General features: G+C 41.6%; 4 protein-coding genes across 6 annotated transcripts in view; 3 read left to right on the top strand and 1 right to left on the bottom strand.

The window, feature by feature from the left end:
- The window catches only part of COPG1 (COPI coat complex subunit gamma 1), a 35,002-nt gene extending 3,997 nt beyond the window's left edge, over window positions 1-31,005 (top strand). The window contains exons 1-24 of one of the 3 annotated variants that reach the window (XM_063291719.1): window positions 1,367-1,583; window positions 3,765-3,817; window positions 3,909-3,989; window positions 4,381-4,452; window positions 5,373-5,452; window positions 6,271-6,346; window positions 6,574-6,666; window positions 7,442-7,528; window positions 7,646-7,803; window positions 10,176-10,309; window positions 11,331-11,398; window positions 12,127-12,315; window positions 12,432-12,527; window positions 14,217-14,460; window positions 15,074-15,149; window positions 15,266-15,369; window positions 16,833-16,958; window positions 17,390-17,458; window positions 22,254-22,396; window positions 24,000-24,171; window positions 24,553-24,650; window positions 28,068-28,206; window positions 29,020-29,118; window positions 30,074-31,005. In XM_063291719.1, coding sequence (XP_063147789.1) covers window positions 1,547-1,583; window positions 3,765-3,817; window positions 3,909-3,989; window positions 4,381-4,452; window positions 5,373-5,452; window positions 6,271-6,346; window positions 6,574-6,666; window positions 7,442-7,528; window positions 7,646-7,803; window positions 10,176-10,309; window positions 11,331-11,398; window positions 12,127-12,315; window positions 12,432-12,527; window positions 14,217-14,460; window positions 15,074-15,149; window positions 15,266-15,369; window positions 16,833-16,958; window positions 17,390-17,458; window positions 22,254-22,396; window positions 24,000-24,171; window positions 24,553-24,650; window positions 28,068-28,206; window positions 29,020-29,118; window positions 30,074-30,204 — 2,625 coding nt within the window. In that variant the 5' untranslated portion in view covers window positions 1,367-1,546 and the 3' untranslated portion in view covers window positions 30,205-31,005. Of the gene's footprint in view, window positions 1-1,366; window positions 1,584-3,764; window positions 3,818-3,908; window positions 3,990-4,380; window positions 4,453-5,372; window positions 5,453-6,270; window positions 6,347-6,573; window positions 6,667-7,441; window positions 7,529-7,645; window positions 7,804-10,175; window positions 10,310-11,330; window positions 11,399-12,126; window positions 12,316-12,431; window positions 12,528-14,216; window positions 14,461-15,073; window positions 15,150-15,265; window positions 15,370-16,832; window positions 16,959-17,386; window positions 17,459-22,253; window positions 22,397-23,999; window positions 24,172-24,552; window positions 24,651-28,067; window positions 28,207-29,019; window positions 29,119-30,073 lie in introns of those variants that run through there. The other 2 variants (XM_063291718.1, XM_063291720.1) reach the window with 2 other exon arrangements.
- Window positions 31,006-34,068: 3,063 nt separating this feature from the next.
- HMCES (5-hydroxymethylcytosine binding, ES cell specific) lies at window positions 34,069-45,577 on the top strand. Its single transcript, XM_063291717.1, has 7 exons — window positions 34,069-34,484; window positions 35,283-35,493; window positions 39,166-39,309; window positions 41,748-41,867; window positions 43,304-43,473; window positions 43,638-43,830; window positions 44,715-45,577. Exons 2-7 carry the CDS (start codon window positions 35,311-35,313, stop codon window positions 44,922-44,924), a joined length of 1,020 nt encoding a protein of 339 aa, XP_063147787.1. The 5' UTR covers window positions 34,069-34,484; window positions 35,283-35,310; the 3' UTR covers window positions 44,925-45,577.
- A 5,010-nt stretch (window positions 45,578-50,587) lies between these two features.
- On the top strand, window positions 50,588-53,768 carry LOC134489189 (histone H2A type 2-B-like). The gene has a single exon (XM_063291715.1). The coding sequence runs from the start codon at window positions 50,797-50,799 to the stop codon at window positions 51,175-51,177; it is 381 nt and encodes a 126-aa protein (XP_063147785.1). The 5' UTR covers window positions 50,588-50,796; the 3' UTR covers window positions 51,178-53,768.
- A 6,879-nt stretch (window positions 53,769-60,647) lies between these two features.
- Window positions 60,648-62,301, bottom strand: LOC134489188 (histone H1.10). Its single transcript, XM_063291714.1, has one exon. The coding sequence runs from the start codon at window positions 62,125-62,127 to the stop codon at window positions 61,456-61,458; it is 672 nt and encodes a 223-aa protein (XP_063147784.1). The 5' UTR covers window positions 62,128-62,301; the 3' UTR covers window positions 60,648-61,455.
- Window positions 62,302-70,807: the final 8,506 nt, after the last annotated feature.

Genomic DNA, 70,807 nt, shown 5'->3' with positions numbered 1-70,807 from the left:
TTGCTCTAGGTTTTTTTTTTGCCATTTATGGATAATTTGCAATCATTTATTCTATTTCTCTGTTAATCATATCTACCTTAGTCTTTGACATATTCATTTTTAGATCCATACTCTTTGTTGCATCATATAACCTATCTAACATTTGATGCAAATCATTCAGGAACTCAGCCAACAAAACAGCATCATCTGCACACAAACTACTTGTACATCTACATCCCCAATCAACACATCCCCACAATAATTCCTTATACATTTTTCCATAAATACACCAAATGAGCAATTGACCATCACACATCCTTGTATTATTCCCTGCTCAGTGTTGAACCACTCACTAAGCATTCCATTTTTTCTCGTATTCCCATCATGTACCACTTGCATCACATTCAGTAAACAACCCCCAAACTTGTAGTTGCACAAAATATTCCATAATTCAAGTTTATCTACTTTATCATACACCATCTTTAAATCAGCAAAGATATGGCAAACTTTCTTTCTCACTTCAGGCACTTTTCAACCGGTGGGTGAAGAGAAACAATGCCAGGCAAATCCTCGGCCTAATATAAAGGCACAGAACTTTTTTGAATTTTGCTGTCACCTCTTGCATCAATCATGCTGGCTGGGGAATTCTGGGAGTTGAAGTCCACACATCTTAAAGTGGCCAAATTTGAAAAACACTTAACTAAACCATCCTGGAAGAGGTGGCTGTCCAGCTTCTCAAAAGCCTCCAGAGATTCCCCACCTCCTGCCCCGTAATTAAATGCAAAAAAAAAGCCCTTTCATGGAATTTCTGTTTATTACGCAGGCAATGAAACTCTGTCAGGAGAACGAATAAATATAGGTAACAACAGGAAAAAGAAAGGGGAAAAAAGCCAATTTGGGTCAGAAAAACAATCAGGTTACTCTCCCGCTCCAGATACTTTTTCTGGAAAATAATTCCAATGAGCATATGGAGAAATAGTACTGTCAGCTCAAAATTAAAAAAAGGGGGGAAAAAGGGTCGAGGGTTTCAAAAGGAAACGGAGAATGTTTGGAAAGAAATCTCCATCTCTTCTACACTAGAAAAATGCAATCTGAAATCGTGACCGGAATGCGGCTGACCCCTTTCTCTTCCAATGCACAGTGCGGAGCAAAACCCAGCTTCTCTACCTCTGCGCTTCCGCCCTTTGTCGCCTTGCCCGGGATTGGCTGCCAGTCTTCCTTTCCGGCCTGAGGCGTTGCCCACGATCATTGGCTGCAGGGCCACTGACGTCACGAACCGCCTTTCCCGTTGTTCCGCCCTTCTCCTGGCAGCCACGTAGAGCCCTCTCCAGGCCACCCGCTGACAAGTGCGGCTGCGCATCACTGGATGCTGAGCTGTCTCAACATCGTCCTGCTGGCAGGAAGTGGCGCCCCTGCAGGAAGTAGCGCTCAGGGATTTCCACGCAGATACGGACTGTCTACCTAGCGCTGCCGTTTCCCATAATTTCTTTTCCGTCTGTCATAGCATCTTCCTTCCCTTCCCTTGGGCTAGGGTTCTTTTCCACGGTTCTGCACACGCAGGGACAGGATGCTAAAGAAGTTCGATAAGAAGGATGAGGAATCAGGTGAGTGCGGAGACTCTAGACGAGAGTTGTCCAACGGGGCGACCTCCAGATTTGGTGCGTTGCTACTCTCGCTTTGTTACTCCCAGCTGCAAAAAGCAAAGAGCTGCCCCATCTGGGCTGCAAAAATCCGGACAGCAGCAAAGCGTTTCGGACTTTTCTGCATCCTTGGCTTCCAACTAGCGGTCGTCAGGACGTTTGCAGGACCTAGAGGCTGTAATAATGGGAGCTGCAACCCAGCATATCGGGAATGAAGAAAGTTGCCCTATTCTGGGAAGGGCGAAAAATACAGCTTGCCATGAGAGACCTATCCCATTTTATGGGTGAAACGTTACTTTATCAAATGTGTGGTCCCTTTTCCATTAATTACTATAGATATTTCATACTTAATTGCAGGTAATAAGAATGTACCTTCCACCCACTCCACTTCTTGTCAGAGAAAGAGCTAGTGTCTCTTGATTGTGCTAAATACAGCATGGGAAGGTTTCTTTAATCAAAGAGAAAATGGCATGATAGTAGTGTCTAACTGTCAGCGCTATAAAAGCTTAGTGTTCCTTCAGTTCTTCTGGTACCCCTGCAGAAGAATAAATTTGCTATAGAAATATAGGAATATTTAGTCTACTTTTTATTTCCTGAATTGCTATTGAAACCAAAAGAACTATTTGCTCTGAAACAGTAATTAGAAGCCATTGAGTGGTCTGTAGATCATTCCAGAATATTAGAAGATTCCTGCAGGATCATACTAAGGTCCATCTAGTCCAGTTTTCTGTGCTCATAATAGATAACTAGATGCAGTTGGAACCCCACAAGTAGGTCATAAATATAATATCATTCTGCTTGTTGCATACCAGTTGGTATTGAGAGGCAGGCAGACTTTCACAAAAAATTGAGTAGAGCTGGAATGACAAGGGAAGTTCTGTTTCTGAAAAACCATGCAGAACAACCAGAGCATGCATAGCAAACCTAAAGGCACAGTAGTACTATACTTGAAAGCCTGAGTGAACGTAGGTATCTCCAGTTGGTGCTGAAAGCTTACAAGGGTAGTGGCAACAGCAACTGAATAGGGGATTAATTTCTTGGTTGGGGCACTTGTATTGAAAAAACCCTCTTAGGCCACTAAATGTTAAAAGTGGCATTCTCAAGAGGTACATAATACATAGATACATAAAAGAAAAGGCCTCCCTTAGGCATGAAAGCCAGCCGGATGACTTTAGGCCGGTCACTCTCTCTCAGCCCAGCCCACTTCACAGGGTGGTTGTTGTGGGGAAAATAGGAGACAGGAGTATTAGGTATGTTTGCTGCCTTGAGTTATATATTGAAAAAGGTGGGAAATTAATAATAATAATAATAATAATAATAATAATAATAATAATAATAGGCACAAATGTTGATAGGGCCAATTATTGGCTAGGAAGGAGTTGTAATGCATAGTTCCATGCAGGTATTGACGTCACCATTTGACTTTGGAAAAAAAGGGAAATGTCATGATGGGGATCATAATAAAGGAACTGAAGCCCAACTTTTATGGGTTTTTTTTTTACCAACCTTGTCCCCATCACGTGAAACTTCTCTGTATCATATTCTTTTTCCTTTCCCTACTTTTCCATCCTCAAATGCACTTACTCCATTCTCAAAATCATTGTCTCATAACCCAGTTTCCCCATTACTAGAAACATGGGTGGTGTATCAAGATGCTGAAGAAGTGACCAGTGAAGCAGCAGCTGCAGCTGACTAGTTGTGTGCCTCCTATGTGGCAGTAAGGAAGGTATCCCCCTGTCATCTGGTGGATACTCTGGCTTTTAATTTCTCGTTTTAGCATTGAATATCCTTTTAATAATAAAAGATGTTTATGCTGTGAGTTGCATTATTTCTCATGTGTTCTTCTGCACTGAATGTGAAGCTGAGAAATGTAGAATTATACTTGTCCTGAATTACAGTTGATCCAACTTAATGTAAGGCTAAACTAATATTTTGTGACTTTTCAGCTCCATTTGCACTTAAAAAGGGTTTGTAATAGTTGCCTAGAATAACTGCATTTCTTCCTGTTTTGATCATTCCAACTTTTGCTATTAACTTTCTTTCAGAAACGCTAATTTTTATTAAGGGGTGAACTGAATCTGGGCCTTCCCAACTGAAATACGAGAACCCTTGATCGTTAATTAAACTGACAATCTTACATTGCAGGTGGAGGTTCCAATCCATTCCAACACTTGGAAAAAAGTGCTGTGCTGCAAGAAGTAAGTTTCCAAACAATGCTGTCTTTTCTTCTAAGGGGAAAGCCCCTGGACGTGTCCCCAAATTCTTACATCTACATTTCTCTGGTCCTAGGCTCGAGTATTCAACGAGACACCTATAAATCCTCGGAAATGCGCTCACATCCTCACAAAGATTTTGTATCTCATAAACCAGGTAAAGGGGAGAGTATATTTACAGGGCTTTATTGTACTGGTTAAACGACCCTGCTCTGCTTGCCAGCATTAAGGCACGATGTGAATCCTGCTGTTCTGAGAGCATCAGCAGCTAGTTGTAAATTGCTCGAATCCCTTCAGTTATTGTTTCAGTGATGAACAGGCTGGCAGTTGCATCAAAGAGCTCCTGTATGGTCTGAGGCAGCTTGAAAGGTGACTCTGTAGTGGGATCGTTGGCTCTTACCTTGCCTCTCAGCTGGGTCATCTCTTCCCATGAGCTTCCCTTGGCTAAATCTTGACTGATTTGACTCTCACTGCCTCAGTGCTAAATGCAATTTATTCCACCTACTGGCACAAATGCTAGCAAATGTGAGTTTTTCCTTCCATTCTAGGGAGAGCATCTTGGTGTGATGGAAGCCACTGAATCATTCTTTGCAATGACTAAACTGTTCCAGTCCAATGATGTAAGTCTTCTGCTTGTCCATTATGCATTTTGGGGTCTACATAGGGAGGGAGGAGGATGTAGGACCCCTGTTTGGAAGGTCCATTCTCATGGGTTCTTTTGAGGATGAGATAATACACATATACAGAATAGGCTTTTGATCCCAAGAATGATTGGTATTTATTACTTAAATAATAAACAAACACTTTCTTGGAAAACTGAATTGTTAGTACATTTGAACTTACTCTAGTACATCTACATTGGCTATACTTCTTATAGGAGATGCCTTACTCTTATCCCACAGTCAACTAATATCTATTGACAATAGTTTCTTTCCTTATTGCCTTATGCCTATTGTTCTGCTATACTTATTGCCTCCATAAGCCTGCTTCTAGTTCTATTCTTAGCTTTTAGATTTCCTTGAACCTGTTTCTGTTTCTATACATATTTTATTTCCTAAATGTGTTTCTTGTTTTACAGACATATGTCTATACTCCAGTGAACATTCTGTGCCATAGACTCCCTGTGTTCCTCTGGAAATAACCGGCCCCCTTTCTTTGCCCTTGCATGATCCTATAGTTACAGTCTCCTCAAAAGGTCTTGCTGCTGCCCCCTCTGGCTTTGGTAGCTGGCTGGTAGTCGGAGTTCTGCTGGGCGTCTGAAAGGCTGGCCTTGGTAGTTTGCTGACCCCACTGGGGATTGATGTCACTGCTGGAGTGAAAACTTTGGCGCCTCACTCCCACAGTGGTTTGATGCCAAGCTCCATTTGCATATGTCATTTGTCTTTGACAAAATATACCCTATGCTGTTTGTCAATTTGATTTATGTCATTCAACTGCAAAATGTATGGGGACCTCAGTTTTTCCTGCAGTATTGGCCACTTTATATGTCCTGTCAATATCTGTACATTCTAACTCTGTTGTTTGTTGTTCTCTGTGTCAGCCAACTCTCCGCAGAATGTGTTACCTGACAATCAAAGAGATGTCTAGTATCTCGGAAGATGTCATCATAGTGACTAGCAGGTAATCCCTTCTTGAATCGGTCCAACAGTATAACATTTCAGTTGTATAAGGTGTAGGGTGGGCAGCAATGCTAATAGGAAATGATGGAACTGGAGTTATTAGCAAGTAAAAATAAATGCTTTTAAAGGCTATTGAAATACTTATACACACAGCCTCACCATTTGATTGGATCATCCCAAGTTGTGAATAATCCAAGCACATTCTCAGCAGGATAACATTACCCTCCTTCTCTCTCCTCCCTTCCCAAATGCTTTTGCTTTTTAATTCTGTGATTTTTTTTTGAGATATGTTTCTGTTTTATAGGGAAGTAAGGTTAATAATATTTTAACCATATTCAAAATATTAGAGTGATGTCTGCCAATATTAGTCAGCAGATTTGAACAGTACCTCTGTGTGTGTGTTGTTTGGCTTGTCTTAGCGTGTGCTGCACACCCAGCTATTGTGATTTGTAAAACATGGTTTACGGCTCAGTGTGATGAGTGAATCTGGTCTGTGGGTGCGTATGTGTTTATACAATGAAATATTGCATTGATAATATACATTGTATATGTGTGTGTATAAGTATGTATTTACATACATGTGTGTATTGAAAGACATTATGTTCCTTTGATGCAACTGAGGTGCCTAGGGAAGTCAGTTCTTGGGAGTCTACATTTTGTGAAACTATATAGACAGACAGACGTTCAATCATATCTGATTCTCAGAGACTGCCTGGACAAGTCCCTGCAGTTTTCTTGGCAACGTTTTTCAGAAGTGGTTTGCCAAAACCTGATACAATAAATACATAAAACTAACATCTCTATTCCATTTTTGTCCAGTTTAACTAAGGATATGACAGGAAAGGATGACAACTATAGAGGCCCTGCTGTGCGAGCACTCTGCCAAATTACAGATGTAAGTATGAAACTGTTGCATCTTTTTCTTTTTGCACTCCTTGTCATTTTTCTACATCTTCCCGTAATTATCTGCATCTTCCTTTGTTTTGTTCTTACTGGGTTTTCCTTGTCTTTCTCCTGCGCTGTTTGCTCCTTCACGCTGGTCTTTGTCCCCTGTTGGACATCTTGCCAGATGTTCTTCTGTGTCCTCTCCAACCAGTCTCCCATGTTCTGTCTTCCCTGCAGACCACCATGCTGCAATCTATTGAGCGCTACATGAAGCAGGCAATCGTTGACAAGGTTCCCAGTGTGTCCAGCTCTGCCCTGCTGTCATCTTTGGTGCGTATTCACTTGCAGAATTTCTGCAATGGGCAAGAGAGCTATGTGGGCAATTGAGTGCCCATTGTCCAACAGAACACTTCTTGTTTTAAAGAAAAAGTTAAAATTACGAATGAAGCATACAGTTTGAGATCCTAGGAGGAAGTAACTACAGTTGGTCTTTTGATAGGCCTGCGTTTCATGTTTGGAAGAAGCAAGAATGTGGCTCCGTGTCTGTTCTTGCCAAATTATTTTAAAGGCACTAACTGTCACCTACTTCTTCAAATACTATTTTACATCATGAATGAAGAGAGAAGGAGAGATAATAGAAAAGTGTTGATGTAATGCAACTCCTGGGCCGCAGAACTTTTTTTTTTTTTGGACCTATTATTTCTTAGCTGGGGACGCGGTGGCGCTGCGGGTTAAACCGCTGAGCTGCTGATCGGAAGGTCGGCGGTTCGAAACCGCGCGGCGGGGTGAGCTCCCGTTGCTCGTCCCAGCTCCTGCTCACCTAGCAGTTCGAAAACATGCAAATGTGAGTAGATCAATAGGTACCGCTTCGGTGGGAAGGTAACGGCGTTCTGAGCCGTCATGCTGGCCACATGACCCGGAAGTGTCTATGACAACGCCGGCTCCAAGGCTTAGAAACGGAGATGAGCACCGCCCCCTAGAGTCGGACACGACTGGACTTTACGTCAAGGGAAACCTTTACCTTTACTATTTCTTAGCTGCAATGTTTCTGTTTGACATTTGAAGCCCAGTTCTTGATGTGCTACCTGGCTTTCTTGCTTTACAGCACCTTCTGAAGACCAGTTTTGATGTGGTAAAACGTTGGGTGAATGAAGCTCAGGAGGCAGCATCTAGTGACAATATCATGGTCCAAGTAAGAATTTTAAAGCTACATCTGGAATTTATAATGGTGTTGTGTTCTGATGTGTTTATGAGGTACAAATATAGAAATAAAATTCATGTGATTTCCTCCTTTGCTACCATCTTCCAGTATCATGCTCTTGGCTTGCTGTACCACATACGCAAGAATGATCGCTTGGCTGTCAACAAGATGCTAAACAAGTTCATGCGTCATGGCTTGAAATCACCTTTTGCCTATTGCATGATGATCCGAGTGGCCAGTAAACTGCTTGAAGAAGAAGCTGGAGGGTAAGAAAAGGATGTTTTTTCTATCTTGGAAATATAATCCATGTAGGTCCATACAGCCAGTTTGGTGTGGTGGGTAAAGGCACCAAGAAACCATGAGTTCTAGTCCTACCTTAGGCACAAAACCAGCTGGATGACCTTGGGCCAGTTACTCTCTTTAAGCCCCAGGAAGAAGGTAATGGCAAACCACTTCCAAAATCTTGCTAAGAAAACCGCTGGGATTTATCCAATACTGACTCAAAGGCATACATACATTCCATGGATAATTTTTTCCAGTTTCATATTTGGTGGGGGAATAGATTTTTGGAAAGGTCAGAAATTTTCTCCGATATTCCAGTAATGTTGCTTTCTTCATGCTCACCCACTTCTTAGTTACAATATTAATCGGCTGCTGTATGACCATCATGTTTTAAAACATGGGTTTTCATCTTCATAGAATCAGATCTGGCTTCCTGATGGTTTCATCAAGCACAGTAGCCCCATCCTCAGTAGGCTGCTTTGCCCTCATCATGATATTGTTGTGGAGCCAAATAGTACTCCATAACTGTTTCATCATGTTTAGGAAATAGAAGTTCAATTATTTAAACAAATCAGCGGGCAGTGGGATATGTAAGTGGAATAAAAAACTGTAATTGGAGACAGCAGTAGTGTTGGAGTGATGGTGGCTCTGGAGATTCTGAAATAGGGGACCTGTATACATTTGCTTGCCTGCATGGTCTGTGAATGTGGAAATGTTAGCTGTGGTTTTCTCACAATGGGATTATATAGTGCATTGAACCATAAGCTAACCACATAGGTCGATCGGAGGTTTCAGAAGCTTGAAAGCCTGTCCAGGTGTCTCCCTGTCCCATCTTACACTAAACAAAATTAAGGTGGGGTCATTTTAAGTGTTTTTCCCCCATGTTTCCCACTTTCTCAGGACTATGTAATCTTTTCTGCAGGTCCCCCCTTAATGGCTCAGTCATTCTAAACCCAAGGTCAACTCTATATAGCTTTATACCATCTTAATCCAAATGATAAATACAGGAAGAAATCCATATCTCACAAAAACATGTTCCAAACGTTTATTCAGTGCCGTATCATATTTTGCGGCCTCCAGTAAAGCCACAATTGCATAATCCACTGTCTGTGTTGATGTATCTATAATAGCAATTAGCAATCTGATGTTTTCTTAAGCTTGCCATTTTCATGAAGCAAGATTGAGCAGGATGAATTATTGATGGTAATATTTTGTAATCTGTGCACCAGCATTGCAGTCAAGAATTCTAGCATCCACATTTAAGAAAAAAATTGGCCAATAACATACACATTCAAGAGGATCTTTACTAGGCTTCGATAGTACCATTATCTATGCCTCTAAAAAAACCAGGAGAGAATTTCATTAAAAATGCTTCACTGTGTACCTCCAACAGTACAGGAGTGAAAACCTCCTTATTTCTTAATAAGAAATCTGATATGTTATATCATTCTACAGAAAAATTATCTGGAGCAGAGTTTCCTTGCTTGCATAGATTTAATAGTATCAATGCAGCTAGTTCAAACTTCGGATCTTAGGAAATATTTTAAAAATATTTTTTTAAAATCCTTATGTTTACATCAGAAGCTGTTAAAATGACACTATAAGGGAGCATAAAATGAAAAAAAAATGTCAGAAACATTATCTATTTTTCCTTGTAACTGTAAAATAATATTATACTGATACCATTGTTTCAGTCTAGAAACCAATAGTTTACCTGGTCTTTTATCTTGTCTCAAATAATTCTGCTTCATACAGTGTAATGAAAATTCCTCACCAAACATCTACAAATGGCTAAATTTCAACTTAGCAGAAACAGAGGCATTATATAATGTTAAACAAGGTTGTCTTGGATAGGTGTTCTTTTCTAGATTATTACATTGAAATGTCTTGTTCTTTTTCTTCCATGAGGTATATGCATTAATGTGAGCATAAACAAACAAACAAACAAATAAATAAATAGCACTCATTTATACTGCCACATTGTAAGGCTCTTGGTGGAATATATGATATAATGGAATCTCAAACATTTATTAAATTTGCTAATTGTCTGTTCAAATAAAAAAAACATGCTAATGTTCTCTACCATCTGATTAGCAATTTCAGCCCAATACGTCTAACTGAACTCTGATCACAGAAAAAAGAACCAGTCATCAGTGTTTAAATCAAGTGGACAGTAAGGATGTGTGACTCTAATACAGTGTTTCTCAACCTGGCCCATCTGAAGATGAGTGAACTTCAACTCCCAGAATTCCCCAGCCAGCCATGCTGGCTGGGGAATTCTTGGAGTTGAAGTCCACCCATCTTAAAGTTGTCAAGTTGGGAAACACTGATCTAATACTTCTTTTTCTTGTCCTAGCCGGGATAGTCCCCTGTTTGATTTCATTGAGAACTGCTTACGGAACAAGCATGAGATGGTGGTCTATGAGGCAGCATCTGCCATAATTAATCTGCCTGAATGCACAACTAAGGAACTAGCCCCTGCTGTGTCTGGTAATGATGTTTTTTCATGATTTAATGGTTGTGGTTTGCTGAATTACTTGACATGTATTGGTGTCACGAGTACTGATGGCGAGCAGGAGGGGGCCTCTATCCAGGGGGGAAAATACATGCGTAGTACTGAGGAGTTGAGCAGCCATTCAAAGAGACACAGATCAGACCCGCCTTGACTTTTGGGGTTTATCTGTCTGGGTTTTTCCCACGCTTCTTCAGTTTGTTAGGATTTTCGGTCTTATGTAGCAGTAATAAACACTAGAGACCTATTCCTTGTCTCAGTGTGGTTCCTGGCTGTTAGGACATCAATCCTAACAAACTGAAGAAGCGTGGGAAAAACCCAGACAGATAAACCCCAAAAGTTAAGGCAGGTCTGATCTGTGTCTCTTTGAATGGCTGCTCAACTCCTCACTACTACGCATGCGTTTTCCCCCCTGGATAGAGGCCCCCTCCTGCTCGCCATCAGTACTCATGACAATTGGTTTGGTCTGCTTTACTGATGTTAAAACAGAAGCTTTACTGTCTGCAAAATGAACTTTGTTGCTGTGTTCTTTGTAAGGTGGTAACACTTTCAGCCATGTTGCTTCATGTTTAGATGTTGGCCTGTACTGCAGAGTAGTATCAATAGAGTGACATTCAAACTCATTGTTGCTCTATGGAAGAATGTATATATGCAGTAAACATGGCTCTGCCTAATGGTCTCAGTGAAAGGGCCTGATCTTGTAATACAGTGAAAAATCCAGTTTAAATTACAAAAGAGGAAAGAAGCGGTGAACAGACAAGGAATTGAAGCAGGTACTATCTAGTAATCTCCAGCAGATAGCTTATAAATTATTGATTAAAGTAAAACATAAGCTTGTAACCTCTTTAGGGCCTCTATGAATGAGAGAAGCTGGCCTTTTCTGCTTAATTTTCCAGTTTCCCTGGAATCTTCTTATATAATGAGGCTACTAAAAATGGATCTGAATCATCCTTTTATAAAATGGTGTGATTGACTTGTTATAAAACTTACCTTTCCTAGTGTTGCAGTTGCTCTGCAGTTCACCCAAAGCAGCTCTTCGCTATGCAGCAGTCCGAACCCTCAACAAGGTAAGATGAATGAAATAAATCTTGAACTAAATAATCTGTACACCTGCAGATATGATTCAATACTCAGCAGCTTAACCAGGTAATGGATACATATTACTTTAAATCACTTCCCTGGTTATCTGTCAATTTCTGAGCATATGTGTTAGTGATTGTTTTTCCAAGACCCGGTTTAGGATTCAGTTCAAGCTGCTGGAGTGCTAAGGTCCTTGTGAGAGGTCCACCTCCACCTGTTCTACTTTTGTGGCAATGCAGATGTGACTAGAGATCAGTCCTTGGTTTGTGCTTTCCCTTGAAATTCTCTTCATGAGGGATGCTTAATTTTCTTGTACTTTGCTATTTTTTTGGACACTTGGCAAATACTACTTTTCCAAATAAAGACAGAATGGCTCCTGCATTTCAAATAAAAAAAGATATAGACTGTTTCATATACCAGGATCAAACTTTGGTTGAAGATCCTGGTGAGTAAACTGTAATTTTATCCAAAATGGGGGAATCTAGTTTAGTGGGAACTGTGGTCTAAAGAGGATAGGATTGAAGGGATGAAGTTTAAGAGTACCAGAAGCAGGCAAAGGGGTGGCAAACACATGGCTAGACATGGTCCTGGCTTAATAGATGTACCTGGCCCACTCTCTCCAGACATACATTTAATTGAGAACACTGTTATGTCAAGGCTGTCAAAGTCACCTAATTCGCATGAGGTGAATTCTACTTTGGTTTCCCCTCATTAGGTTGCCATGAAGCATCCATCTGCTGTGACTGCCTGTAACCTTGACTTGGAGAATCTTGTGACCGACTCCAACCGCAGCATTGCTACCTTGGCCATCACAACTCTACTGAAAACCGGCAGTGAGAGTAGCATTGACCGGCTGATGAAGCAGATCTCCTCATTCATGTCTGAAATCTCGGATGAGTTCAAGGCATGGAAAACCATCTGTGCTGGGCCTTCATCAAGTTTTATGTTGTGGGATGGAGTGGCTGACAGGGAGAATTCCAGTTGTTCATTGTGCTTGTTTAATTCTCCAATTTGGTCTAGGTTGTGGTGGTTCAGGCTATCAGTGCCCTCTGTCAAAAGTATCCACGCAAACATGCTGTCCTCATGAACTTCCTCTTTACAATGCTACGTGAGGAGGTAAGCTTGGCTACTTGAGATATTGTCATTATCCTTGACTTACTGCAATGTTCCTTCAACTTAGATTGGAAACGATGTTGCCTCATAGAAACCTACTGGCCCAGGGCTACTGGAAATGGTCACAGCTTCAAATTCATACTAGGTGTGAGAAAAGGAATCACATGTTTTAATCCTGGGAGACATAGATTAGTCTCCATCCCCCTATCTAATTGTTGTTACCTTGGATTGACATATTTAATTTAACATTGTGTTATATTAAAGAAATTAATATAAAAGTTAGGAATAATTTATTGATGATTTTTCTTTTACTTGAATTAAAGGTGCGTATAGAGTGGTGAGGGAAAAGTCTGTGTTGGAATGTATAAAAACAACCTTTTCTGCATGTAATAGTTACCTTTTTTCCCCTTCCCTAAGAATTATTCCACTAAGGCCTCTTTGTTGTTTTTAGGGTGTCTGTCTTCATTGGGTTTTCCCTCCATTTTTTTACTCACAACTATAAGAATTAGTTTTGCATATTTATATTCCATCTTCTTTTTTCAGTGAAAAGGATGAAGGGAACTAATAAGACTAACATAAAAAATACCAAAGGGTCAAAATAGACCAATGAGAGAAATCATTTCTTTAAAATGTATGTTCTGAATCCTGTGGAGAGAGCTGGCTTATGGAATCACCAAGGGTCGGATACGACTGAATGGATAATTCGATCGATTCGATTTGAATCCCAAGGGTTCTAGCTCTTTGCTCTGCAGAAAAATGGGAGTGGCCCTTCCTTCCTTTCTTTGAAACCCTAATGAGAATTCCTTGGAACTGAGGAGTTTCAATTTCAAAGGTTACAGCATAACCAGGACCGCTGTCCTCCATTCAGTTTTCTTGATGATTGTGACAAATCAAGGTATCTGTACCTCCAATACTGCAGAGTAGGATAGGCTGCGAGACCACCTCTGCCCCATTGTATAGTTCTCAGGCAGAGATGCTGCCAGTAATCCTGTGATTAGTAATAACTGATGATCCTCAGCCTGAACACATGAATGTTTAGGCATACGGATTGGGCCTATATCAGAAGTATTAGCCCCATTTCCAGAAATTTCCTTTAATTGTCTTAAGAAACAGATAAGCATATCCGTACATGCCAAAGACCAGTCCCCAGGCTATAGGAAAAGAGTAAATCAATGCCTATTGTCAACTGAATACATTTATAAAACATGAAGCAGAGAGGAGTAAGAAATGGTCAAAGATTGTTCAAAGAAAAACACAATGTAGTTAGTTTATGCTGATTAAACCTTTGTTAAAAATTAGCAACCAGAATTCGTTAGGAACTGTAACTTTTTGTACTAACAGGCCAGTTTTCTGAGACTTCACAGCATGGCCAGACTTTTCACCAGTCATTTGAAGACAAAAGAGTTCATGCAGTAGGGGGCTTTCTAGAAAGGTAGGACAGAAATGTAAATTCTTCCAAGGACAGAAATACAAATTGATCCATGGTACCTTCAGCAGCCTGTTCAAATGTCTTCTATGTAATTCTTGCAGGACCTTTTTCACATAAGGCCAAGTCATAGGAAAAACAGCCTAGAACACGGGTTCATGTAGATTTGGGCTTGCCTGGGCATGTCTTTTGTACAAAAGAATGATCTAGCAAGTGAGGAAGGGAAGCCTAATCTGTCATGCTGATCCATTTACCTTACTACTTAGGGTGGCTTTGAATACAAACGAGCCATCGTTGAATGTATCATCAGTATCATTGAAGAAAATGCTGAGAGCAAGGAAACTGGCCTTTCCCACCTCTGCGAATTCATTGAGGATTGTGAGTTCACTGTCCTGGCCACCCGAATTCTCCATTTGCTGGGCCAGGAAGGGCCAAAGACCAACAACCCTTCAAAATACATTCGTTTCATTTACAACAGAGTTGTCTTGGAACATGAAGAAGTCAGGGCAGGTACGTGCACTAGAAGGAAGCATGCCACAAGAATGTTGGGAGCTAGGTTTTACTGAGATAGATCATTGGTCTACCTGTTTTCACCATCATCACCTCCAACTGGTAGTGGCTTTCTGGGATCCCCAAGCAAGGATCTGCCATGCTTGGAGATCCTGGAACTGAACCTTAGACCATCTGCTTGCAAAGCAAAATGATACCACTGAACTACAGCTTCTCTCCTTTAGATTTGTTGCAACATTTGAAGGTTTTTATGACCAAGTCAGATTATAGACAACATTTTGAAATAAACACATTCTTAAAAGGAAATTTTACTTAAGTTCTTCTGAACATGGTCCACATGTAGAAGATAGCTTAATGGGTTGGAAAAATTGCTGATTGAGCCTAATGGGTATCAGCTACTAAGGTAAGTTCAAATACTTTAAAGAATTCCACTTGTTATCTTTTAGATAAATACTCAAATCCATTTAACCCTGGAATTATTTTAAGATGATCCTGATCATATTTGACTGCAGTAACATTATATATAAATAGCTAAATAAATGAAAGTCTTCTAAATATGTTCCTTGTCTTTTCCAATTAACCACTCCCTTTGCCTTTTTTCACTTGTCTGCAGGTGCAGTGAGTGCTCTGGCTAAATTTGGGGCTCAGAATGAGGAAATGCTACCAAGCATCCTAGTGCTGCTGAAAAGGTGAGCTTTGGGTATAGCAGCTTGACCACATGGCAAATGCAAACTTGGAAAATGAAAAGACGCCATGGGACTGTAAACTTAAAATGTAGAGGGTTTTTTTCCTTTTTAAACTTCAGGTGTGTGATGGATGATGACAACGAAGTAAGAGACAGGGCTACCTTCTATTTAAGTGTATTGGAGCAGAAGCAAAAGGCCCTGAATGCTGGCTACATTCTGAATGGTACCTAAGTTCATTATTCTTTTTTAAAAAATATTTTTTTAAAAATAAAGTAACTCATATTTCTGGTACTTGACACATTGTAGAATAAGTAAATATTGAAAATTGTTAAATGTCCTGAAGTTTACAACATTGATCTCAGAGTAAAAAATTGTAAATCACTATAAATCACTTTATTTTGGCATGGTGGAGGTTGTAAAACTTTATTGAGACCATTTAAAAACAGAAATTTTAAGTTGCTTAAAAACTAGAAGCAAGCTGATGTATAAAATTGCCTACAATCAGACTAGAAAGAAGGGCATACATTGGAGTATTTTCCTCTATCAAAAACTTTGAATGATGCAAACTTTTTAACTTACTCCTAACTTTCTTTTTCTTTTCTTTTATTATTTTTATTTACTACCTTGAATACTTTTAAAGTTGTGTGCATCCAATCCCTTTTTTGTCTTAGGCCATATCCCCACTAGTGATTGATAGTATCTTCTAGACATCCCACCATCATTGTGCCAATGATGAGGGCAGGCTTTAGATCACCTCCATTTATTTGGTCATTTATTTATTTAATTAAATTTCCAGGCCACCCAACTCCAGACAACTCTGGCCAGCGGAGGACTTTTATGGAATAACAATTCCAAACACCCAAAGAAACAAAACCATCCTTCCTCATCTCCCTCCGGCTCCAACGATGGCTGAGAGATAATAGAAGATGCTATTAGTCACCAGCAGGGAAAAGGCCATAGACTAGAAGGTTTCCCCTAGGGGTCAATTCATTATTTACATGTTTAGGGCACAGCCATCAATTTCCTCTTTAAGCAAGGGCTGGAAAAGGAAAAGGAACAAGGCAATAGTGAATGCATGATTTCCTATCCCCACTTACCTCTCAGTAACTGGCACATTTTGGTGTAGTGGACATTCAGAATTCAAATGCCTGCTGGCTGGAAGCCTTCTTTTGGTGGATGGCATTTATAGTTCTTTTTGAATGTCGGTAGGTTAAGAGAGGAGGCTTATCATAGCACAAAGAGCAGAGGAGGAGGTCACCCTGATTTCTAGCTCTGCTCCTCTTTGGTGGTAACAGCTGTCAGAGCAGGCTCTACTGTGATGCATGGCAGAGCCTCCCTGTCTCCTATGTTTGAGCCCTAAATGGAAACAGATGTATGCCAGATGTTGCTTTCTCCTCTAGGGATGAGAGGTTTCCAAAAGTAATCTTTGGAGAATGTGCTTGAAATACAGACATTCATTAGGCTAAACAGATAGATGCCACTCCATTTGGAAATATGCACAATTAAATTAAGCTGTGGCGGGTTAAACTGTGGTGGATTAAACTGGTAAAAACCAAAGCTCTTTAAATAGGACTAACCATATGGAATCATAGAAGAGAGGTGACTTTGCTCTAATTGAGAAGTTGGCAAAGACTTGTCTAGTTCTTGAAGACTGCATTTTAGGGGGTCAACATTTCTCTTTTCCAGGATTGACAGTATCTATCCCTGGCTTAGAGAGGGCCCTGCATCAATATACTCTGGACCCCTCTGAAAAACCCTTTGACCTCAAGTCTGTTCCCTTGGCAACTGCCCCCATCATTGAACAAAGAGCAGGTAAGAGAAACCATCTGGTCTAGCAGAGAATCCACTTTGTTTTGCCCTTACCAAGCTGTCTCAGGTTGGATTTCAGAGGGGGGTGGGGTTTGGCAGTAGCATCTGTGGAATTATGAACTCCTTGCATTTCATTTTATTAGATATTTGGGACTGTTTCATTTCCCCTTCTGCTGCCAAGTGATTCACATTTTACCATTATCCTTTTGCATTATTATTACTATTATTATTATTGTTATTGTTACAGATCCACTGCTTGTTCCAATTCTTTCTCACTCCTCCTGCCCCCCGCCCTTTCCCCCCCTAAACGGGCTTCAGAAACAAGCTGTTTGTTGTGAGGGGACTCACATCCCTTTTGAATTACCACAGCAGATCTTTCAGTCCCGTTTTCTGCATTTTCATACCGCTACTGTGTTTTTCTTGCCTTTCAGCAGAAAACACTCCCACCGCTGCAGTGAAGCAGTTAGAGAAAATAGCAACAACCCGGCAAGAGATATTCCAAGGTTTGTTCGCACTGGGTGTTGGGGAAGAAAATAAAACAAAGTGTAATGCAGGGTGTTGCCTTGTTCTACATTCAGCCTTTTTCATTTCTGTAGAACACTGCAAATCTTATTTCCTTTACAAGCTCTTATAAAACTGCAAATCTGTTTTTCTTCTACCGCACCTTATAAAAAGATTTGCTTTTATTCCAAGTTCACAGTTTGGCCTAGCAGTTAAGGCAATGGGCTAGAATCCAGGAGGTTGTGAGTTCCAGTCCCGCCTTAGGCCTGAAAGCTGGCTGAGTGACCTTCGGCCAGTCCCTCTCTCTCAGCCCAACCCACCTCACAGGGTTGTTGTTGTGGGGAAAATAGGAGGAGGAAGGAGTATCAGGTATGTTCACCGCCTTGAGTTATTTATAAAAATAATAATAAAGTCGGGATAGAAAACAGACAAATAAATAAATAAATGGGAACTGAGGCCTGGAGAAGGCCATTAACCTAAACCCCTGGCCTTGAGGCAACTTTCCCCAAACCTAGTGCCCTCCAGATGCATTGGATGACAGCTTCCATCCTCACCATTGCATTTGATGGGGCTTGTAGTTCACTTGACCTGGAAGGTCTGGGATGAAGAAGGGTGCTTTAAGAACATGATGAAATAGGAATTTGAACCTGGATATCATCCAGTGCTCTAGAGACCAGACCACACTTAGAGGTTGCAGGGTTGCAGCTGAGCACTTCTGTTTATGTGTAGTACTTGGTGATTACTTCAAAGGCTGGTTTGTTGTTTATTCGTTTAGTCGCTTCCGACTCTTCGTGACTTCATGGACCAGCCCACGCCAGAGCTTCCTGTCGGTCGTCAACACCCCCAGCTCCCCCAGGGACAAGTCCGTCACCTCTAGAATATCATCCATCCACCTTGCCCTTGGTCGGCCCCTCTTCCTTTTGCCTTCCACCCTCCCTAGCATCAACATCTTCTCCAGGGTGTCCTGTCTTCTCATTATGTGGCCAAAGTATTTCAGTTTTGCCTTTAATATCATTCCCTCAAGTGAGCAGTCTGGCTTAATTTCCTGGAGGATGGACTGGTTTGATCTTCTTGCAGTCCAAGGCACTCTCATAATTTTCCTCCAACACCACAGTTCAAAAGCATCGATCTTCCTTCTCTCAGCCTTCCTTATGGTCCAGCTCTCGCAGCCATATGTTACTACAGGGAACACCATTGCTTTAACTATGCGGGCCTTTGTTGTCAGTGTGATGTCTCTGCTCTTAACTATTTTATCGAGATTTGTCATTGCTCTTCTCCCAAGGATTAAGCGTCTTCTGATTTCCTGACTACAGTCAGCATCTGCAGTAATCTTTGCACCTAGGAATACAAAGTTTTTCACTGCTTCTACATTTTCTCCCTCTATTTGCCAGTTATCAATCAAGCTGGTTGCATAATCTTGGTTTTTTTGAGGTTTAGCTGCAAGCCAGCTTTTGCACTTTCTTCTTTCACCTTCATCATAAGGCTCCTCAGTTCCTCTTCGCTTTCAGCCATCAAAGTGGTATCATCTGCATATCTGAGATTGTTAATGTTTCTTCCAGAGATTTTAACTCCAGCCTTGGATTCCTCAAGCCCAGCATGTCGCATGATGTGTTCTGCATACAAGTTGAATAGGTAGGGTGAGAGTATACAGCCCTGCAGTACTCCTTTCCCAATCTTAAACCAGTCTGTTGTTCCATGGTCTGTTCTTACTGTTGCTACTTGGTCGTTATACAGATTCTTCAGGAGGCATACAAGATGACTTGGTATCCCCATACCACTAAGAACTTGCCACAATTTGTTATGGTCCACACAGTCAAAGGCTTTAGAATAGTCAATAAAACAGAAATAGATGTTTTTCTGAAACTCCCTGCCTTTTTCCATTATCCAGCAGATATTGGCAATTTGGTCTCTAGTTCCTCTGCCTTTTCTAAACCCAGATTGTACATCTGGCAATTCTCGCTCCATGAACTGCTGAAGTCTACCTTGCAGGATCTTGAGCATTACCTTACTGGCATGTGAAATGAGTGCCACTGTTCGATAGTTTGAACATTCTTTAGTGTTTCCCTTTTTTGGTATGGGGATATTAGTTGATTCTTTCCAATCTGATGGCCATTCTTGTGTTTTCCAAATTTGCTGGCATATAGCATGCATTACCTTGACAGCATCATCTTGCAAGATTTTGAACACTTCAGCTGGGATGCCATCGTCTCCTGCTGCCTTGTTATTAGCAATGCTTCTTAAGGCCCACTCAACCTCACTCTTCAGGATGTCTGGCTCTAGCTCACTGACCACACCATCAAAGCTATCCCCGATATTGTTATCCTTCCTATACAGGTCTTCCGTATATTCTTGCCACCTTTTCTTGATCTCTTCTTCTTCTGTTAGGTCCTTGCCATCTTTGTTTTTGATCATACCCATTTTTGCCTGGAATTTACCTCCGATGTTTCTAATTTTCTGGAAGAGGTCTCTTGTCCTTCCTATTCTATTGTCTTCTTCCACTTCCGCGCATTGCTTGTTTAAAAATAATTCCTTATCTCTTCTGGCTAACCTCTGGAATTTTGCATTTAATTGGGCATATCTCCCCCTATCACTGTTGCCTTTTGCTTTCCTTCTTTCTTGGGCTACTTCTAGTGTCTCAGCAGACAGCCATTTTGCCTTCTTGGTTTTCTCTTTCTTTGGGATGTATTTTGTTGCTGCCTCCTGAACAATGCTGCAAACTTCTGTCCAGAGTTCTTCTGGGACCCTATCTACTAAGTCCAGTCCCTTAAATCTATTCTTCACCTCCACTGCATATTCCTTAGGAATATTAGTGAGCTCATATCTAGCTGATCTGTGGGTCTTCCCTAATCTCTTTAGTCTGATCCTAAATTGTGCAAGAAGAAGTTCGTGATCGGAACTACAGTCAGCTCCAGGTCTTGTTTTTACCGACTGTACAGATGTCCGCCACCTTTGGCTGCAAAAGATGTAGTCAATCTGATTTCGGTGTTGTCCATCTGGTGAAGTCCATGTATAAAGCCGTCTCTTAGGTTGTTGGAAGAGAGTGTTATGCAGAGTGAATTGTCTTCTGAATTCTATCAGCCTATGTCCTGCTTCGTTTTGTTCTCCCAGGCCATACTTACCTGTAATTCCAGGTGTCATTTGACTGCCCACCTTAGCATTCCAGTCTCCCGTGATGAAAATAACATCTCTTTTAGGTGTGTTGTCCAGTAGGTGCTGCAGATCCTCATAGAACTGCTCTACTTCAGCTTCTTCAGCATTTGTGGTTGGGGCATATATTTGGATCACTGTGATGTTAGATGGCTTGCCCTGAATTCGAATTGAGATCATTCTGTTGTTTTTTGGATTGTATCCAAGCACTGCTTTCGCCACTTTACTATTAATTATGAAGGCTACTCCATTTCTTCTGTGGTCCTCTTGTCCACAGTAGTAGATCTGGTGGTCATTTGATGTGAAGTGGCCCATTCCAGTCCATTTCAGTTCACTGACACCCAAAATGTCTATCTTTAATCTTGACATCTCACCAATAACCACATCCAATTTGCCCTGGCTCATAGATCTTACATTCCAGGTTCCAGTGGTGTGTTGATCCTTAGAACATCGGATTCGCCGTTCACCACCAGCACCGTCGGCCGCTAGCCGTCCTTTCGGCTCTGAGTTAGCTGCGTCATCACATCTGGGGCTAGTTGAACTCATCCTCTGTTCCTCCCCAGTAGCATTTTGACCATCTTCCGACCTGGGGGTCTCATCTTCCGATGGTATATCAACATATCTCTGGTTGTACTGATCCATTTAGTTTTCACGGCAAGAATACTGGGGTGGGTTGCCATTACCTTCCCCAGGGATCGCATTTAGTCTGACCTCTCTGTCATGACCTTCCCGTCTTGGGTGGCCCTTCACGGTTTAGCTCATGGCATCATTGAGGTGCTCAAGCTCCAGCACCACTACAAGGTAACGATCCTTTGCTGAAGTCAAAGGCTAGAGAATTCAACAAAATACTCAACTCAGCTTTTAAACTGAGAAATTTTCACCTATATTTTTAAGTTAAGACCTGGTATATTTAATATATATTTCAGCTCACAGTGGGGAAAAAAGTGTTTTTCCAGGTTACTAATTCCAGACAATAGGAGAGCCAGTTTGGTGTAGGCAGCAGACTAGCAACCAGGAGACTGTGAGTTCTAGTCCTACCTTAGGAATGAAGCCAACTGGGTGACCTTGGGCCAGTCACTCTCTCTCACCTAGGAAGGAGGCAATGGCAAACCACTTCTGAAAAACCTTGCCAAGAAACTGCAGTGGGTAGTCCAGGTAGTCGCCATGAGTCAACAATAACTCAAAGGGACCCCAAACAAAGAAAATTCCAGACAGCAATGTCTGTTTAGATCCTAAAAGTCTTTTTTCAATATAACTGCTCCAATTTGCTTTCTAATTGTTCTCTTGTTTTGAACCAGAGACAAATCCAGACCTTCAATTTTTAACAAGTATATTCAGAGCAAAACAAAGTACCACCTCAAGAGTGTTTAATACCATAATGATATTAGCATAGAAAGAACTACCTATAGAAAAAAAAACAGCTCATACTGGGAGACAGATCCTCAACATATTTTCCTATGAGTACTGTATTTTTTTTAAGTTGCTCTTTATACATATGGAAGAGCCTTTCTTTCAACACTGAACCTTCCAGTAGATGTAATCTGCAAACTGTCTCCTTTTGCATTTATCTCTGTAGAAATATAGTCATGCCACTAAATAGAAGCCTGTGTGGGGGGGGGTTTTCTCTCTCTCTCTTGAACTGTATTTTAGAGCAACTGGCTGCTATTCCAGAGTTCCAGGGACTTGGCCCACTGTTCAAGTCCTCTCCTCAGCCAGAGGCACTTACAGAATTGGAAACGGAATATGTGATCTATTGTACAAAGCATACGTTCTCCAGTCACATGGTGTTCCAGGTGCGTGGTGTTGAAAAGGCCTTCATATAATTAATCTTACTGATACAATGCAATGTATGTACATGTATCCCAAGTGGGACAGTTTTCAGTACAATATAAATAAATGAATGATTTCTTTTGCTGCAGTGGAATGGTAAATTATCTACGTGCATGTACTTGTACTTTTGTATTCTCTGACTATAGCCCTGCACTACAGTCAAATGCTATAGGAATAAAACTGAGGCTCATAGTAATTCTCCAGTGCAACTATAAGGAGGAGATTGAAAATAATTGTTTCATTTTCATCTAAATGCGGTTACTTGTGTCATCAGAGACAAGAGCTAGGATTTAGGGAAACAAGCCAGATTTGTAAACCTTGGTTTACTGTATTTCCTCAGATCCAATGCCTCTAAATTGCAGCATGTCTAGGTTTAGACAGAGGGAGTAAGGCTACTTAAATATGGAAACAAAGGCTGCCAATCTTTGTTGCTGTCCTGAAGCAGAGGGACTGTGCAATCCAGTATTATGCATTCCCAGATCATATGGACTGAAGTGATTTGTTTAGCATTACCCTTTCTAGAGGTCTGAAGATCCCTTTTAGCTTGATGAGTTAAAACTGTCACTAGAGGGCTGAACCAGTTGGCAATCAGAGGTTCTTTTTGTGACTGTGATACAGAGAGGCTTCAATGAGTGCAATTTCTTCCGCTGCAGTGCTTCTATTAAAGCCATCAAAAATTTGATCATTACTCAAATGTAGATACACCTGGGAAAATGTGCCCTTCTTCAGTGAAGCTAGTAAATGTATAGACCAGTGTTTGTTTGTTTATCAAATTTTATTACCACCTATCTCCCCCCCAAAGGAGGGACTCTGGGCGGTTTACAAAAACAGAATTAAAATTCAGTATCAATATAAATACCATAATAATATATAATAAGAGTAAAGAATAATAAAATATAGTAAAATCCAGATGGCTAAAAGTTGTGTTTCAGTCCGTGAGTAAATATTGTCCTAGGGCACTAGCCATCCCCACGAATGGCTGTTCCCCAGCCTGCTCCAGGCATGATGACAAAACCAAGTTTTTAGCTTTTTGCGGAAGTCCTGGAGCAAGTTGAGTGTTTCTCAGCCTCGGCAACTCTAAGATGTGTGGATGTCAACTGCCATGGCTGGAATTCTGGGAATTGACATCCACACTTTTTAGAGCTGCCAAGCTTGAGAAACACTGGTATAGACATTCTGAAATTATATTGCATGTAATAAGCATGAAGCCAAGAAGCCATCATTCTGAAAACACTGTCAAACTTCACTAGAGCATTTGCTCACTTAGAAATGCATACAGTGCAGATTGAATTCTTACAATTATTAGTTATACTGAAGAAATGCATCTTCTCCTGGAAACTGCCTTCTGGAGAGATCTTCTAAACTATGGATCTTGAGCTGAATATCTATAAAGCTATGAAAGCATAAAACATCATGTTGGAAGTTTCACTTGAATTTACAAGTTCAAAATATACGTGAGACTGTATATAGCAGGCAAGCATTGCTTGCTTGCTTTTTCAAATATTAACTCTGGGTTTTTTAATGCTGAAGGTCTTGTTTCACCACACTTTCATTTTTTTCTGATAGTTTGACTGCACAAATACCCTGAATGATCAGATTCTGGAAAATGTCACAGTGCAGATGGAGCCAACGGAGGGGTATGAGGTCATTGCTTATATACCTGCCAAAAGCTTGCTGTACAATCAGCCTGGTACTTGTTACACATTGATTGCTTTGCCTGAAGAGGATCCAACAGCAGGTAACAATATTTTATCTTTTTCCTTCATTCACCCATCCTTATTTAATATATCCACTCATAGTTAGAGCCATAGCTATATCCATTTCTATAGCTGCAAAATAGATGTTGGATTTTTGAAAAGTTGTTTCATATTAGACTCTAAATGGCATTATACAAATTTTTACATACCCTTTCAACAAATAGACTTGTATATCTAAGGAGAGGTGTTAATTTGATTAGTATGTCCCCATGGAAAACACAGATAATTTTACTAGCAAATGTCAGAGTCCACAATGGCTTTTTTAAACAAATGGGGACAGAATGGGCCTAGGAAGTACGTGAGGAAGAACGTTCTCTTCCAGAGTTCACAGTGGTGTGACAGCCATTTTGTCCTCTTTGCAGTGGCTTGCACTTTCAGCTGCATGATGAAATTCACTGTGAAAGATTGTGATCCAAATACTGGTGAAACTGAGGAAGAGGGCTATGAGGATGAATATGTGGTAAGACAGAAACTTCAATAGAGGCTATAGTGACTTTTTCCACTGTCACCTAGTCAGATGATACCCGGTTCAGTGTCACAATACTGTGCTCCAAAGTGAAGCCACTGATAAAATAGCTTTATTTCATCTATGGAACCGGTGACATGATCTGATAAATGATTTCACCATTTACACCAATAAATAGTTCCACCTTATGCACCAGTTGGTTTTATCCAGGCCAAAGGATGAACTTGATGAAACCTTTTTGCTAACAAGTTGTTAAGTCTCAGCATGTCCAGATGGCTCAGGGTCAGACCTGGAGCTTCCTATTGGAGCTCTGCCTGACAGACTTGGCTTGTAGCCATCTGAATTTGGAAGACATAATCTTGGAGGCCATTATGTCTCCCTCCAGGTTGTATGCTCTAAGCTACCCATAAATAAAACAGCTTGTTCCAATTGTCTTTGCACATAAGAGTTTGAGCAGAATACTTTAGAAACAAAATTCCTTGTCACTTAAACTACAAATTAAATTAATATTTATCTTTCTCTCCCTCTCTTTCTCTTTGAAGTAAGAATACATCATTGTATGTTTTCCAGAAAATGAAACTGACAAGCTGAGTGTAGAGCTATGGTGACCTAGCTTTTATACTCAGCAGATTTCTTCCCCTGTGCTGGAAGCTATTGATTTCCTGTCTGTCTTAGGTACAATGGAATTGCCACTGCAGAGTGTTAAAACTGGAAAGATTTGGGAAATTTGCTCTTATTTGTCTTAGCAGCTCCCACACCTGATCCCACTGGCTACTAAGTCGGGGCTATTTTATATAATTGGGTATAATAGATTGGCTGTCTTTCAGTGAAGACTTGTTTTTTTCCCAGCAATCACTTCATACAGGATGATCATTTTTAAGTGTGAAGAAGGAAACCTTGTTCTGAAAACTAAAAACATTTTATTTGCAGTCAATGACCAGCAAAGTAGCTGCAACCCTAAAACAACACACGACAGCAGGCTCAAATACAAGAGCAATAAAAAACCCGATATAAATCTGCCAGTTAAGACTTACACATATAAGAAGTAAAGAAAAGAGAATAAAATATAACAAAGCAAAATAAAATAGATAAAATAAAAGTAAAATTTCTATAAAAGAATAAAAGGACTTCCTCAAGGAAGGAGGGGAAGTAGGGCCTGTGGGCAAGAGAAAATTGAAGTTTCAGCCAGTAAGAGAGAGAGAATCTGGACCCTTGCCTCCAGTGGGATGGTTCCTGTTTCCATTGCAAATAGAATGTTTGGAACGCAAAATGGAACCTGAAAGAGTGCTTGCAAAAACTTAAGATTGGGCAGCATCCAAGGGCAGCCTTACTCTTACCTACTGATTTTTATCTTCTGAACTTCCTCCCTGTTGAGTGATTGGCTTTATGAGTTTTCAGCTGTTATATGTGCTGCTAAAAAAATCCCTATTTATATATATATATTTATATTTATATATTTATATTTCAAATTTCATCACTGCCCATCTCTCTCAAAAGATTTCCCTATCCATTATTAGTGTTTGGAAGAAAATGAGAAGGATACTTCTCTGGCTCTTTTTATGCTGGGTGAGAAAAAAATATGTGTTTGACTCAGTTGGTGTCATGTATTCACCAGGTTGGTGCACTAAATCATTTTGAGGATCAGTAGACCAAGCCTGTTCTCCACAAGCATGGTGGGCAGGTATTGGTTGCTCCCAGCCAGCCTGTGGAAGTGCAGGACTCTGCAAGTTCTTGCATAAACACGATGAATTAAAATAGATGACTTAAGAAAAATCCAGCTTTGTGTAAGCTTGTGGAGTTAAAGTGCTTGTCTAATGTGTGGGTTTAGCATCTTTAATGGTGATAAGGAACTGATATCTGAAATGTCAGTGGAGAAGCAATACTTACCAGTAATTAGCCTATTTTGGAAAGAAGATGGGGAGACCTGGATGCACAATGGCCTGAGCTGAGCAATTGTCCTTTTCCTGATCAGTCTATTGTACGTACAAGGCTTGTAGAAAACCCTTCTTGGCAATAGCATTGTATGTATCGGGGAGCAGGCACACCTCTCTTCCTTTCCCCATGATTCAAATTTCCAGTCCAATGAATGCATAAACCAGGCTTGGTGTATGTGCGTGAAGTTGGGGCTTGAAAAGTTTCTTATTGTAGAGACCTAGAGCTTGTACCTGAATCATGCAAATTCATGGAAATTGCATCTATTTCCTCTCATGCCTAAAACTTTAGCATGAGGGATTAGAATAAGAAAATATAAAAATGATAAGTGTGTTTTTGTTTTTTGGAATGTCTCATGATATAATCAGATACTGAACTTCTGTAGCTCTTAACAGGGAAGGAGCAGAGTCTGAACATTGTAGAGATCAAATACTGTATCATTTGCCATATATGATTAAGCATTTCCCCACATGGATTAAGAATATCCTATGCTGCTCTTCCCACACTTCATCTCAAAAGAAATGAAACTTAAGCTGCCATATTCTGCATGAGAGATTAACGATTCCGATTCCATATTCAGTGAGAGGCCAAGGGAAATCTTTGCAAATACATCTATTTCCCACTTAATGCTTGGAGGGAAAAGGCAGAAGAGAGAATGTACAGCAGACTTCTACTAAGTGGCAAGTTGTATTTACTTTAATTGTAACATTTGAAGCTGCCTCTTGCTTAACTAAGCCATTGTTCTACTAACTCAGACCAATCTCTACTGACTAGAAGGGGTTCTCCAGGTGAAATTTCTCCCAACACTACTTGATCCTTTAACTGGAAATATAAAGGATTGTTCTTGCCACCTTCTGTTTGAAAATCACTGGCTTTATCACAGAGCCAGTGATAAAGTGATACTTTTGCTTCTCCCCCACAGTAGGCAAGCCCTCTTTAGTTAATCAACATTCATTTGGAACTTCAACAAATAAATCTAGGCTATCTTTTGAACAGGATTAAACTTTAAATCTAGAATTAAAATTATAATTCTATAGTTTTAGTCTGTAAACCATTTCAGTGTTTGAATATTTGGAGATCTTTCCACGAAAAGAACTGAATGCTTTTCAAACTCAATTTACTGTACTACCACTCAGCAATATACACAATGCTATTGCCAGCAACGCCCACAGGTTCTTACTGTTTTCATCAAAATGACAAAAGCAAAGTTGTGCTTCAAGCTCTGCCCTTTTGGGGCAAATGTGAAATGTTGCAATACCTGTAGAAAGGGGGCATGGCTTGCACTGCAGTGCTGCTTTCGTTAATGTGATCCTCCCTGCTTCTGCAGGCACCACTGCCTACTGCCCTTTAAAGTTAATCAGTATTGCAGCAGAAAAGGGATAAATGCTTTAAAATGAGTACTGTTGCTTTAAAATCTGGTCAGTTTTCTAGAGCTCAAGTGATGCTCAAAGGCAATATACTGTCAAATATCTTTATTAGCTAGAAGATCTGGAAGTGACCATAGCAGATCACATTCAAAGAGTTTTGAAGCCAAATTTTGGAGCAGCCTGGGAAGAAGTTGGTGATGAATTTGAAAAAGAAGAGACTTTCACACTGTCTACTGTTAAAACACTGGAAGGTAAGTAAACACAAAACTTTAGCACAACTCGATTCCTGTGCCTTAAAAAAGTTAATGTTGTAAACTGGATTGTTACATGATTTCCTGTAAATATTTGGAGTCCTTCCCAAATTAGATCATGCATGATCACATAGAAACTTATTTTGGGATAACACTTATTGCTTAACAAGCATTCCTATTGTGTTTTCACTGGAAATCTTTGAATGCTGTAACATGCCATCCAGTCTGAAAAAAAGATTTGCTAATGGCAGGATGTACACAGAAGAAATCTAGAATGATAGCTCAGAATCCCATTGTCTGTCAACATGATTGTGAAAGATGGTCAGAAGTAATTGTTTCAGAACAGGCACCTCTAGGAACCACAGTAGAGATCTCAGTAGCAGTAGACTGCTTGAAAATTAAGACTTTCCTCCCTAGCCCTTTGTAGAGAATAAATGACTTTTTTGCCAGGGGGCAGGGGAGAAAATTGTATCTTTGATCTTGGCATTCATACAAATAGATGTTTAAAACAAGACACCCATAATAATACTTGCTGGTTCCACCAAGCTAACACAACTGAAGATGGTGAGACTCCAGCCTGCAAGGACTCCCCACTGAGGTCTCGCTCTTCCCAAGGACCCAGATTGTTTGGGTTATTGAACCGGCAACTAGCAAAGTCACCTGGTCTCTGATCTTTACTCCTTGGTGCCTGGAGAAAATGACAGCTCCTTTCTCTTGGAATAGGGATCCCAGTAATATGGTTATGTAAGCAAACTTAACAGAGTAAGTATAAAGGAGGAGAAAAAATGAGCTCCAATGTTTTTATTTCCACAGAGGCAGTTGGCAATATTGTGAAATTCCTGGGAATGCAACCCTGTGAGCGGTCAGATAAAGTGCCAGATAACAAGAACTCTCATACCTTGTACTTGGCAGGTGAGGTCTTCTCTGCCCTCTTGGCTGAGCCTAATGGTTTGTGTTGTTCTTGTGTGTGTGTTTGTGTGCCTTTAAGTCAGTGTTGACTCCTGGCGACCGCCTGGACAAGTCCCTGCAGTTTTCTTGGCAAGATTTCAGAAGTGGTTTGTCACTGCCTTCTTCTGAGGGCTGAGAAGGAGTGACTGGCCCAAGGTCACCCAGCTGGCTTTGCGCCTAAGGCAGGACTAGAACTCACAGCGTCCCCATTTCTAGCCTGATGCCTTGACCACTACACCACGCTGACTCCTGATGGGTTTAGTCCATTTTAAGTGTCTGAAAAGTAGTTTTTTTTATGAGCTTGATATAAATTCAGTCCTTTTTTTGAGTGAACTATAAAGCCATACATATCTATCTAGATAATATCAACTTAAAACGTTCTTTCATTATTAAGAAAGCTATTTCTTCCTAATATTCCTAGACATGTGGAAATAGTATAATTTTTCTTCAAGCTTCATTATTCTGATATATGTGGGTATGTGTAGTAAGTAACCTAGTGCCATGGATCCCAGTGGAATACAGTGATAACCAAACTGTTTCTATGAGGTCTGTTCCCATTATTTGATTAATAGAATTCCTTTCTGAAAATAGTGAAGGGAGTCCTTGGGTAGAGCTCATAGCTGCACCAGATTCTGCAGGGTGATTGCCCCCCTTTCACTATAAACTCACTTAAAAGGAAAAGCTGAAGAGGTAAAATATCACAAAGTGACTAAGTCACAGTCCAGTGGTAAGATCAGATAGTTGTTGACCAAAACACCGTCAATGTTGTAGATATTCTTAATGATATTGCACAAGCATGATTATCTCCTTTTCAAAAATGGTCTTTAATTGGGATTTTACTTTAGTTGCTTCAAGAGTGGAAGAATTAATTCCAGCCGTACGTGCTGACGAAAACGTTACTGTCTTTGATCTGCTACAGGTGTATTTCGAGGCGGTCATGACGTCTTGGTTCGTTCTCGCCTTGTCCTCACAGACTCTGTGACCATGCAAGTCACGGCTCGGAGTACAGAAGAACTTCCTGTAGATGTTGTCATGGCTTCTGTTGGCTAAATACATTCTTGGGCTATCTGTTTCAGACTCCAAGGCTGAAGGGAGGGTTAGAGATCTCTTTCCGCTGCTCTGGACAATGGGAGAAATACCAGAACACCGGCATCAGTTCCTTCTCTAATTAGAAATGAAAGCTAAGTGTGTAGGTTCATAACCACAAGAACGTTTCTGTGAAATACTGAATTGGTTATTTCTTCATGAATGCCAAGCTCCTTCAAAAGAGAATCCCTTTTATACCAAGTTGCCTAAGAACACCAAAGTAGTTTGCACCAGCTCCTGTTCTGGTTACAGTGTGTCACATCCATTATGTGATTAGTGAGACCCTTTACCATTGGGGCAATTGTTATACTTTATGATCTTTCTATGCCCTTTCATATATATTATAAAATAAAAATACGGATTTTCTCTCAGCAACACTGCTGTTCTCAAGAATATGAAAATAAATTTTCTCTCTTGCCCAAATGAAACTGAAAAACATTCACAACACAGAGATCTAGTTGATTTTGGTGATTTATATCAACATTGCCTTCATTTTCAAGTAGTTGACATCATACATAAGCAGCCTGAGCTGGAAAAGTGCTAGAGTGAGAAAGAATCAGGAATATTAATCTCACTAAGAAACTGGTAGGTAATCTAGAATAGAAAAACAGAATGAGAAAATGCTGAAGCATCCCTTAGTTCCAAATCATATCATTTTTCTGTATTGCATGATATTTAGAAAAGGGGATGTTTATGGAAATTGCTCATGTTCACATTGCTTCACATTTCTAAAAGTCTTTTGTTTCAGTAAGACAGCCTAAATTATTCTATGACTGGGCATCTACTACTGTGGCTGAGCTTGATTTTGTAAAGGCTGATGCTGCGCTTTGTTCTCTTCAGAACTAGAGCTTTGTTCAGTGCTGACTGCAGCTCTGATCACGGACTTCTTGCAAAATTTCAATTTAAACTTTAAAAAATAAAATCTATCAGATTAACTGATGGAGTTTTTAAGGGTTAATAAAAGAACTCCAAGCAGCTAACAGCAATCTTGCAGAGTAGTTAAATGGGCCCTACAAAATATTGCTGACAACAAAGCTGCATGAGCTGATGAAATGCCAGCAGAACTGTTTAGAACAAGGGTCCCCAAACAATTCAGCTCATCAACCTCTTCATGAAGTTTCAGATTATTCATCGGCCCCCAAAAATTTATTATGTGAAAATAATTTAATAAATATTACTTTAACTAGTTTCATAAATGCTTCTTTAACTAATAGTACTACAAATAATAACAACAACATTGACCCCCTTGGATAGTCCCACTGACCAATGTGGATCGATACCGATGACTTTGGGGAAATCTGGTTTAGAATTTTGCAGAATTATGCTGTTAAAATGTTGCTTATAATTGGTAAACAGATAAGGAAAAAGCTGTGGCCAGAAAACTGGAAAAAATCAAACTGTATTCTAGTACCAAGAACAGCAGTGCTAAAAAATGTTCCAGCTACCTCACAATTGCATATTGTACATACTAACAAGATAACAGTTAATTCACGGAGCAGAAACTGCCAGATGTACAAGCCGGATTCAAAAGAGGTAAATGCACCTGCAGTCACATTGCTAACATGTGATGCATAAATGGAAAAGACAAAAGAACTCTCAAAAGAGGCTGAATTTTTGCTATATTTATTATATTAACACTTGGTAATTCATATGCCACAGCAAATTGGGACAACCCTTTAAAAACACAGGTGTACTAGCCATCTTCTCTGTACTGCAGAATTCGTATGCTAATCAGAAAGCAACAGTAGGAATGGAATATGGAGCAACTAATTGGTTCAAAATTAAGAAAGTGTGTCAAAGTTACATACTGCTAACCTACCTACTTAACTTAAATGCATGATACATAAAGAGAAATGCTGGACTAGAAGAAACAAAAATTTAGCATTAAAATTGCTGAAAGAAATCGTGTAGAGTACTAGCAACCTCAGATATGTTAATGGTTCCATTTTGGCTGCTGGAAACAAGACTTAAGGGCTTTTTTGTTGAAGGTGAAAGAAGAGTCTTTAACAAAAGATTATTTAAGTTCTCCTTGCTTCCAGCAAGCTGAATTAAGCCACTAGCAGATCTGAGGTTGCTAATGCCAACCCAATGCAAATGGGTGAAGCAGTAGTAGTAATACAGATGATACCTTCCTGGGCTCAAGAGTTCACAGGGGTACTCGCTGTTTATCATGAAATAAAAAGCACCTGCTTCTTGGGAGAAAAACCACGACAAATCTAGACAAAATATTAGAGCTCAGAGATGCCACGGTGATGAGAAAAATATGGTCAAGGGCATGGTTTTCCCATATGGCTGAAAGTTGGATCATCAGAAAAGCTAATGAAGAAAAACTGATGCCTTTGAGTTGCGACGTTGGAGAAAATATTGTAGTTGAGAATACCCTGGATAGCAAAAAGAGCAAGTCATTCAATACCAGATAGAATAAAATCAGATTGCTCCCTGGGAGCACTAATCAGAAAGCTTAAGTATTTGGGATGCATAATATGAGTCATTGGAGAAGCCCTTCATGCTTGGAAAAATCAAAGACAACATAAGATAAAGACAAAAGAAGCCAACAGAACTCAAGGTGGCTAGATACTATTGCTGATGATACAGCATGAGTTTGCAAGAATTGAAAGAAGCAATTACTGACACAATCCTGGAGATTGGGTCACTAAGAGTTGGAAGCAACATCAATAAAGTATATACTGTATATTAAAATTAACTTTAAATCAGTAATGCTACGACATGAATCAGTTTTTATTGTAGGTTTAAATTCAACTTGCATAGAAAATATTTAATTTCTGTTAAAGCATGTATCTCAGATATTAAAGCATGTATATCACACAGTGCTGCCTCATCAATTCCATGACATGGACAAAATACGATTTTTGTAGCTTATGGAAAAGGGATTTATGTTCTCATAGTAATTTGCAAAACGCTCTGAATGCTGACCAAATGAGTTTCAGCCCTAGGCTACAGAAACTCTGAATCTGTTTTAAGGAAGTATAGAAGTGAATCGAAGGGTTATGTCTCCTCGTTGCACCAGCCCACGCGCTGTTTTCTCTGGGGCAAACAGAACAGTCAAGATTCCACTTCTCTGTAATATTTTACTCTTAAATCAATCAGTCTGATTTAAGGGTGGAAGCTGTAGTAAAAACTATAGTGAGGGTTCTAAGGTTTCTATTTCCCTTTAAATATTTTTCAGGCCTCAGGGAACCCCTGCACATACAGGCTCTAATATAGGCCAGAAGTTACAAAATTATTGTTTGTTTCATGGGTAGGCCTGTATATATGCATTAACAGTGTTCTTAAACTAAAGAATGAAACTTACCTCTTTAATGTGAAGTTGCCTGAATTTGAAATAATATTTTAAATAAATCATGATTTCCCAGGGAACCCCTAGTGACCTCTCACAGAACCAAGGGTACCATGGAACCCTGGTTGAGAAACCTTGACCTAGAGCTACCATACTTGGGTTGTAGACATGTAGATAACCATTGGTTGGCAGCAGAGAGGTAGAAATGTTTGTTTGTCCATAGGTACCTAGTGGCCATCCAGTGCTTTGCAAACGTTACACACGGAGTTAGGTTACTTCTGTAAAGCCTCTACGAAGTAGTGACTTATGGATGTTTATTAGTAGATTTACGTCTATATGTAATCCTAGAAGAATCCTCTTCTCGACTTTTGAAAAATAATCCCCCCCCCTGATATTCAAATCCTGATTTCTGGGCACTTAAGTCTGGGAATTAAGTTCTGCTTCCCGAGCCGGCAAGATGGAAGCAGACTTCAGGTTCGCTTTGACATAAAAAAAAGTTTCCGGGATTAAGACCTGGAAGCAGTGCGAGCACAGAGGGAGAGTGCGCGTCTTCGCGAGGGGGCGGACGGAGGCATTTCCGCGCTTCAAAGGCGCGGGGGGAATTGGCTGCTAGCCCCCGTTGGGCTTGGCTGCGAAGCGGAGCGGCGGACTTCCGAGGCGGCGTTTTGAAAAAGAAGCTGAACTACAACAGGAACCTCCAGGCCGGGTCGACTGCCAGAGACGCAGGGAGAGGAGCGGTGGAAGGCGGGAAAACCCAGGCCTGGGGGCGCGCGTTTCCCCATCAAAGGAGACTCCCTTTTTGTCCTCGTCGCGGCCGAACCCGGGAGGCTGAAAGGGGCGACAGTGGCGGGGCTGCGGAAATGGTTTCTGACGTACCAGGGAAGCCTTTTGTGTAGCTGGTCCTGGTTAACCCCAAATCCCTTCCTTTCAACCCCCGGTGTCTCCGGTAAGAAAACGACCGCGTCCCTTTTCTCGCTAGCTTTCTTACAGGTACGACTTACATTCTTTCTGGTGCCTGAACCAGGAAGGCAGAGGAGAGGGAGAAGGAAGGAGAAGCTGAAGGAGCATCTCTTCCAAAGTTTCTGGTGCCTAATAATGGTTTTTTGTCTGCATGAGGCTCCTCTTTTTTTGAACAGAGGGGAGTTGTAAGTGGTAAGAGTTTTAACGGTGGAACAAAGGGGCATCAGGGATCCCCAGAGAAGCTGAATGAGTGGGTTTGCATTGGTCTTCCCTGCCGAAGTTAGGGAGCAGGGATCTCTACCAGAATTGGCCTTTTCAGAGAGTCAACTTTTTCAGGATGCAGACTAACAGAGAAAGTTTAAGGCCTGACACATCTGGAGGGTGTTATTTGATCTATTTGTATTGAGATAATATCATACTATTTTTACTTTTTAACTTTATTATTCACTTATTTATCACTGTGGAGTTTTCTAACCATGATGTACCAAATTCATGAAAAGTGTGGTGAGCAGCAACACTTCAGAATTGCAGTGTGAAGTAGAAAGTTTTTCACTTAGAGCTTCTGCGAGGGAGAGTGAGACACTACTTGATTGCGCTTGCCATCTTTTAGCTTTATTTTTTCTGTCTTAACTGATTTTATTGTAACTTTTTTTATTGTTGTGAGCTGCCTAGAGTCATTGAGAGTCGGGTGGTGTACAGTACAAGTTTGATTAACAATAATAGTTAGAAACGTAGAAGTGAATCGATTTCCAGATGCATATGTCCCTAAAACACTATTTTGTAGGCCACTGTTTTGGGTGCACTGTGGAAGAATGTGTGGACGGACAGCTGTTACTCTGGGAGCGGATCGTCTCCGCCGTGCCTGTGGTTACCGCAATAATCAAGGGGAAAGAACGTATCCTGAATGGAAAAATGCTGACAAATACAGCCCTTCCTTCAATAAGAGCCCACAGTCTAACACTCCTGTGCTTCTCTCCCGGCAACACTTTGAGAAGGTGAATTCCTTCAATTAAACCTATGTGACATAACTTCTAAAGTAATTGTTCACTGCACTCACTTTCTATTCGATGACATTTTTACATTCATGGATCATCCTGACTAAAGCCAATTTTTTGTAAAGAAAAATCACAAGTGTGTTTTGCCTGCTCTGTGGCATTCTGTAGAACATTAACATTCTGTTGTTATGGAAGCCAAGTTATAATTAATGCTACATCTGTGATCTTCTCCAAAAAGAACTATATCACATATCAAATTGGGCATTTTTACACATTTTAGCCATGCTTTATTTAGGATATTAATGCCAATGTTACCTTCTCTGAAGCTGTGAGAAAAAGGCATGATGGGAATAAGTTCCAAAGTACCTTTTATTTTCCTCCTATATTGCTAAGATAGAGAATGTTTATCCTTCAAAATGTTGCTGGACTCCCAACACTAATCAGCCCCAGTAAAGATCACCAATTATCAAGGATGATGGGCATTGAAATCTACCTAATTGGAGAACCATAGATTATCTTCCCTTGTGCTAAAATAAGGTGGTCTTGCTGCAACAGAATATAATGTAGGATTATGCTAACCCACAATGTGCATTCTTTTTGACAAACATGTGAATCTACAAAGAATAATGGATTTGGTGACATAAAATGAACGTTGGAGGGAAATCCTAATAAAAGCATAAGAGCAGTTTAACTACTTATTGGAATGCTGGGCTCCCCGTCATTGCAAGTATTTGAAGATCTGGGCCTAAAAATTCTCCAGAAAAGTTTTGATGTGAGGCCTATTTGGCAGTTTTAAAGTTCTACAAAGTTTCTTTTCAGATTATTAAAGAAAATGAGAAGAAAGGATTTCCTGATTCTCCCTCCCTCATATTAGTCAATGAGCTCAAATGTTTGTGTTGATTGTAGATACCGAGATGAATATGACAACTGGAATCATACTTGTTTACATAGGAAATTTTTCCAGTTCAGATTTTTCTGAAAACCCACATCCCTGGATGAATTCAAGCAGAGGTTAGATAGCCAACTGTCAGTAAAACTTGCAGGGGGTGTTTCCGATTACTTAAATGGGGTCTTCTGATTCTATGACCAACCTATTATGTCTTGTTAAATAAACCATAGTTTAAAAAATTATAATTATGAAAGTTGCCTAAAAGTATACATTTCAAAAAGTCATTAATTGCAGCATCATTCTGTAGAAATAACCAGCCAACATCTGCATGGACAGATATAAAAACTCCCTGAAAGTACAGCATCTCAGGTTGTTCTTCTCCAATGCCGTATTAGCCTTAATATCTCTAGTAGACCTTGGATGCATAAAATTATGTCTTGCACCAAACAAGTAGTTTCCGCATTTTTTAGTATAGCTTGTTATTGAATTGCTATTTGAGAGGGTCAGATAAAAAGTGTTCCTTGAAACTAAGGAGTAGTGGCCTCTCCCATTAGGAGTAATTACTAGTAATCTGTAAGGGAATTTTTGGTATAAATATCTTTTTTCTAGTACCACATTTCTAACTAAATGCTGCAAGTTTATTTAAATAAATTCATAATATTTTGGGATTCCCCATGGTTTACAAATATACATGTGGTTGTATTAGCTGTTAGATAAACACTCACAGACACACAGATATTTGAGGGGAGATACTGATATTGTCCATTTTATAATGCTAACTGCTCAGACTTTAAAAGATAATACTGTACTCAACTGTGACATGGTTTTATTTGTAGTTCAAAACAAAGAAGTTTGGCATTTTAAAATAATTGAGTATCAGATCACTGCACACACACAGACTTGAAACCTCATATGAGCATAACGCTTTTTCAGACTATTTCCTCTTTCATTTTTCTGCCTAAATGCTCAGGATAGCAGACTACAGAGGTTTTAGCAGTTTGTAAAGTCACAAAGAGAGAAAAATAAATCCAGTTAATAAATATTGCCACACAGCCATATAATTTTCTCTTCCTGTAGAGGAATTTTACCAGTGGACAAAATGGCAGATGTACCTGTTTGCCCATTCTGGCCCCTGCCACTCCTGCTGCTGCACTGGCAGTTTCTCTGTTATGCTATGCTTCACAGGCAAAGACAGTAAAAAATATTTTATCCTTGGAGAAAAAGAGATACATACACAGGCTTAGAAAGCAGAGGACAAGACAAAAGGGGAATGGGCATGCTTGAGGGGACTAAATATTGTATTGGTGATTTTAAACAACTGGAATACTGCAGTCCTTAATGGTAAAAGCACTAAAACTGATCCACAGGACATAATGAATATGGAATTAGAAATAAAATTCTCACACATTTTTTAATATTTAAACCTATATGTATATTGTAAGATTTCAGACAAACAAGAATGTTGGGCTTTTTAAAAACTGAATTTAAAGCAATTTAGAAGTCACGCACAGAGTAGTGCTGAAAGTGAATTTGATTAACCAACAAAAAGAAGAAACGAAACCCGTTGGTCTGTTTCAATTGTTTTAACTGAGAAAATTGCAAGAAATGACTCATATAAGTAGTAGAAGATATATATATAACATTCTATTTACTTCACGATTCTTCTCCTTTGCATTGGCCCTGTCTGGGCTCAAACCAAGCAGGTCGAGCCTGATTAGTACTTGGATAAGAGACAGCTTGGAAATTCCATGACTGTTTGTTAAACTTGGAAACTGAAAAATTCCAGAAGGCAATATCAGCCCACTTCCATACTGCTGCCATATAGACATGCCTGTGAAATCACCAGGATTGCAACTCAGCTTGAAGGAGACTTGTGTTTTTTGGAATATATGGAATCACTGTGCACTCTAATATATCTCTGAAACACCTGTATAAAAATAATTGAACTTTTCTAATAATACCAACAACTTGACTGCCTCCTTTCAATTATAGATTTCTCCACCCATTCTTCCAGTAACTGAGCTGACAAGTTGACTCTTGTTTTTTTCCAGAAAAAATAGGGCTACCATATCTGGTCTGTAGAAATCCAGATTACTGGATGATAGCAAAGAGCTAGTTTTCAGAAACTTTGAATATCCATTCTGCTCAAACTACCTACAGTATATAAATACACAGAAGCATACATTCTTAATTGGGGAGAATTGGAGATTTGCATATCCAAGCAAGTGGTGTGCACAGGGTTTCTCAACCAGGGTTCTGTGGCACCCTAGGGTTCCACGAGAGGTCACTAGAGGTTCCCTGGGAGATCATGATTTATTTTAAAAATTATTTCAATTTCAGGCAACTTCACATTAAAGAGAGAAGTTTCATTCTTTATTTTTAGGTTAAGAACACTGTTAAGGCATACATACAGGCCTACAAGTGAAACAAATATAATTTTGTAACTTCTGGCCTATATTTGAGCCTGAATGTGCAGGGGTTCCCCAGGGCCTGGAAAATATTTCAAGGGTTCCTCCAGGGTCAAAAGGTTGGTACACAACCTTAGCTGAATCTGTGCATGTGGCCTCTTTCCTAAAAAGTATTTTTTTCTGATTTTCCCTTTTAAGCAGCTGATTAAGATTTTTGCTGTTTAAAGCATATCAGTATGGGATACAGTTATGTGAATATAACGGATACGCACGCAGTTTCTGAATAGTCTTTGATTGCAGAGTAATCTTAATTCTATGTATCTATGCATGCTTCTTCACAATATTTCTTTTTATTCTTATTCTGGTTTATGAAAGGATGCCAGTTCTTCTGAGCGTATCCTTGTAGCCATGCGTTGGGGACTAGTTCCAGCTTGGTTCAAGGAAGCTGACCCATCTAAAATGCAGTACAACACTTCCAATTGTCGGAGTGATACCATGATGGAGAAATTCTCCTATAAGGTTAGTTGTATAGTCTTCAGTTTGGAAAAAAATATATATTTTTTTGTATTTGTCTCCCTCTGGCCATGGCCTTCATGACTTTTGAGCTGAACATGAAAACTGGAACTTTGTCTCAAATATACTACCAAAATCAAGATGCTGCAAACTCTGCATTTTAATTTTTCTGAAAGAGAACAAAGCCCAGTAGGTGATAGCATTTCACATGCTGTGCTTGACAGAACAGCTTCAAGATAGCCTGGTTTCTATGTAGACTAGATTAGAGAAAAAACTTTAAGACAGGCCTTTAGAAATACAGTAGTGCAAATAAGTCCATAAAAACTAATATAAAAGCTGAATATAATTCCTTTTTTCTACAATCATCCTCTCTCCCTTTTTGAAGGATCAGATTATTACATGACAATTAAACAGAATCAGGAAGTGATGTACACATGACTAAAGAAGTAGCTATTCTTCTGGAAAGCTAACTCTCTTTGTTCTTCTGTACAGCAACAGATAACTTCAAGCTTGCTCTATGATGACTTGTAGCTTAACCAATATTGTACGGAACTGCTTAGACCTACCTTGCTTTTGCTTATTTTTGGTCTATTTTCTCCAGTTTTTTAAAAAAATTATTTTATTTAATTAAATTTATGTCACCGCCCATCTCCCCCAATGGGGGACTCTGGGCGGTTTACAATAAAATGACACTAAAAACGTATCCACTTAATTTACCATTAAAACATAAATACAAAATGAATATAAAATCCAAGTGGAGATGGAACACCATCACTGAGGGGTGCTGTGGCGCCAGCCATCCCCAGGTGGAGCTGTCGCTCTCCCCCTCCCAAGCAAGGCGGCAGAACCAGGTCTTCAGTTTCTTCCGGAAGTCCAAGAGCGAGGAGACCCGTCTCAACTCCGGGGGCAAGATATTCCAAAGGGCGGGCGCCACTGCAGAGAAGGCTCGCCTCCTGGACCCCACTGGATGAAATTCCTTTGCTGATGGGGTCCGTAGCATGCCCTCCCTGCCTGACCGGGTGGGGTGGGTCGATGTTATGGGGATGAGACAGTCCCTCAGGTACCCTGGTCCCATGCCATGTAGGGCTTTAAAGGTGATAACCAACGCCTTGAATTGGACCCGGAAGCAAACTGGTACCCAATGCAGCTCATGTAACAGTGATTTTACAGCACCGGTAACAGTCCGCACAGCCGCATTCTGGACGAGCTGAAGCTTCCGAATACTCTTCAAGGGTAGCCCCATGTAGAGTCCATTGCAATAGTCTATATTTTCCTTCCTTTTCCCCAGACCCCATAAAATCGGAGTAGGGGAATATGAAAACAAGAAATGCTGCAATTTATTACAAACAAATAAGGTTCTTAAGCCATACTTGCACTGCTGTTTTATCAGTGTAATTCTGGAAGATGAATGAAATGCTCATCTATTCTCATTAAGGAGCAGAAGCCTATCAGGAACACTTTTTTTTTAATCCATTCAATCGTGTCCCATTCTCAGAGACTGCCTAGACAAGTCCCTGCACTTCTGAAAAGCCTTGCCATTGCCTCCTTCCTAGGGCTGAGAGAAAGTGACTGGCCCAAGGTCACCCAGCTGGCTTTGTGCCTAAGGCAGGACTAGAACTCATGGTCTCCCAGAAGCTGACTTCATAATTCAGATTTGAAGTCTGCCATATTAAATAAGCCAGGAGCCCCAGGATAAACATTTCCACCTTGGGAACCTCCTGATTTATTTAGCTGCTCTTCTTTGTAAAAGAAGCCTTGTTCTGAAAAAAGAACTCTGGCTTTGCATTTTGGTCGAATATGGCCTTCAAGATTCATGAGCCACAAATATGTCTGATGATTAAGGAGAACACCATTGTTCATGCTGCAGAAAATTCACAACTGTTAGCAAATGTTAGCTATTTCTGGACAAAAATACAGTTCTTCATTTCAGCCAAAAAAATCACTCCTGTATTTTAAGTTATGTAGTGTTTATTTTCACACGACAGTGAATGTTGAAGAATTCCTATATGGCTGTCAAAATAAGTATAATTATTAAAATTAGGATTTTTGGAAATCCAACGATCTGGATTTGAAGGAGAGATGAGGTGGAACACAAGTGTGCACTCAGGTAGCACTGGTTGGCACCTCTTTAAATCAAATATTTCTTTTCCTGGGATTGAATGGCAGTGGTCAAGCAAACATAGAAACTATGCAGCAGTTGTTGACAGATGCTGTGTGAGTGTCCCTGTGCACTCTGAACCACCTTTTCCCCTTTGAATACTGATTGCTGCACAGTCCTAGTTAAAACTTAGAGTGAACTCTTGCTTTGAATATGATTTTATAGACTCCCCAATGAGATAGTATTACAGTCTGCCAGTGCCAACCATAAAATATATGGTTTTAAATATATTTGAAGTTAGCATTGAATTGATTGCTGTTTATCCTGCTCTTCTCTTTTTCCAAAGGGGCCTCTCTTAAAAGGCAAACGCTGTGTGGTGCTGGCCGATGGCTACTATGAATGGCAACAACATAATGGACAAAAGCAGCCCTATTTCTTTTACTTTGCCCAGACTGAGCAGGAAATGGTATAACAATACTATACTCTAATGTATAATCTTCATATTTAATGCTGATGTTTTCACTGATACTTTTTAAAAATCTGTCCCCATAAATGGTTATTGCTATTACTGTACTATAAACATTACATTGGTCAGAATGAAATGGATGAGACTCTGCTTTGACATTTTCCCCTTTTTGCCCACAGCTGTGCAGTTCAGGCTGAGGATGGTCCCTCCTTTGGGGGAGATGGGCAGTGGCAAAATTTGATAGATAAATAAATAAATGGTCATATATGATCCTGCTTGCTTAAAGGACTGTTGAGTTGGGGAAATGTGGTGTTCCTAAACCTACATTATACTTACTGAAACACCTATTTGAGTCCCTGGGGATTTAACAATTCGAAATGTATCATTGGTAAACTGTGCAATAACTTGGAGCTTATCCACTGCTCAGTTTGACATTTCCAAGGCAGTTTAAAAAAATGAATAAAACATCATAGCATGGATAAACGTACATAATGTGAGAAACATTTGGAAGGATAAACAGGGCTTTGCCTAGCACCTAAAAGAGAGTAACATAGACACAAAGCTAACTTCCCTGAGGAAGTGTGGCAATACAACTAAAATTACCAACCTTGCTTCATATGGCAAGGTAAACCAGCTTATGGCTGAATTAGATCTGCCATTACTTGGATTTGATTGTATTTTATATATTTTATCGATTACTGGTATTATTTATTATTTTTATTGAATTTTAAATTATTTATTTAAATTTATTGAATTTTTAATTTAAATAAATTTATTTTAATAAATTTAAATAAATTTATTGAAATTCATTGAATTTTAAATTGTTTTTATTGTGAACCGCCCAAGGTCCCCCCTTGTAGGGGAGATGGGCAATGATAAAAATACGATAAATAAACAAACAAACCAGGAAACCAGGCTAAGCTACAAACAGCTTATCAAATAAAGATACTTGAACTGCCTTCTGAAATGAGCTCTGGGGATAAGTTTCCAGCACCTGATTTTAGCTACTAAAAATTGGCAAATTATTAGTGAAGACCTTAGTTTTGAACTATATGCAGTCTCTGAGCAGTCTTCAAAGGCAACCCCACATATGTTATTATGCAATAGTCAAACTAAGAAATTATCAGAGCCTAGACTGGCAAACAGTTTTTCACTTAGGCAGTTCATAAGCTTAATTTGTAAAATGCATTCAGTGCCAGTGGAACCACTTTGTTCTCTGTATCAAAACCTTGAGTTATGAATTGAATTTCAGTTATTGTGGTATAATTATAGTAACAAACTCAATAATAATTTGATGCTCAGTGCAACAAGATAATGGTGCTAGTTAAGGATTAGATGAAGGTGAGAGGTCCAAAGAGGTGATGTTTAGTCTATTTAAGAGGAGATCCCACACTGCTAAGGGTTTTTTTTTTAATGTATTGTCTTTTCATTTGCAGTTCACCAAACCAGATATGGAAGATGAGGTTGAAGATTCAAAAGGCAGGAAGCTGCTTACCATGGCTGGGATTTTTGATTGCTGGGAGCCCCAGAATGGAAGAGGAGCATTGTACAGTTACAGTATCATCACAGTAGATGCATCTGAAAGTGTAAAATCCATCCATCACAGGCAAGAGAGACATAACTAGAGAGGCACTCTCTTTTGCTGAATTTGATTTTTGGAATCTGGTTCATACTGATGTTTGGCCTTTTATGTTTTCTATTATTACAGGTTGCAGACTAGTTTGGATGTTTCTTTCCACCATTAAAATCTATGTCTTTCTACTTGCCTAGGATGCCAGCTATTCTGGACGGGGATGAGGCAGTTAGAAAATGGCTGGACTTTGCAGAAGTACCCACAGAAGAAGCACTTCAGCTTATCCAGTCCACAGAAAACATTGCCTTCCACCCTGTATCAACAATAGTGAACAATTCCCGAAATAATTCACTAGAATGCATTTTACCCATTGAATTGGACCTCAAGAAGGTAAGTTTGCATTTCCTTTTCTAGTCCCTTTTCTAGGGACGCGGTGGCACTGCAGTTTAAACCGCTGAGCTGCTGAGCTTGCCGATCGGAAGGTTGGCGGTTCGAATCCATGTGACGGGGTGAGCTCCCGTTGCTAGTCCCAGCTCCTGCCAACCTAGCAGTTCGAAAACATGCAAATGTAAGTAGATTAATAGGTACCGCTTTGGCGGGCAGGTAACGGCGTTACGTGTAGTCATGCTGGCCACATGACCACGGAAGTGTCTACGGACAAACGCCGGCTCTTCGGCTTTGGAACGGAGATGAGCACCGCCCCCTAGAGTCGGACACGACTGGACTTAATGTCAAGGGAAACCTTTACCTTTACCTTCTAGGATATATTATCAATTTCCCAATCTATTTTACAACCCCAGAATTCCAAGGCGGTCTCCCATCCACCCTGCTTAGCTTCTGAGATTGACTAAGGTGCTGTCACCTGCTTAGGCTAAGCATCTCTGTATAAAAGTAATTTTTACATTGTTGTTACTAATTGACTGGGAAAGCATAAAATTCAAAGATGAAGTACACGTACATCTTCTGCATCTGTATTCTGTTGAGCAGTTCATATGCAAAAAAATATTGTTTTAAGGTCTTCATCAAACCTTCCTGGATAAATGGGAGTGGGGATCCTGATAAGCTATAATTGTCCTCATCAGATATAAATTTGTTTTCCAGGGGGGAAGTGGTTTGGGAATTTTTTTTTAAATAAAACATACAGTATTCCATTTCACCAAGCTGGAATGCTCCATGAAACCACTAGATTATAATAGCAAGATTTACTGAACTAGTCTGCAGTTTTGGATGGACTAGTGATAAAAATCTTATTTTTCTTATTCTGTATCTTCCAGAATACCAAGATTAGTGCAAGCAGCACAGTAATGCTGAACTGGTTAAAAAACAAAGAGCCCAAGAAAGATGACAAGGATGAAGACAATTTACCAAAGTGGTCCAGCCAGTTCATCCAGACACCATCGTCCAAGAAAACTAATATAGACTTAATGCACCAGTGGCTCAAAAAAGATGGAGAACCTTCTGCAAAGCAACCAAAAAAACAGTGATATCTTGGTCATAGTGCTTATTACCAAGCCCGTTCTTAGCCTAACCGGTTCTTACATATGGAGTTATTGCAATATTTAAATTTCCTGATTTAGATTATAATGCAGGACCTCATGTATGCTTACTTTCTGATGCTGAGTAGATGGGCTTTGACATTTAACATTTAGTTTCTTTTGTCTGTCACAAATACGGGTATGGATATTTAGTGCAGCATTGACTTGACCTTGCCAACTCGAGAAGGCAACAGTGTTCCAAAATATGTAAGAAGTGAAGGATTTAATGTTAATTTTTTTCTTCTTCAAGGATGCAAGCAGAGATTTGGTTTGTCATGGTTACTGTCACAGTATTCATTCAATTCACTTTGTGGATTGCTCATCTTTTATAGAAAAAGTGGGTCACTCTTAATGCTGGAGATTTGCTGCTGCACAGGGAGAATGACTCTTTGCTTTATTCTCAAGCCATTTCGAATTGTTGTCCTTTTTTTTCTGTTTTGAAAGATGTGGAATGTCATCTTCAAGCAATATCCTAATATAATTCCTATTGGTTGGGAAGCTTTTCCAAAAGGATCTTGTTTCACTATTTTGGATTTACTGTACTTTCCAAACTTGTGGTGGTATTGTTCAACTAGTTCATAAAAGCTATAATGACAATCAGACCACCACTGTAACTGATACCTTGAGCAGGTGGTAAGAAAAGGGGAAGGGGGAGAGAAAGAACATTAGTCTTGTTTTTTGGGGGGAGTGAAGATAAGGTAGTAATGGTGTTAGTTGGCTGCATTAAGGATAACTGGACATTTGGTAATAATGCAAAAATCTAAACAAAAGCTTGATAAGGTCCAGAGACAAAGACAAAAATTGTGATTTTCTGCTTAGCACTTAGTGACTGCATCACTGGTCCCAATTGTGGTCACTGAGTGAGGACTATCTGTACTTACATCTCAATTGTCAAAACTTCATAAAGGCTTTTCTTCAATTACAAAAGCACTCAGTATCAATATAAAGGCCTAACAATCCAGCAAGCTTCTGCTCCATATCTTTTTTCCCTAAGTAGATAAAAGCTCATATACTGTATATCTGTTAAAACTGGAGCAGTTGGCTGAAAATAAGTTTCTTTTGATAATTTTTATAAGGTATACATGTTTGATTTATAAGGGAGCTGAGTGCGCACAAGCAAAAGAACTCTCAGAATGAATCAGATCAAACACTGAGTGGATCAAGGCCCATCTGAAATCCTGTGGCAGTGGGTGCAGCAAAGAGAGCTCTGTTGCCATTGCTTCTGCACAGGACAGGCCTGCAAAACTTTTCTGTAGTGTGTAGCATCTCTTCCATCAAGATATTGGAAGATGGGAATGAGAATAAGTTGGAGGCACACTGGGCAATTTTAATTGTTCTTTGGAGATGAAAGTTCGCCTTGATTTGGACTCCAATTTTAGGCGCTGACAACTATTTGTTTTATTCATATGGATTCTTTTCAGGAGTAGATTTTTCCATGGGCAGAGTATGTAGTGAGATGAGGGCCACTACTTACTTGCTCAACATGTATGACTCCAGGACAGTATTGAATTGAATGCAGTGTAAATGGATTACTTAAGAGTGTATGTGTGTGTGTAGTAAAATAAGGTTGCACATGTATACAGTAGTAAAATAAGAGGAGGGTCACAAATGGGTGTTTGCTGTTGAGCACGAATGCTTGGTTTAGGACACTTGGTTGCCACTGGTATTGGTACAAACTAGTTGGAGCTTTGAACAGTTCCACATATCACGTAAACCTCTCACATATCGCTGTAGACAGTATTAGAGCCAAGACATGTTTACATTGTCAGAAACAATATCCTGATTTAACAGGGAAGGTGCTTTTCTCCTGTTGTTAATACAGTATCTCATCCCATCTTAGCCCAGTGCATCTTGGGAACAATAAACACGATTACTTTAGTAAATACCAGATAGATTCAGTGGAGAAGACACCCTATTGATCTGTACTCCAAGATGGAATAGTAATAATTCAGACATCTTGTTCTGAATCTCTTCACCTTGCCAGAAAATCACAAAATGCTGTGCTAATATTCCAGGTAAAAAGCTAAAGGAACAAGTACTTCAGTACCTTCATTAGTAAATGTCACAATATTTTCTAAGCCTAGTGTCCTGAGAAGAAAACAGGTTACAAAATAAATCAATAATGTGGACTTTACCTCAATCCATCGGTATGGCATAATCCATATAACACAGGGACAGCTCTGATTCCTTCCTATGACTCTGCCTCTCCATCAGGAGCCCATTCTCACCTGAACTTAGCTTGGCTAAATCTAATCACTTAACTTCTAAGAGGGCCAGCCACCCAAATGTTGGTAACCTAATGCAGTGGCTGATCTCCTGCCAACAATCCATGTGAGCAGGATAGAGTCAACACAGATGATATTACATGTACAAGCAACTGTAGGACGTATCCAGACAGTAGTTTAACGTGCTGTCCTCAAGTTTGAGAAAGCATAAATATGCCACTATAAATTTGCTCTATCTACATGGGAGGTGCTAATGAGACCAGTAAGTACAGCTGTGCTAACAGCTCATTTCAGGGCAAATTAAGGGACAGTGATTAGTGAATCTCCTACTGATGGAAAAAAACATCCACCAATCACTCTCCCTGATGGGGACTGAGACTGGGGGAGAAGATGCATTTTGAGATATGATTAAAGCACTGGGCTTAGCCATCTGATCTGTCAGAACTTGATCTGCAGGGTGGGTGGGGATCTTCTGATCCATCTTTACTAGGAAGTCATTCATCCCATGAATCACCTGCAGTATCTAATCCATGGGGCAGGGATGATGGAGGCTGTGGCATATGTGACCCCTAGCCTCTGGATCAGTCCTTGGGGAAATTCCTGGCAAAGCAGGGAAGAGGCATCTGGGCAGGTTGCAGATGGCTATGTGGAACATCTTGACAGGTTGTGGATAGGCAGCAATGGCTGAAGCAGGACTTTCTCACTTGAGCCAGGGTCACCACCCTATGTGAAGTGCTTCCACATCTGAAGTCACACTGCTCAAGGGATGACAGGCATGCCACTGACCACCCTTTATAAGCAAGTATTCATACACCAACTTCTGTTTTATAATCCAAACATGGAAAAAGTGCAGCAAGCTAGGATCCCAGTTTTTTTAACATTATAACGACCTTTTGATTTCTGGTTAGTTTAATTAAGGGCAAATGAACACTCTGTTCTGTAGTTCTGAAGGATACCAGCACAGTATTCTTATGCCTTTTCTTAGAGCCTATAGTTCTGATGGGAAAGGATTAGTAATGTTTGATTTCTCTGATTCCATCTCCATGTTCAAAGCTGCCTCTTTAAACACAATTCCTTTTGTTCTCCTTAGCAGCATTACCCTAGATCCTAGAACTCTGAAAAATCTCCAGATCTCAGTCTGAGACTATTTACATTTTAAATCTCTTTTTGGCAGGCCAAAAAACAAACCCCCAAACCCTCCCCTTCTGCTTTGTTTCAACTGTAGATAGACTTTTTAAAGCCAAGGAAGGTTTGCCTGGTTATCTGATTGAGGGACTGAATAAGGAACAGCAAATGGCCATTTCCATTCTCCCTTTGTCTTCTTTCTAGTCCTTTGTATCCATTCCCTGATCCCAAATTGCAGCAGACTTCTAGGTGGCAGCACCATAAACTCAGCAGGACCTTTGCTCAACCTGAAGACCTTAGCTTAACTTCTTTCTCAGATATTGGAGGTATATAAGCCCTGTTGTTTTGTCCTTGTGTGATCTCTCCACTATCTTCTTTGTTTCCCTTCATCCTATGTCAACATAACTGGTTTTGTTTGTTTTATTTTCTATCCCTTTATTATTTTATAAATAACTCAAGGCGAACAGACCAAATACTCCTTCCTCCTCCTATTTGCCCCACAACAACAACCCTGTGAGGTGAGTTGGGCTGAGAGTGTGTGACTGGCCCAAAACAGAAACAAAACAGAAACTGGTTTCTGTTTGTTTTGGGGTGTCTTGTCCCATTGAGCAGGAACATGCAAGGAAACCCTAAATACTGCAATTATAATGTGAACATTTAATATATTTTTACTGGTTTGAATGGAAAACAGCCCACCTGATCATTTCAACCACCAATCAATACTTTAGATGGGCCCCCACTGCCCTCCCCTTAAAAAGCCCTTTTAACCCCTGAGTTTGAAAACGTGGTAAACTTTGGGGGTTTTGCAAGGAAGAGATGGTGGCCAATATTTAATTTTCAGAAAGAGTGCAAAAGACTGAGGCTTATAAGATAAACCATTGTCTCAAGAATTTTGTAAAAGGCAAATTGCCACCTGCTTGGGTGAAAAGGGGAAAACACAGTTTATGCTCAGAATTTCTTCAAAATGTTCTTGCAGTCTAGTAGAAACCATTAGTGGAACAATTCTTGGAATCCTGATAGTCTATAATTTGTCCATGGGTTTGTTGTGTCCTTTGTTCACCTTTAGCCAGAGAAGATTTTCAGAAATAGTACGTGTAAATTGTGGTTGCTTATTGTCTTACCAACCATAAAGAAAATCGGGAAATATTAGGAACAAATCTCTATAAATGCACACATCTGACATGGATATATAGTATTTATTTCCCAGTTACTTCTCCCCAAAACACAAATAGAGTAACAGACAAAAATACAAAGCATTTTCTGTTTCTTCAAAAATCGCTGAGTGGACAGTGTGCTTATTGCTGATTCATTATTTCCAAACGTGCATGTGTAACAGTAGTATTTAAAATGCTGCTAGGTAGTGTGACTTCACATTCAGGAGCTTTGTGACATTTTAACAACAGTTCAGCAGAATTTTGTTGAAAATTCATCTCCCTGCTTCTGGACTGAGCAATCATCCTTCGCAAGTATCTAAACCATAGCTATTACGAAATTACGTTTCCTGAAGGAAAACTAAAACTGAATCGTCCAGAAGAAGGATGTTCAGATATTGCACAAATAAATGCAAACTGGAATACCAACCCATCACGCCTTTTCTTATAAACCCACCAAGTTTCGTGACAAGCCTGGTAATTCTTTACATTGACCTTTTATGACTGTGCACCTTACTGAGCAGTCAGGCAGTACTGATCCTACGCACGCGTTTGCACTTGCCAGTTAGCCACGAGAAAAAAAGTAATCCGGAAAACTGAAGAAATACCCTGCTTGGCCGTCTCTTGCTCACTCTAATACTCTACTGTAAGGCAGATCGGCCGCTCCAGGTGGCGCTGCGCTAGAAGGAGCAAGCAAGAGAGCTCGCTTCTCTTTCCGCACTTCCCTTTGTCACTCGGTGCCAAAGGCCTCGCGTCTCCCGAGGCTGCTACTCCTGCATGTTAATATATTTAATCACTTCTCACGCACCCAGGTCTTTGACTCTGCTGCCGTCTGCCGTCCTAAATCCTAGCAGAGACCGAATATGGACGACGCGAGCTACTATGCAAATCAGGGATCGGAGTTTCCGCCAATAAGAACGCAGCTCTGTTCTCTTCGCCGCCAATGGGAAGCCATCGAGAGGATGGGCTTGGATTTATATCCTTCAGCGTCTCGCGCTTGTTGTCATTGCAGCTGCAGGGATTTGGGAGGCTGTGAAAGGAAGCCAACGGTAAGGGGGGGGGGGTCCTGGGGAGAGCTAATTGGAGCTCGTGGGTCGGGTCATTAGATCGGGTTGCGGCCACGGGTGGGAGGAGTGTAGAATGCGCGGCGTCAGCGTCCTGCCGCTCTACAGTGCTCTCTCCCTCCTCTCCGCCGCTTTGCTTAAGCCGGTGTTATTTTCTTCCCGTTATCCAGACTAGGCCGTTTCTGCCTGCCTGCTTTGCAAGCGAATCCCGGGTCTCAGCGCCTAGCTCTTTCCGAGCGCCCAGCCTCGCCTCGTTATGTCCGGCCGAGGTAAATCCGGAGGTAAAGCCAGAGCCAAAGCGAAATCTCGCTCCTCTCGAGCCGGCCTCCAGTTCCCGGTCGGGCGAGTGCATCGGCTGCTGCGGAAAGGCAACTACGCGGAACGTGTGGGCGCCGGAGCGCCTGTTTATTTAGCTGCTGTGCTCGAGTATCTCTCGGCTGAGATCCTGGAACTGGCCGGCAACGCTGCGCGGGACAACAAAAAGACCAGGATCATCCCCCGGCACCTGCAGCTGGCCATTCGCAACGACGAGGAGCTCAACAAGCTGTTGGGCGGGGTGACGATCGCCCAGGGTGGGGTTCTGCCCAACATCCAGGCCGTGCTGCTGCCCAAGAAGACCCAGAGCTCCAAGAAATGAGGCCGGCCGCCTGGCTAAAGGAAAGCGCTCGGCCATGTATTTCCTTGCGCCCCACCCACAGGATCTGGTGCAGCGGACACCGGACATTTTCTCCTTTCTTCCGCGTTACTTGGTGCAGCCGGTACCGGGCAGATTTCTTTACCGCATCGTCTGTCCTGGTGCAGCCAGCGCTGAGCTGTCCCTACTCGCCCTTCTCTTGCTAGATCTGATCCTGGCCCTCTTCCCGCCCGCCCCCCTCCCCGCCCGTCTCCGTGCTGCTGGTGCTACACCCGCTGGGTTTCTCGTGCGCTTCCCCGCCTGACTCGGCCGAGCCCGCGCTAGCTCCTGCTCGTCTTCAGTTCTAGAGATCGGTGTGGGAAGAGCCGTCCTCATCCTTTTTCGTGTCACGGAGAGGGCACGTGCTTCGGGCCTGGCTGCCACCTAGCGCCCCGCAAATAGATTTTTTTTCTCTGCCCCCTTTCCCTGGGACGATTGAGCCTAACACCCATTGCCTCGGAGCTGTGTGATCTATAGCGTCAGCGATTAGGAGGGGTTTTTTTCCCCATTTATTTTGCTCCCTTAAACCACTCTTTAATTCCTCTGGAGGGAAAAAGGATTAGGCTTTTTTTGACTCTAGAATGGTCGCTGCATTTTTATTTATTCTTGGAGAACTGAAAAAAATGGGGAGTTGTGAAGATGGGAAAGCCATGAAGCAGTACTGGCCAACATTGGGAAGGCAAGAAACTCCTTAGACAATAGGCCGCAGTATGTGACAATGCTGATTTCATATCCCTTTCTGTACCTAAAAGGTGAGAGTATACAGAGGAAGGAAGAATGGGCCTCTGCATTGCTTTCTTGGTTGCACCAACACTCAACAGAATCTCTTGAAACTGCTCTGTCCCGGTGATGGTGATGGATCAATTTCCCTGATGTTGCTGCACATCCCCGTTAAATGTGATCGTGGATATAAGGATTTAAAAATGAGGGAGGGAAGGAAGTGGCCAGGAAGTTCTAAATGTGAAAAGAAGAACTTCTTTTGCTGAGAAAGGAATGGCTTCATATGTTAACTTTTCTCTTGTGTTTGCATTACGATGAGCTATTGTGTCATTGTGCTGGCACTCCATTCCTGTTCCTTTGTTGAGTTTTGATTTTTATTGTTGCAACAAAATCTTACCTAGTGAATAACCTTGACTGAGGGGCAAAGACTTTCTAAGAATTCCTAGGGTATGTACACATCTTTGTCTTATGGTTTTCCCCATCAAGCAGTTCTTGTTACATCTAAGATGTTTCAGAGGCAAAAGTGGAATAGGAGGGCCACCCGTAAGGAAGATTTTCTCTTTCAAACAAGAGGGAGGAGGGAGGAATGGGGAAGGGAGGCACCATTTACTTTTGATGTGGTGCATTCAGATCTGAATGTGCTTAACAGTTTATTTGGAAACCCATTTTAAGCAAGAGTCCTTGGATTTAGGTCTATTTTTGTCCTTTTGATGTCACCAGGACTAAAATAGTTTAAATCGAAGAATTTTGGTGTGACTGCTTTTGTGGTTTTCAGCCTGAATGATATGTGTTTATTGTTTCCTTGAAACAGTAAGCAGTTTTGTTGTGTTTCCTCCCTCCATTATCAATTCTCTTGTAATGTCACCTGTAATGATTGAAGTCTAGCATTTGTACCCTAGTTTGCACTTTAATCTATACACAGTGTTTTTTGTTTGGAATTTTGCTTCTAGTGCTTAAAATAGAGTACAAGTATGGCGTCCATCTAATTGTAATCCTCAGTAGATTAATGTTTGGAGGTTGGGTTTTTTAGGAAAAAATAATAATTTATACAAGAGTAAAATATCTAGTTAGTGTCGGTGGTTTACTAAATAGGTGTTTGGATAATGTATGAGCATGGAAGTTGGCCTACCCTGTCCTGTGATGCCTAGTAGCTGTGGTACCAGAGCCAAATCTTGCTTGCTTAGGTGAGAAGTTTATAGAGCCATGTGCATGTAGCAGTCTCTAGGCTATTGAGCAAGTAGAACCTGTAATCATATATATGGTCAGCTGTGTATGTGCAGTTAAGTAGCATGTGTTCAAGTCATCATGTGGGATGTAAATCTGTGGATGAACTATTGTCTTGCTCTGGATTCAGCTAAGGATATCTAGACCAGTGGAGGTTGAGATGCTTTAATAACGGGATAAGGAAAATGGTTTGTTCAGTCAGTTGCTGGTGACTGTACAGTTCATTAGTGATGCTCAAGAAATAGAACCTTTACCCATCCACGTCTGTCTGTCTTGCCTGTCTCCCATTACAGACCCAGGGAAAAAAGACCTCTTGGATTTAAATAGCTATCTCATTCTTAGGGCACTGGACCAGGCAGGCTCCTGCTTTCTGTGAGAAGGAACACTGATTGCATCACTGAAGGGAAGGGATCCTTTAAATGCAGATAATGGCTGAAAAGTGGAAAACAAGAGTTCCTTTATTTGTGTTTTTCTGTCTTTTAAGAATTATTTTCAAAATCAGTATTTTGTGTTTTGTCAACTATTGCTTTGTATTAGAAAATGCAAAAGTTGTGATACTGGAAAGTGCGAAACAAATATTAAATTGATTCAGTCTTGAGTACACATCAGAACTGTCAACAACATGTTATTTATTTATCTGCTTGGGATTCTTTGGCTTTTGGAAAGAGAAATGGCTAGAAATATTGTTGGGAGAAAGGAAAGATGAACAGTAGAAATTTGTGTAATCCCCTTATCTGGAGTGGGAGTCCCTTTCTTTAAGTCCCCAGGCTCCTCCTTTCCATCCGAGGTACAAAAAGTTTAGAAGAGGGTGGGGCAGCTGATGGCTCTGAACCTCTTCCTTTAGGTTCTGGAGCCTCCTCCAAATGTGATTGCTGAAACTTTTGAAACAGGCAATGTGAAATCTGCAGAGTACGTCCACAACTAGATTAAATACAGTTACTTAAATGCATAAATAAATAAATGTTCGCCTGCCCCCAAGCAGGGAACATTTGAAAATTAATTGTTGTGCCCCTCCACCTCAACGTAAGTGCAGGTCATGATGACTAAAAGATTGTTCACTTATAATGCAGATGAACATCTTGACATTGTGTTTCCACTGTTTTGAAATGCATTTTGGTGAATGGTCATTTAATAATCTGTAGGGCGTGAAAGCCATTTTTATATTTATCTGATCCATGAATCCAATAATCCTGTTTTCCCCTGTCTTAGTTCACTCCCTCCTTTTCAACTTTTCAGGAGTGGCACCTCAATGTCAGGTTTTCAAGGTCAATAGAAGTGCATGCAGGCAGAGGCCTATTACCCACTTTAAGCATGTGAATCTTCAAGGTTATCTTGTCAACTCCTGTACGTGCTGAATTCCTGCTTGGTGTTGCAGCCCCATAAGCTTTTATGGGCCCAGTCTGCTTGGTTCCTACTACGCATGTTACGATTGGAGGATGAAGCCACAGGGAAGCCTCTTCAGTTAGAAAAACTTCCCAGGTAAAATGGAACAAGCCTAAGGTCTGGTCTAGCATATCTCCTGCTGGAAGGCCAACCAATCTGCATAGCACCCTTAGACGTATTTTCAAAAACTAACTTGAGTGGAACCTGTTTAGCTCTCATTGTCATAACCCCTAAAGAATATGGCCTTTAAATCTATTTTATTTAATTGTGTCTTGATGTGTGGGGCTTATTTACATGAACAGCCAAAACTGACGTTAGAAGGCACGCTTTAATTTCAAAGAAGAATGTTTACGGGTCTTGCATGTGGGCATGCAAAATCCTACGTTGCAGATGTTCGAAAGCTACTCTTGCTTTGGCCCTCTTGTTCTCCTTCCCCTAACCCCAGGGACTGAGAGCAGGCAGGCTGAAAAGGCCTTTGGCGACGTTGCTACAGTATAGCAATACGCACACATTGTCTGCAGGCCCTATTATTACTATTATTATTCTGTATTTGCTTTCTACCACATGAAATACTTCTGAACAAGGGGCAAGTAGATAGATAAGGAGTATCTGTGTTCAATTTAGGGATGCCTACGCTGCTTGTAAGAGGTGCCATTCCAAGTGTTGCTCTTAGCTTCCAGTGTGAGATGGTGCATTCCTTAAAGATATCTTTGTAATAGTGAAAATGGTGGAGTAGATGAGCACAATTCCCTTAAAATAAGGAATAAGTTAATTATCTAAGACTTTCATTACTGACCAAGCTCAAACATCAGTACTGGGTGGATGTGCATTATGTATCATTTTAAGTAGGATTAAATTATCTTGTCCCTGGCTGAAGTCTTCCTGCCCGTGATAAAAGTGAGTGTAAGGGGCTGGAAATTGCTATTACTAATAACATCAGTATCATAGCCCTCCTTTCTCCAAAGAAGAAGTGAGTGACTGTGACCGAATTCCCATTTGTGACTGGCAGTAGCTGCTTCAAAAACTCAAATGTGTTTTGGGAGATAACTCTCTCCAAAAGGTTAAACACATTATGTTTTTTCCAAGTTAAAAGGCTACAGAGGGCTCAATTCACCACTACATATACAAGTTTCACTCTAACTGCAGGGATTTCTCCTAGTTTGGTCCCCAGTCCATTCCAGAGGATCATCCAACCCAAGATACAAGTTGCTGCAAAGAAATTTGAGCTGCCAGAAATGTTCTGTCCATTGGCAGAACAACACAAATGGACCCAATCCATTGACTCTTAGTGAATAGCTGATACCTTTTTCCAAAGAACTTAAAAAGATGCAGATAAATAAACTTAACACTATCCTTACAAGAACCATGGAGTTCCATTTAAAAGATATTCTGTCCAATCTGTAGAAGACTATGGAGGTCTAACAGAAGTCTCACAGTTAGGTCTATATTAGTGGGATGTTCCATATAAGGTAATTATTACAATTCTCTGTTACATTGCCTTCAACTGAAAAAAACAAAATCACAGTATAATGTATACTGATTAAAATAATTAGGATTGGCAAAACTTGGAACAACTCAATTTCCTCCACTTTAGAATAATGTTGCCTTCAAAACAGTTTGTGTTATATACTGCTTTTTTGCTGTTTTTACCATGTAGACTAACATTACAGGGATGGAGTATGTTATACTATTCTCTCCTTTTTTCTGTTCTTTTCAGTTTTTATTGCATTCATTTCTTTGCTACCAGTTTTATTACATGATCAACAAACTTAGGCATCTGTGGGTGGAGTGGGGCAAATGACAAAACATGCATTGAGTCATAAACTGTCCCTTACATATTTTTGTGTGGCATGGCAAAAGTATGAAAGGACACAACTTGCATTATGATGCCACAGCACGTGTTTTGTCATTTTTGGTGCCATTGTGGTTAGGAGCAGACCCCTATATCAACAGATTAGCTGGAAAATTTGTATTCTGTTATTTGAAAAACTGAAGCTGACTTGTGTGGTGACATGCAACAATATTATATCACTTTATTAATTCTTTTAATAAATTCTTTTAGGTCTGCAAGTAGATAAAATAGGGTGGTTTTTTTCCTACCTAGATGCTATTTATACTTAGCTTTATCTACTGCTGCTAAATGAGGCTTAAAACTGCTGTAGAGCATCTTGGGTATGGTGGAATTGCTAATTCTATGGAGCTTTACTCTTACTTCCCTCCCTTGTGGCTTCTACTTGCTTTAAGAAAGCCCTTGATTCTGTGACCTTACTCAAACTGGGTATGATGTTGAGTCTCTTACTATCTTATTTCCATAGAAGTACAACTACTTCCATGACCTGTCTTCATCTGTGCCAGAACTGGAAATACCATGTCCCCAAAACAAGCTATATTCATTAACATTTCTGCTTGTAGACCAACAATGTTTCTAAGGACCTTTATAATCAATTATAATATAGCTCTTCTCCAGTCTAGATATTAAAGTTTATTCTTGTTCCTACAACTTACCATTATCAGATTAGAATTGTAGCAGCTGCTGTGCTTGTATGAGCCATAGAAACCTCTACTGATGGGTAACAGTTGCTCTTCTTTCCTCCGCTACCTCTCTCCGCTTGTAGCAGTCAAAACTAATTTGTTGTTGGGATGAGTACTTTTCAGACTGGCTTTGCCCTTTGGTAAAATAATGGGGCAGCATCAGGTGCTGATGGTGGTGGAGTGGTGGTTAATGATATGTGACCCTGTGTGCTGGTCTAAGGTAGCCTATTGCCCTTAAGTAGGGTGGAGATGCTTTCCCCTTGCCAGGTGAATGGGAGTGAAATTTAAGTTCTGTTTGACTTCGGTAAACAGAATGGGTGACGGGAAGAGGAGTGCCATCATCTATTAGAAAAGTGGGCTAGGCCTTAGATTATTTTGTAAACCCAAGGGGGTAATAGGCAACTTTTTCTTATGCAAGTTCTTTCTGGCTTTGCCTGCCGCCCCTGGGAAAATGACAACACATGGATCATGATATTGTGCAAATTATGCAATGGTGTCATTTGGCCCCCTTGCCCCCACCTGTAAGCATCTGTGGTGCTTTCAATCTTTCTGCCCAGAACCCAGAAGTGCTCAACCACCCTTGTGCCAATCCCGAACCCCAAGAGTTAGCTATGTAATGATGCAGTCTTGCAGAGAGGGAAGGTTTTAATGTATAAAACAAATGTTTTGTTGTCGTTTGTTCATTCAGTCGCTTCCAACTCTTTGTGACTTCATGGACCAGCCCACGCCAGAGCTCCCCCAGGGATGAGTCCGCCACCTCTAGAATATCATCCATCCATCTTGCCCTTGGTCGGCCGCTCTTCCTTTTGCCTTCCACTTTCCCTAGTATCATCTTCTTCTCCAGGGTGTCCTGTCTTCTCATTATGTCGCCAAAGTATTTCAGTTTTGTCGTTATACAGATTCCTCAGGAGGCAGACAAGATGACTTGGTATCCCCATACCACTAAGAACTTGCCACAATTTGTTATGGTCCACACAGTCAAAGGCTTTAGAATAGTCAATAAAACAGAAATAGATGTTTTTCTGAAACTCCCTGGCTTTTTCCATTATCCAGCGGATATTGGCAATTTGGTCTCTAGTTCCTCTGCCTTTTCTAAACCCAGCTTGTACATCTGGCAATTCTCGCTCCATGAATTGCTGAAGTCTACCTTGCAGGTATGTGAGTAGATTAATAGGTACTGCTTCGGCGGGCGGGTAACGGCGTTCCGTTTAGTCATGCCAGCCACATGACCACGGAAGTGTCTATGGACAAATGCCAGCTCTTCAGCTTTGAAACGGAGATGAGCACCGCCCCCTAGAGTCGGACACGACTAGACTTATTGTCAAGAGAAACCTTTACCTTTACCTTTACCTTTACCTTGCAGGATCTTGAGCATTACCTTACTGGCATGTGAAATAAGTGCCACTGTTCGATAGTTTGAACATTCTTTAGTGTTTCCCTTTTTTGGTATGGGGATATAAGTTGATTTTTTTCCAATCTGATGGCCATTCTTGTGTTTTCCAAATTTGCTGGCATATAGCATGCATTACCTTGACAGCAGCATCTCGCAAGATTTTGAACAATTTAGCTGGGATACTCTTGTCTCCTGCTGCCTTGTTGTTAGCAATGCTAACAAATGTAGCCAAGTCATAAATGAAAAAAGTAGCTTATTGAGAAAGGGGAAGACTACTATTCCAAACAAAACCAATACAGTCGCCTTGACTACACTAGTTAGTTACTCCTTTCTTAAATCAGGTCTTGAGTTTCAGTACAGGTCATTGCTTCAAGGATAGTTGGAAAGAGAAATTTGGGACCTTCTGTGTGGATGTTTCTAGCAGATCCTTATTGTTTTCTTGATCCTTTGTGTTTCTTGCTCCCTCTCTGAGCACTTCTCCCCAGCTTTACAGAATGAAGGCAGAAAGTGAAAGCCAGCCTCTTTGGGGAAACTGCTGCTTTGCTCAAAGACAACACTATGTGTTGTCCTGGGTCTTGGCCAGCACATCCAAAATTATCTAAGGCCTAGCCCACTTTTCTAATAATCCTTCTTGGTATTATAAAGGTGCAATCTGGTTTTTACCAATTTTCCCATTTTATCTGTGGGATTGTGTGGGGGAGGCTCTTCATGAAAACAAAAGCTGAATTCTATCCAGGTCTCCCTGAGTGGGGTCAATTCATCAGATGCTTTAGGAGATACTTAGTTACAAGGAATATAATATATGTCTTTCACCAGTATTTGCTAGATGTGAAAGGCATGTCTTGCCCCAGCACCCTGGTTTTTTCATTCAGCCTGGCCTCCAAGGTTTATACTGAATTAGAAAAGCATTACTCGTGGGAGAGGAGAGAGGGAGGAAATTTAGTTAATTTTTGTACAAACAGGTTTGAGGTTCCTTTCCTACATATGCACAACAAACGCCGCTAAAAAAGTGATGAGCAGTGATCGAAGGGGCGGGAAGAGCGACTACTTACCACTAGCTGTGGCTGCATTATACGGGTTCTAAAAGCGTTACCCTAGAGTAGGGTTTCCCAGACTGCGAGGTGTCCCTCCCTCCGGGAGGTGCAGACAGAGTCCAGGGGAGGTGCGAAGAAGAATCTTTTAGTTACATTGTCACAATAAACCCACTTTTCCCAAAATTTCGTTGTATTGTTTTGATTGTTCATTTGTGTTCATTCTGGTGTTTGGAGTTTTAAGGGAGCTGCGTACGTTAAGATTACACTAAAGGGAGGTGTAATGACAAAAAGTTTAGGAACCCCGGACCTAAAGCCTTCCTTAACTATGAAAGCCTGCAATGTAAGCAAAGGCTAGGCGATGGGTTTACATTGCACCTTCGGCAACGAGGGACCAAAGAGCGCGGCGAAGCAAACGGTAAGGCAAACGTCGAAAGCGCGACGCCTTCAGCCCCTCCCCCTTCCAGCGAGAATCTGAGAATCTGGACCCTTCCGTCAGATGAGGCTATTTCCGCCCAGTAATCGCTCTTCTGGCAACGCCCAATCAGCACACTTCCCTCGCTTGCACATGCGCACGAGCGCCAGATGAACCCGTTCTCAGAGGCTGGGAATGAAAGGCTCGCCGGCGGGGCGGGGCTTCGTAAGATGCCCGGGTGCGTCCGCCTCGGGATGGGCGTGGAAATGGGAAAGAGGGTGATGCTTCTGGAGTTGCCCAGAGGGGCCGCTTTACCTTTTTTTCTCCTTTCGGTCCCGTGCGGCTCCGCTGCACCGCGTACAAGGCTATCCCGGAATGTAAGAGCTGTAGCAAGGAGAAACCCCAGGGGAACAGGCAGGAACGGGGGCCGCACCCTTGCCAAAAGCTCTGATCAGGCGGAGGGGACTCTAACAGCCACGCCCACACTCTGCGAGTTGCATTCATACGGGGAGGGCACCAACTTCTTCGAAGCAGCGATTCCTCTCTCTCGTTCGCGTCAGTTTGTCTGTGCCGCGCCCCTCGATCACGTTCGCCTTGAAACCCCAGTTCCTCAGGATATGATTTCGGGATCTTATGCGCGATTCCAACGCCCCCGTATCCCATCTTCCCAGAAATATACAGACTGTCTCGTTTCGATCTTGAATATTAAACACCGAGGAAACAGAACGTGAGAAAATGTTTTAAACGATTTATTGAACAAAAACACAAGGAAATTAAAAAAGGCATTTGAAGACGAGACCTGAAAAGGACGATACGAAATCGTGTAGGCGAAGGAGAACTGCACTGCCCCCCTCCCCACCCCCAGATTCGGCTAGATACGTATTTCAAACCTGCAGTGATTGCGCAAGTCTCCGAGGTAAAATCAGCCACTCTGCCGGTCACTTGGACCCACGCGACCGCCGCCCCCCCAACCCCGCATGCAGCGCCGCCAGCACTTCAGACCCAGGAGCGGTGCAGTCGCCTGGGCAACCAACAGGCTGTTGCCATGGCATCCCAGCCATTAAAGAGGGGGCGACCGAGACGGCTGGTAGTTCAAAGTTTAGGAATCCACCAAGGACGTCCCCTTCCCCAGCAGTAATCGGGGGCTGATGACAAGGGGGGGGGCGAACCTCACCCAGATTTGTGGGTGCGGGAGTATTTACAACGATATCACGCTACTTTTGCAGAACACAAAAGCAGAAAAGCAAGCCTCAATGGCACAATATTCCAATGAAAAGGAACGGGTGGGGGGTGGGCGTACAATCTTCCCACGATCCAAAATGCCCCAAGCATCTCGATGCGGTCTGTGGAGAAAAAGAAGTGCTATTTTACACACACCCGCCTTCCGGGGAAGGAAATGATGCAGACATGGGGCCAAAGAGACAAAAATCAAAGCTGCTAACGTGGCTCTGTGCTTCGAGCTAAAGTCAGTGTCTTGGGGCTCAACAGTCTTGGGTCGAAAGACAGCTGAAGCTGCCATCTTCCCTCCAAGTTTGAGGGCAGTCTCATTTCCTGCTCTTGAGAGCCTTGGGCTTCGCCGATTTCTTCACCTTCTTGGCGCTGGGGGAAGCGGCGCTTTTCTTGGGGGCTTTCTTCGCTTTCACCTTGTCTTTCTTGGCGGTCCCGCCGCCGGCGCCTTTCTTGTGCGATTTCTTCTCCAGTTTTTTGCTCTTGGCGACGGGTTTCTTCTCCACCTTCCGCGAGGTAGATGCCACGACCGCCGCCTTGTGAGATTTGGCGTGGGAGCCGCCGCCGCCGCCGCCGCCGGCGCCCCCTTCGCTTCCCCCCTCGAGCTTTTTCCTGTTGAGCTTGAAGGAGCCGTTGGCGCCGGTGCCTTTCACTTGGAGCAAAGTGTCGTTTTGCACCAGCGCCTTGATGGAGTATTTGAGATAGGTCCGCCCGTTTTGCTGGTCGAACCAAGCCACTTTCTTGGCTTCGTTGTAGATTTTGGCCAGAGAGGAGCCATTACGCTCGCCCAGTTTGCGGATGGATTCCACCACCAGCTGGCTGTACTTGCCGGGCTGGTTCTTTTTCTTGTTGTTTTTCTTCTTCTTGGATGGCGAGAGCGCCGACACACCACTTTTGGCTTTCTTGGCTGCCCCTTTCTTTTCTGGAGCCAGAGGCGCCTCCTCTGCCTCTGTCAGCGGCAGATCAGCTTCTTCCAGTTCAACAGACATACTGGAAAAACACACCGGCTTTCAGTCCAAAAGTGTTAGGAGCGAGCGCTTGGCTGACCCTCAGAGCTTGTTTTGCGCTGGGATGCTCCTGGTCGCGGGGCGGTGGGGCAGCGGAGGCAGAAAGAATCACAGCGACCGAGCACGGCTACCCTGTGTGTCGCCTGAGAAAAGCAATCTGCCTGGGCGGGCTTCGCCACAGCTCCTTATATGCGCCAGGAGCGGACCATGTTGAGAACAACAACAGGGAGCGAGAAGGCAAGCTCTAAATTGTGCTTTTTGTGGCCCCTTCGCCGAGCTCTCTTGCGCGCGTCCGGTGCCGTAGGGACGAGGTGCTGTTGGCATCTGCTGCTGCCGACGGTGCCTGATCGAGCTGCCTGGGTGTCACACTTTTCCGGACATGGGAAAGGCTCTTCAGAGGCGATTTTAAGGGCGCACCCTATACTGGGGAAAGACAGAGGATAGGGGTGCCCTATATCGGGGGCTCTGCACCTCCCAGGAAGAGCCCCCGCTCTCAGGGAGCGCATGGCTCAGATAGGAAAGCGGGGGCCGCGGGTCTCTGTCCAGTCGGGGGGCGCTGAGGGTCCTCGGGGGGCGCACTAGCCCTGGGTTAATTTGTTGTAACTAACACACTGGACGCCCTCACGTGGTCGGCTGCAGCAGCACGGAGCCGGTGAGCAGTTTTCAGGGGGGTCCCCGCCCGAACTGGAGGGGCCGTGACTCAAGGGACTGCGGGGTTCAGAAAGGGCAGGATTTGGCTCGCCGTGGGCCCACAAATTGTAGAGGGCACCATCCCGTAACCTGAATGCGGAGCTGAGTAGAATCCCTACCCGCATCAAGGAGGGCAGCAGTCGTGATGGAGGGGGTTTTGGTCTCGAGTTTAAAAAAGAAATGTTACGGCAGAGAAAAGGGGCGCTGTCAGTAAAAGTTTGCGGGCAGAGGCATACGGGAGTAGCTGTTACTCGCATTGGTGAAAGTGGTGGTGGGGCAGCAGGGCAGGCGAAAGGAGTCTCTTTTCGAATAGAATTAGGAGAAGCGAAAAGGACGGCAGGGGCGCAAATTTCTTGCGCTGACTTTGGGATCGATACGTATTTGCAGCACCAGGACGGCAGCTTCTTTAGTACTGGCGGCGGCGATGCTTGAGCTCGGACATGTGGCCGGCAAAATCTCTGCTGGGCCCACATGTTCAAGCCCCTTACTCGCTCGCTTTTTCAATTCGTGAGAACGTTGGAAAGTAGCGCCGCGCGAGGGAGCGGGTGAAGACCGAGGGACGCAACCGTGGGTCCTCTCTCCCTCTCTGCCCCCCCTTGAGCTGGGGGGCGGGGGAAGAGAAGCAACCTTTAGGCACTGATGGCATGGGGAGATATGCGGCGGGAAAAGGGGGAGAACCTTAATGGCGGAGGCGCCCACACAGCAGAGCCTCGTTTTCAGAGCAGGAACGCCTTCGCTTCCTCGATTTAAGGGAAAACAGACCTTCGGGCAAGAAGGGCGACCCATTTCTGACATCCTAGAGCTAAGAGGGCGCCTCATACTCCCAGGGACAAGGCCTTCTTCTTTTGCCTAGCAACCCTCCTCCCCCGGGCTGCGCACGACTTCGCCTCTTTCCGAGCCACGTATTTTGGAGCGCTTTGCCGAGGGTAGGCGCGGAGAATGTTTGTTTGTTTGTTTGCTTGAAATCAGGAGGGGGAAAATCGTAGTGATTCCCTGTAGGAGGCGGTGGGCGGGGCAGGCTGCTTGCTTTGAAGCTACTGTAGCTGGAGAGCAGGGCGAAAGACAGGGAGGAGGGAAAACGTTTCGCTATGGAGAGAAGCAGAATTAAAGTGAAATCTCGCCGCTGAGCCGGAGAAGGTTGGCAACAGATTCGACTTTGTCGCTGCACAGGTCTTTGCGGCTGCCATTGCCGCCTGCGTCCCAATGGTTTGGGTCACCCCGTGCTTCCTTTGCCCTCAGCGAGACTTGATAACGCGAAAAGACAGCGCAGAGCTCGGCGACGAGAGGAGCCTCATGGATCAGGGGCGCGCCGGCCGCCAACTGCGCCACCAGCTCCCGCATTTTCAATCTGCTGTACGTCCCCCTCAGCCTTACCGCTTCTTTTCCATTTCCTCCCGCAGCGCCTCCCCGCGCCTGGATTTAAGAGCGGAGTTTGCGCAGAAAAAAACTTGCGGTCAGCGAGCATCGCTGGAGCTGATGGTCTGGGACCTCGGTAGATGAGCCCGGAAAATTGCTCACGACTTAAGCGAGCAAGAACTGAGGCTTGGGGTCACCGAAGTGAGCCTTTGCAGTTTGTTAGAAAGGGCCTTCCATATTTGAAAGGGATTCCCACGGTGGGGTCAGAACTGCTTGTTTCTAGGGAGGTCAGGGCCTTCTCTCTCAAGGTTAGAAGTTGTTTCCAAAAGCTGGGATCCCTGGCCTTGGTTTTCAGCTACTACTTGGTCTTTGGCTGCCATAAACACAGGCACCATGGCTTCTCCCGAAAGTTTGCAAAGATATGTCCCCCACCCACCCTCTCACTCTGCATCTTACTTCACTACTGGATCAGCTTTCCAGCCTGGCACCCTCAGATGTTTGCAGACTCAGAGAATTCCCTGTCAATGTGGCCAACACACAGTCATTTTAATCTTAATACTGCAGTTCTTTTCAGCAGAAAGTTCAAAGTTCTTGTTGGTTTTACAGAACTGAGGAATGCCAACAAATACTAAAAAAAATACTGTATTTAAAGTTATTGAAGGCCTTCTTTGGACCTTAAAAAATCTTTAGGGTGGATTTTAACTCAAGTCACACTGATCTTAATAGGGTCTACTTTTTAGTCAGTTATGGGACCAAATCTATCTTTTATTACTCCAAACAACTGGATTCCATTCAAAATAAGGTAATGGCTCCCCACTGGCAGAAGCAATTCTCCACAGAGTGTTCCTAGGTCCACTTTTGGCATCTCTAATTAAAAACTGAGTATTTCATTTGAAAATAGAATTTGGCCTGAAAACTTCCATTCAAATGTAGACGACTAGAGTTAAATGGACAACTAGTCTGATCTGGGAAAGGATAGCTTCTTAAGCTTGCTATATTGCTTTCAAGAGCTAGGTTGAACCAGATGCTATATAGACCTGCGGGCCCTGATTGCACAATGCTTGTAATCCACTCAGCCCTAACCCAATCCTTACTTTACCAGTGGCTACGAAAGTAAACAGTGATGGTAACTGGACTAAGAGCAATCCTTTGGGTGGAGCCTGATGCACTTCCGCCAGCCCTACCAGTTTTTGCATGAAACTCATGCCAGGAGAGTATCAGCACAGCTCCATTACATGAATCTACAACTTTCCCCATTTGCCAGGTAGGCAGCAATAAGCATGAGTTAGGGATGGCAGCCAATCAGGGTTTTGGAAATGCCTTCCGCATGTTCTGAATGGACAGTGTTGCTTTTTCAACTGCTCTGCATTTCCAGTGTTTTATTCGAGGACTGGAAACCCTGAGTGTCCATGAGAGGCACAAGAGGGAGCAAATGACAATACATGTGACCTCATTCCACAAATGCCACAACTTACATACTTGAGTCAGGTGTTAAGATACAAGTATATAAGGTTGACATTTGTGTGATTACTTCACCATGCAAGTGTCCTCATTTGGCCGCCGTCATAGTTTGCTTCATATACCACAGCTGGTTCCACATTGGACTGGTTTTGGGTGTTTGCATGACAGGAATGATCAGAAGAGGACAATTTAGCTTAAAACACTTGGAGTCTGTTATGGATTGATAATAATCCTTTCCTGCCTTATTGCTGACTGAGCTTTGGTGTTCTTTCATAATTGTATTATTTTTTTCATTGCAAGAGAGAGAGTGAGAGAATCTAATAGAAATCTACAGTAATATATAAAATTAACAAAAATTAAAAGTAGGAAAAATACCATAAAATGCATTTTAAAATGAATATATACCAGCAGCTTAGTTTTGAAACAACAAATTAAATTTGACCATATGAAATAATATCATTTGGTCTTTTCATTATGTTGGGAAACAGCCGCAATGGCCACATCTTTCCATCAAAGCAGAACAATGTTTATTCTATTGCCCATGCTCATAAACCAACATATCCCAGGTTTTGAGTACACAGTTCAGCATCACAACAACTTCTTTAAACCTTATTTCTCTTCCCAAAATCATCTTATAATACAAGTACTACATAAAAGCAGGACAACTAGAGAACAAGTGTATATTGTCTCAAATTAAATTTTCAGCATTGAGAAGTTGACATGCAACCCTTTATAAACATCTGCTTAGATATCCAATAAATATGGAAAATAATCTTTTGGTATTCACATAACAGACACATTAATCCTGCACTTGACCCAGTTATGCATGTAGTGCAAATTCAGATAGAATATTACAAATTGTTGTCTTGATAAGTTAGAAGCTTAGGCTGCCTGGATACAAACCTGTTTCCCACAGATTCTAGACACATAACTAATGTTGTCTACATATCAAGTAAAAGCAAGTGAAAGTGTACACATTTTGTCTAGAACCTCTCCCCTGGTTGCCACAAAAGTGTATGTTGTAGAATCTGGGACAAAGGTCTCATCCTATTTCTGCACAAAGTAGACTAAAAACTTTACCATAACGTATACTATACCAAAGTTCAATGAATAAGCCCACATAGGTTTGATCTGGAGCATCAAAAAATTTCAGATTACAGTACTCTGCTTCTTCTCTGAATTTGAAAGAAATTCTTCTGATATACATTCCTAAATAGTAGCTTAATAATTAATCCCTCTGTCTCACCGCAATCTATTGTTAAATCAAAGAATTTTGATGAACCCAACAGCATGTTAATGACACTCTATTAACGTAGAAATGAGGGAGGAACACCATTTTCCATCTTCCTTGACATTTAGAGACATTATCTTACTCCAACAATAAAAGGGAATTGTTTCTGTAGAAAGATAAACTAGGGTTTTTTTTTTAATTAAAAGGTGGCAATGGTAAATAATTTCCATACTGTTGCCAAGAATATTGCAATGGTATGTCAAGTAGTCACTAAGAGTTGAGCCAGACTCAAGGGTATACTTATGGTACCTCTATTTAACTGGGGTGCTGTGATGGAGAAGCAGAAAATATTTAGTTCTTGTGGATTCAGCACCTTTAACCCCACCCCGTTATCTGAGAGGAGCTTGAGCTTGTAAGTCTTGAGGAAGTGAATAAGGTTCTTAGGGCTGTCAGAGTAGCCATGTACATATTAGATCCACATGCTTCCTAGTTGGTTAAGATGGTGATGTGTGGCTGGGTTCAAGCAGTTGTAAATTCTTCCTTTTGTAGAGAAGGTGGTAGGACTCTAGCTTCAGAGGAACCTGAAGGAAGTGGATTTTCTGGACCCCTTTCAGTTCTCTTTCAGGCCAAATTACAGTACTGAAATTGTGCTTGTGGATGACTTCTAGGTGGTCTGGAATATGGGTGTTGCAACCTTTCAGGTCCTACTTGATCTCTCAGTGGCCTTTGGTACCATCTATCCTTCAGGGGGTTGTGAAAGGGGGGCACCATATTTTAGTGTTTCTCTTTTCCTCAGGGCTTGTAGTGAGAAAGAACTCTACTTTGCTTTATTAGTGAACAATGGTCAGTGCATGAATAGGATAGTTGTCCATGTTTCCAAAAATGCTTCTGAAATACAGCTGTTATTAACTTCATGCAGTAACAGTATGCCCAACTCTTACCTGGAAAGAATTTTCAAATCGTGTATTTGGAATGTGATACTTATGGAGGTGAAAGAGCCCAAAAGCAGAAAATAAGTATGGAGACCTCTCCTATCAAGTTCCTGAATTGCAAGGGGGCATACAAAGCTTCTTTGTACAGTCAGGACCAGAAATATTGGAACAAGGATAACTGTTTTGGCATTTGGCATCTGTACACCACCACACTGAAATTGAAAGGAAACACACCCAGATGGGAGTGAAGTCAGGACTTTCAGCTGTCATTCAAGGGGTTTGACAAAAGTGGGGCACTAACCATTCAGGAAGTACAGCCAGTGGCATACACACACCCCCATTGTTGGTGGCTCATAAGTAATGGGACAAACCAACATCATTACAAACATAAGGATCTCCTTTAATACCTGGATGAAAATAGTTTGCAGTCAATGACTGTCTGAAGTCTGGAACCCATGGACATGACCAGATGCTGAGTTTCCTCCATCAAGATGCTTTTCCAGGCCTTTACTGCAGCTGCCTTCAGCGGCTGCTTGTTTGTGGGTCTTTCTGCCTTCAGTAAGTGAAAAGCATGCTCTATTGGATTGAGATCAGGTGACTGACTTGGCCATTGAAGAACATCCCACTTTGCCTTGAGAAACTCTTGGGTAGCCTTTGCTGTATGTTTTGGGTCATTATCCACCTGCAATACGAAGCGGCGTCCTATCAGTTTGGCAGCATTTGGCTGAATCTGAACCAAAAGTATAGCCCTGTACTCTTCAGAATTCATCCTGCTGCTTTTATCAGCAGTCAGGTCATCAAGAAACACCAGTGACCTGGTTCCATTGGCAGCCATACATGCCCGTGCCATAACATTGCCTCCACCATGTTTGACAGATGATGTGATATGCTTTGGATCATGAACTGTTCCTTTCCTTCACCATACTTTTCCCATCATTCTGGTGCAAGTTAATCTTGGTTTCATCAGTCCAAAGAATCTTATTCCTGAACTGGGCAGGCTTTTTTAGGTGTTTGCTGGCAAAGTCTAATCTGGCCTTTCTGTTCTTGAGCATTACCAGTGGTTTGCACCTTGTTGTGAAGCCTCTGTATTTACATCCATAAAGCCGTCTCTTGACTGTAGATGTTGACAATGACATGCCTACCTCAAGAGCATTCTTGACCTGGCTAGATGTTGTGAAAGGGTTCCTCTTCACCGTGAGCGGAATTCTGCGGTCAGTCATCCACTTTAGTTGTCTTCCATGGTCTTCCAGGCCTTTTGCTGTTGCTGAGCTTGCCAGTTAATTCCTTCTTTTTCAGGATGTTCCAAACTGCTGTATTGGCCACTCCCAATGTTTTTGCTCTCTCTTGATGGGTTTGTTTTCTCAGCCTCCTTCACTCGCATGGACATCTCTTTGGACCTTGAGAGTTCCAGTGAACAGCTACCAGGCCTTTTATCTGCTTGATTGGCCATGGGGTACCCAGGAAACAGGCCACACCTGGCTATGTAGCTGCTTGTCAGCCATTCGTTCCATTACTTATGAGTCACCAACAATGGGTGTGTGTGTATGCCACTGGCTGTACTTCCTGAATGGTTAGTGCCCCACTTTTGTCAAACCCCTTGAATGACAGCTGGAAGTCCTGACTTCGCTCCCATCTGGGTGTGCTTCCTTTCAATTTCAATGTGGTGGTGTACAGAAGCCAAATACCAAAACATTCTCCTTGTTCCAGTATTTCTGGTCCTGACTGTATCTTTCTGAACCTAAAATGGAATGACTATAGACATGGTTTTGTGTACAAGGTAAAGGCAATAAACCTTTTGTAACTAGGTCTTAATAACCCAAGTGCCAAACCGATCTGCAGGTTCCTTCAATTAAGCAATGCCATCCATCAGGACTTGAACTGTCTGTCCTCTGGAATGAGGTTCCCATTGAGATCTGAATGGTCCCCATCCGGCTGGTGTTTTGAAGGGGCCTGAAGACTTGGCTCTTTACCCAGGCCTTGGTGAGGATGACTGAAGTCTCCCTTTTAACCTAGGTTATTTTGTTTCTACCTGGTTTGTAGTTCTGCCATCTGTACCCTTTTTTGTTTTTATTGTTTTCATGTTTTAAATCATTTGTAAATTGCCCAGAGTCTCTGGGAGTTGGGTGGCATATAAATGTAATAAATAATAAAATAGCAGAATCTTACAGTCTGCATCAGTTACATAATTTGGTTAGTCAAGAAAGAACAGGGAGTCATGACTCATGTAGATCAGGTTATGAGTTTGTTTTTTTACATTCAAAACATTATTTTATCAAAATAGTTTTCAGGACTTAATCTTTGTTCTTTTGCTGGGCTCCAACTGAATGATAGACCCAAAATTCTGAATATAAGGTGTCCAATTCAAAAGCAGTGAAAAAAATACCAGTTTTCCAAATATCCATCTTGTAGTCCTGTAACATTTTCACACTGGGTCCATTAGAAAAAAGGATTAAATTAATAAACAAGCTTAACAGTTACCAATCACATGAGACTCTAAAGGGTAAAATAACAATTTATCTTCTTGTATTGATCGGTAACATATTATGGCACTAATGTATTGGATCCAAACAACTGTGCCATACTGAAGGTAAATGGCCTGAAGGCTTTCTGTATAACCTTTAACCCCAATGAATCCAGAGGGAACAGGGCTTATGCAATCACTGAGTTTCCTGTACAGTTAACAGTATTTCCTGTATTCATTTAGTGAACAATAGCATATTGCTTACATTTATGCCATTGATTTTACATATACTGATTCAATAATGCTTCTGGGGCAAAACTATTGGCTTAGCCACTATTATAGACTTTTTATTTATTTAATTTTTATCCGTCTTTATTTTTATAAATAACTCAAGGTGGTGAATGTACCAAATGCTCCTTCTTCCTCCTATTTTCCCCACAACAGCAGCCCTGTGAGGTGAGTTGGGCTGAGAGAGAGAGACTGGCCCAAAGTCACCTGGCTTTCATGTCTAAGGCACGACTAGAACTCTCA

Source organism: Candoia aspera, chromosome 2, assembly GCF_035149785.1.
Source record: "Candoia aspera isolate rCanAsp1 chromosome 2, rCanAsp1.hap2, whole genome shotgun sequence".
NCBI lineage: Eukaryota > Metazoa > Chordata > Lepidosauria > Squamata > Boidae > Candoia > Candoia aspera.
The sequence above is the reverse complement of the archived record's forward strand: the minus strand, read 5'-3'. Positions and strand labels throughout refer to the sequence as shown.

Bases quoted from the DNA above. Each gene is read 5' to 3' on its own strand.
- LOC134489188 (XM_063291714.1), bottom strand. From the start codon at position 62,127: ATGTCTGTTGAACTGGAAGAAGCTGATCTGCCGCTGACAGAGGCAGAG.
- LOC134489189 (XM_063291715.1), top strand. From the start codon at position 50,797: ATGTCCGGCCGAGGTAAATCCGGAGGTAAAGCCAGAGCCAAAGCGAAA.
- HMCES (XM_063291717.1), top strand. From the start codon at position 35,311: ATGTGTGGACGGACAGCTGTTACTCTGGGAGCGGATCGTCTCCGCCGT. The intron at 41,868-43,303 runs GTATAACAATAC...TTTCATTTGCAG, and splicing joins CCCAGACTGAGCAGGAAATG to TTCACCAAACCAGATATGGA. The intron at 43,831-44,714 runs GTAAGTTTGCAT...TGTATCTTCCAG, and splicing joins TTGAATTGGACCTCAAGAAG to AATACCAAGATTAGTGCAAG.